We start from the raw sequence: 59,222 nt of genomic DNA, 5'->3' as shown, positions 1-59,222 counted from the left end.
ATGCTAAAGCGAGTCACACAAATTTTTTTGGTTTCCCAGTAGGTACAAAAGTTATGTTTATGCTATACTGTAGTCTATTAAATGTGCAATAGGATTATGTCTAAAGAAACAATGTAAATACCTTAATTTAAAAATACTTTATTGCTAAAAAATGTTAACCATCATCTGAGCCTTCTGCAAGTCACAGTAGTAATATCAAAGATCACCAATCACAGACCATAATAATAAACATTATAATAATGAACAAGTTTGAAATATTGCAAGAAGTAACAAAATGTAACAAAGAGACATGAAGTGAGCAAATGCTGTTTGGGAAAAATGATGCCAATAGACTTGCTCCATGCAGGGTTGCCACAAACTTTCAATTCGTAAATAATGCAGTATCTGCAAAGCACAATAAAGCAAAGCACAATAAAATGTCTGTATCTGGAAATACAGTGTAGAGGGAAACTCAGCAAAATATATAAGTTAAATTACCCATTCAGTTATTTTTTTCTATAATTCTACAGTTTCCTAATAGCTTAAAGAAAGCTTTACTACAGAAGAGCTGTTGTGCACCGGATTTCAGTTATGCAGCACACAGCTTATTCTTAGGGACATAGTACTCATTCTATTGTATTCTAATATGATTGTATTAGTCAGAGTTCTGCAGAGAAACAGAACCAATAAGGTGTGTGTAGCTATAGAAAGGGATTTATTTTAAGGAATTAGCTCCTGTAAATATGGAGGCTAGTACATCCAAAATCTGCAGGGTGGCTCAGCAGGCTGGAGACCCAGGAAGGTTCAATATTGTAGTTCAAGTCTGAAGGCCATCCACTGGCAGAATTCCTTCTTGCTCAGGAGGAGGTCAGTCTTATGTTCTATTCAGGCCTTCAACTGAATAGTCAACCTGCCTTAGTCAACCTACAGATTCAAATGTTAACCCCACCTAGAAACGCCCTCACAGAAACATTCAGAATGATATTTAACCCAATATCTAGGCACCCTGTGGCCCAATTAAGTTGACACATTAAATTAACCATCACACAGAAACACCCAGAATAATGTTTAACCCAATATCTGGGCACCATGTGGCCCAGCCAACTTGACACATAAAATTAACCATCACAGTGACCTAAGTTGGATCTGATGTCTATGAGATTAACAGTAATTTTTCTTTACTTTTTACAGAAATGGTTCATTTTCCAGTTGAATATTTTATAATAAAAATTAAGGTTTTCAAGTTACTTTATGAAAAGAAAGATGAGTCTGTGTATCAGTATAATAACATAGAAGAACCATCAAAGTTAATTATATGTCATTTGTATCAAGAGGCTAAGATCTGAGGTGGACATTTCTCGGCTGACCAGCATTTTGACTCTCTTCTTACATTTGGGCAGTCTTCCACTGGTTTATTTTGATAGCAGCCAAGCTCCCATCTCCCACCAAAAACACCAGACACGTGCTCCCATGAATTCCTGATGACTGGAAATGCCCAGTACTTTTAACCTGAAGTGAACACACAGAGAAGGGAGGGACAATTTGTGACTCTGGTGTGACCAGTGGTAGCTGATTCCAGGGTCTGGAGCTGGGGGTGGGGATGGTGGTGCTATCAATGACAGTTTTCAGTGCCAATGAGGAAGTAACATCATAACCAGACCCATCAAGTGAAATATTTAGCTGTGCTCTGTCTTACGTTGGTTGATTCCTGTCAATTTTCCAAGCCCGTACCTCTGGCTTTCCCATCAGCTTTGTGAGCAACTTGTACCCTTCTAATACATTCCTTGTATGCTTATGGTAACCAGAATTGGCAACCAAGAACCCTGACTAATGTAGCACTCTTGTCTAGGAAGTTTCAAGGGAAGTTCTTTTGATATAGTTTATAAAGTAGTTATAGCATAAGTGGGGCTATTTTGATATGTTACAAAGCCTGGATTAATTTTACGACATAACTTGTGTACATTTATATTAGTCATCCAAAATCCAAAGAGAAATAAGACAAGTTTCCCTCTTACTATGGGTTGAATTGTGTCCCTCCAAAAGTCATATGTTGAAGCCCTAACCCCCAGGACCTCTGAGTGTGATTGTACTTGGAGACAGGGCCTGTAAAGAGGTGATTAAGTTTAAATGGGGTTCTTAGAGTGGTCTTAATCCAATATGACTTGTGTCCTTATAAGAACAGGAGATTAGGACACAGACAACACAAAGGGATGACCTTGTGAGGACACAGTAAGAGGGAGTCATCTGCAAGCCAAAGAGAAAGGCCTCAGAAGAAACCAAACCTGCCAACACCTTAATTTTGAACTTCTAGCCTCCAGAATTGTGAGAAAATATGTTTTTATGATTTAAGCCACCTAGTCTACGGTATTTTGTTATGGCAGCCCTAGTGAAATAACACACATGTTTGCAAGGATCTTAAAACTTTGTAAAGGGTGATAAATATGAATAAGCATAAGAAAAAAATATAGATGCTAAGATATAAATTAAATAGAGGATGGTGGAGGATAAGCATGAAGAGTTAGGGAAGAGGGTTAGGAAAATGCTATAATGGCTTTAGATATTATTTGTCTTATTTTTAAACATGATCTTTTCTTGAACCTCATTAGTTCAAGTACTAGTTGTTTAAGCTTAGGAAGAAAATGAAAATGTTTGGCTAATTAACCTACAATCACAAAAGAAATGCAGTAAAGGCAAACTATAAAGCAACTGATGGACAAAAAAAAATTCAAGCCTTAACATCGTATTTTTAAAGTTTTTCCTGAAAGATGCTTTCGAACATACTAATATATTAACCACTGTACACATTTATTGTGTGAACAGATAGAATATATAACTAATATCAGACTATTCCCACAAAGCAAGGTGACTAAATTATACCAGGACAGCAACTGACCATCCTGTGAAGAAAGACTGCTACTAGCACAACTAAGCCAGGGTCCACAGTGAAAAGTGTAATGCTTTAGAAAATGATGAAACTTTGTTATAGAAAAAAAGAGTTAGCAGCAGGAGAGAGCGCAGCCCCTATGACTGTGTGCACCCAGGTGGAAGTCGTTATATTAAGGAAGGTGTGGTAATTTCTCCAGGCACCACAATGGAAAGTTTGGATGAGAAAGAAAACAAGGTCATATGTAAATTGTATATCAATAAAACTGGAAAAAAAGAAAACAAGGTCAGTTAGAAGAGAAAAAGAGAAGGTGAAGAAAACGTCAGTTGGCATAATCTAACCTCCCCTGCTGCTGAGTAATATCTAGCCCGGATTATCAGCATTCTCTATACAAGCTCATGAAGATATTGAATCTTGGATAATTTGTGATTCTATTCAAGTGCTTTTGATTAACACCTCAACCTTTTTTGTACTAACATTAGCACAAATGGGATATGATACAAGAGCATATCCACTTTTCTTTGCTAACTACCAATCTGATGGGGTTTTCCAATTAAACCCATCCAAAGCTAATGTGCAGTTTCCTGGGAATTTTCACAGTTTTTCCCCTGTGATCAGAAAGAAGAATCTAGGATTCATCTCGAGTTGGATGTAAAATATCTATAGGCTCACAGTATAAGGAAACATTTCTCATTGTTAACAATGTTTTGGCGTTATATGGTTATGAACTGTGAAGCATTTGGGATTTTATTCCTTCTTGCAATGTAACAAATTAACCTGTTAGTTTCATGGACTCTGGCTCAAGTCAAGAGACTCCTGGATCAGAAACAAAGTACTTTACTGTTCACAGCACAGCGAGTGGCATGAGCATCAACATATTTGTGTCAGTTGCTCTCTCCCCCAAGCCCCACAGGGGGAATATGTGATGGACCCGGATGACATCCGTACACCGAGTGGGTTGCACTGCAAAAGAGGAACTGAAGACCAAGAATCCAGGCTTCTTGAGCAAGCAGCAGCAAGCCAGTCTCCCTTCCCCTGAGAGCAGGCAGTTACACGATAGCCATGATATGGTCACCTTGACCTACTTAGTTGTCTGTGTGACCAGCCACAGAAACTGCTCAGTCGCAGGAGAAGCCTCACAATCTGGCGTACTCAGCAAGGATGTGCAAGGACACTCAGAGCTACGGCAGACCTGCCCCTTCTAACAATCCACTCCCCACGTTCTTGGCAGAACTGAAAGGTTTACATGGATATGTGATTCTGTTGACCACTATGATTAATCTGACAAAGGTGTCATTCAATTTGTCTCATACAGCATTTAATTAAGGCACTGTCACCAATAGCCAAACGGCAGGGTGAGGCCAATCTGCAGTAGTGACTTCAATCGTGGCCCCCAGGTTCCTGAAATCCCATAAACCATCAGGGTCTACCTTATAACTGTTATATCTTCCTGCTGTTTTGAATCTTTTATTAATATATAATGTCCTTCTTTGTCTCTTGTAATCTTTTTTGTTTTGTTTTTTTGTCTTGATTTTGCGTTTTTTGGTCATGCCATGCGTGGCATGTGGGATCTTAGTTCCCCTACCAGGGATCGAACCTGTGCCCCCTGCATTGGAAGCGCGGAGTCTTAACCACTGGACCGTCAGGGAAGTCCCCATCAGGGTGTACCTTAGAAAGCCAGCAGCTTTCTCCTTAAGGCTCTGATTTGACCTTTCTACTCAGTCTGAGGCATTAATCCAGGTACATCTGGATGTATTAGGGATAGTTCAGAATCTGCCATCTAGGGCAATTCTATCATCTATAATAACTCTGGCCAGTGAGTTGAGGCAGACCTGACTGCCTTCTAAGGCTCGGGTGGCATCACTGATCACTTTAGCTAAACTCAGGGATACATATCTTACCACTTTTTCTGATTAACTGACTCACATCATGGGGATTACCAATCACAGAGTGCGCATAAATGAGTCAGTTATCCCTCTGGGAAGTCCTTCCAAGTAACTAAGGATGGTCCTGTTTCAGAGAGATCTCCATAATTATCTGAGTCTCTTATGACCACGCCTGGGGTACAAATTATTGTGATCTTGGAAGTAGAAAAATTAATGTGTGGCTTCCACACAAGAAGTACAGTCCTGGGGGTGAACAGGGTGTCCCTTGAAAGAAAGTGTTGATTATAATTATTGGGGCTCCCCAGTGGAACCAACGTAAGTCTGAGATCCCAGATGGACAGTGCCTCCAACATGGTGAAGAAGTTCCAACACCTGGAGGAAAGTTATAACAACCAGGACACTGTTCAGGCATCTGTCTGTAAAGCTACTTTCTGGTATTCATCCTGAAACCCCCTCCTCACTTGCTCCTCATTAACAGCCAATACAGTGGAGGGCCATTTAATTCCCAGGTGACCATACAATCTGGCTGATATGTTTGCTACCAATTCCCATGGACTTTCCTCAAATTCTGTTGGTTGATAAGGCCTTCATCTTTCCTTTTTCAGAAAGCTATGTCTCTCTCAGCATCCAAGCCTCATCACCAAAAACTGTTAAGAAATGGGACGGATCTGAGATTTTACCCTATTTGCAAGCTAACAAGCTAGCCAACACAGTTTCACAGATGCTAGTATACGACACAAAAACCTGCGTTAAAGACAAAGGATAAGTTATTATTCATGACCATAGCAGTGACCAGTGCATCGATATTATTTTTTCGTGATGCTGCCCTGAGGCCCCAGTTCCTACAGGCCATGAGGAAGAGGCCCAGATGATACCTACACTTGCAGTGGATTGCATTAAGGAGAGGAACCCTGAATTTAGGGAACCTGAATCTTTTATAATGGGTAGTAAGCATGCCCATCCTTTGCTCCAGGGGGAGTCATCGTCTCTACCTTCCAGAGCTGTTCACTATACAAACATCCTTGAATGGACTGTTCAGAACAAAAGGCATTCAGTACCTCTGCTCTCAAGATATTCAGAAACCCATGGAGAGCTATTTCCTAACAGAAATCCATAGTTTCTTAGTAGAAATTACCAGAAGCCACTAACTTCTAATTCATATTTTACATGAGCTATTGTATTCAGCTGTGTATAACAAAATCCTGAGTACAGTGGTTTAACCAAATATTGTTTGTTTTGTTTGGCTTTTTCCCTGCATGTAACCAGCAGTCCAGAGGTGGCCAGTCCAGGCTTGGTACAAAACTAAATGAGTTCTTCAAGAACCAGGTCCCTATCCTCCTGCTCTACCATCCTCACCATTTGGCTTTCCACTTGATGGGTGGAGTAACAACATACTCCGCCCCCATTTGTATAGTTCTAGTGCTCCGATTATCAGATTTGAAGGAAAGCTTAAAAAACTGAGATATGAAAGAGGAAGAATTAAGATACAAATGTAGAGTGATTAGGAGATACTAGCAAGTAGATTTCCATAGAAACAGTGTGGGTGTAGAATTTTACTAGAAAATTTGTGCAAGTAGATGGATTGGATCAAAGTAATACTATGTTTTGAGGTTCACGGGCAAAGTAATAATTAACAAGTTAACAGAGGTGACTTGGAAGGTTTAATGTAACTGAATAATTTAGTAGATAAGCTATAACTCAAAAATATTTTTAATGAAAATGGGCGATTTTAAATTTTGTTACGCAAATACACAGTTCAAATAGCATTATAATATTTCATTGTTTTGGTACTACTGTTTAGATTATGAGCTACAGTTTACAGTACTGTGTAAAAATAGGCACCATGCTTCCAAGGAGATCAGAATTCAGCTTGAGGCTGTTTTAGTTTGCGATAACACCCTAGTGTTAGTCACTATACTTTACCTTCTGTATTACCTTATGGAATTGCTACATAGAATTTAATGCCAAGAAATCTAAATTTTCTTAGAGTAGAAACAAGCTTATATGAATAATTTTATAGCAACCAAAATTAAACTATCTGCTGCGGTTGATAGCAAGGTTTAATTTTCAGCATACGCTGAAGCAATCAGTTTTTAAATAGTCATGTTTCTAAATAATCCATTTATGTTTAACAAATCATGTAATTGAATAATCTCAAAGCACTAAACATCTTCAAGACTGAAAAAAATAAGTCCATGTAGACAGAGCAGGAACTAAAGAAAAATAGTTTAAGAATAAAGACTATCCTCAATTATGCATTCTATGAATTATCCATGCATTCAATTTGTTTCCTTCTGATTATTGTCTAAAACTCCCCTTTTTCTAATGGTAAAAAGGTTTGATAGAGACGAGTTTGAATATGGAAATGAACTTGTCAACAGGTTTCAATAACTGATTCCAGGTTTAGCTCTAATGATCTAAAGTTCACTACAGATGTTTAGGCACATAATTCTCATGACCATAATTATCATTGGACAAGACTTCTTCTCCAATACCAGTTTCTAGGGCTAAAATAATTTGCTCGGTTGATTTAAAATCATCAAATAATCGGGTGGAGATCAAGATGGCAGAACAGAAGGACATGGAGCTCACCTCCTCCCACAAATACACCAAAATTCTGTGGAATAATTCTCACAGAATACCTACCGAATGCTGGCAGATCTCATACAATCCAAATTGCAAGAAAGATCTTTATGTAACTAGGTAGGATGAAAGAAAAGAAAGGAATTGGGGTGGACCTGCGCCCCTGGGAGGGAGCTGTGAAAGACGAAAGGTTCCCTCACCCTGGGAACCCCCTTCACCAGCTGGGAGATCAGCTGAACTGAAAAGGAGCGTCAGAGGCTCAGAGGAGAGCACAGCAGCTGGACTGTAGCGGGCAGAACAGAGAGAGACCAGCACAGAGGGTCCTGGCCATCTCCGTGCACTCCCTAGCCCAAGAACACCTCTGCTGGTGTGTGTGGGGACTGGGTGCTGAAACTCGGGCTTCAGCAGACAGGCCGGGGAGAGGACTGGGGTTGGCCTTGTGGAGACAGCCTGCAGGGGTGGAGTGTGGTCTGAGCTGCAATCAGGGTGTGGGGGGTTACACAGGACCTAGCCCAGGTCTTCCATAGGAGCGCCATTAATTGGAAGAATTTATATTGTTAAAATGGCCATACTATGCAAAGCAATCTACAGATTTAATGCAATCTCTATCAAATTACCCATGACATTTTTCACAGAACTAGAACAAATAATACTAAAATTTATATAGAATCAAAAAACCAAAAAAACCCCTAGAATTGCCAAAGTAATCCTGAGGAAAAAGAATATAAAGCTGGAGGCATAACCATCCCAGACTTCAGACAATACTACAAATCTACAGTAATCAAAACAGCATGGTATTGGCACTAAAACAGACATATGCATCCATGGAACAGAACAGAGATCCCAGAAATAAACTCACACACCTACAGTTGAGTAATCTTTGACAAAGGAGGCAAGAATATAAAATGGAGAAAAGACAGTCTCTTCAGCAAGTGGTGTTGGGAAAGCTCGACAGCCACATATAAATCAAGGAAGTTAGAACACTCCCTCACACCATACACAAAAATAAACTCAAATGGCTTAAAGCCTTAAATATAAGATATGATACTATAAAACTCCTAGAAGAGAACACAGGCAAAACATTCTGTGACATAAATTGTAGCAGTGTTTTCTTAGGTTAGTCTCCCAAGGCAACAGAAATAAAAGCAAAAATAAACAATGGGATCTAATTAAACTTATATGCTTTTGCAGAGCAAAGGAAACAAACCAAACGAAAAGACGACATACGGACTGGGAGAAAATATTTGCAAACCATGCAACCAACAAGGGCTTAATTTCCAAATATACAAACAGCTCATACAACTCAATAACAAAAAACTAAAAACTAACCAAAAATGGAACAAAAAACTAAACAACCCAGTCAGAAAATGGGCAGAAGACCTAAATAAACATTTCTCTAAAGACATACAGATGGGCAATAGGCACATGAAAAGATGCTCAACATCGTTAACTATCAGAGAAATGCAAATCAAAACTACAATGAGGCATCACCTCGCACTGGTCAGAATGGCCATCTTTAAAAAGTTTTTTAAGTTTTTTGTTTTTATTACACAACGGAATATTACTCAGCCATAAGAAAGAGTGAAATAATGCTATTTGCAGCAACATGGATGGACCTAGAGATTATCGTACCAAGTGAAGTAAATCAAAAGAGAAGGACAAGTACCATATGATATCACTTATATGTGGAATCTAAAATATGATACAAATGACTTATTTACAGAACAGAAACAGATTCACAGACATAACAAACAAAGTTATGGTTACTAAAGGGGAAAGGGGATGGGGGAAGGATAATTTAGGAGTTTGGAATTAGCAGATACAAGCTACTTTATATAAAATAAACAACAAGGTCCTACTGTATAGCACAGGGAACTATATTCAATATCCTGTAATAGCCGTAATGGAAAAGAATATAAAAAGGTACACATTTATACTTTAAAAAGTATACATATATATATAAAACTGAATCACTTTGCTGTACACCAGAAGCTAACATAACATTGTAAATCAACTATATTTCAATTAAAAAACTAAAAATAAATAAATAAAATTATTAAATGATAATTAATATAACAAGTTCCTCAACCAGTCAAAATATATAAATATATGTCCGGACTCTTTTCACATGTTCAAGGCTAGGTGCTGTGGATGCCAACAATAATAATTATTACTAGTACTATAACAATAATCCTAACAATCCCTTATATTCACATAGTTCTTTATTGTTTAAAAACTATTCTGTATTAATTTTCTTATTTGAGGTACTCTATATTCACATGAGGAATTACTCTCCAAGTAATACTGCCCCATTTTACAGATAAGGCAATTCAGACAATCGAGTGACTTGCCCCAAGTCATAGGCATACACATATACTTATATGGAAGACAGACACAGTCGCTCCTCTCATAACGCTCTGTTCTAATGAGAAGTTCAGAGAAGTTACAGGCAACTGCAACATGGTGACTGTGGAGCTAGAGGGGTACAAGTCACATCCAGGCAGTGAGGGGCTGAAAAAACAGACTCCGGGGTGGGGAAGAAGTAGTCAGGGAAGTGTTACAGAAGAAAACAAAGTCTCACTTCAGATTCCACTATGCTGGCTCTGAGAAGAACATTAGTTTCTACTAAATTAACTTATTCTGTTCTCAGAATGCAGCAAGTTGATTTTGGACTTAATAGAGTAAAACTTTTAAGGTCAATACCATGCAATTTTTACCTCTGAGTCAAAGTTTCTCACTCTGGTTCCTGTACCAACTGCATCAGTTACCTGGGGTGCTTGCTAAAAATACAGACTTGGGTAGAGGGCGATGGAGGCTACCCGGGACTTTTTCTAAATTTCTTGGGGATGAGGTCCAGGAAAATTGCTGCTTTAAGTATGAACTACTTGGGGATTCTGAAGTCAAATAGCAAAATAAAGAGGATATTTTTGGTAGTGGCTCTGAATAATTCCTGCTTCAATAAGGCCTTTTTTTTTTTAATGGGGGTGAGGGAGAGTGTGTATTTTGGGAAAACTGTAAGTGGCAAATGGTATAGGGGAATAAGAGTTCTATGTAGCGGACTGTCAGCCTCTGCCTCCCCCCAGTCACCTGCAAGGTGGCTGGCTTAGAGTAGGTAGGTGCTCAATGTTTGTTGACTTGTTGAACACAGGGACAAAGGTATTTATAACTTCCAAGAGTTTTGAAAGTCCTTTCTCTGAACTTCTGCACCAATCTTTCAGTGCCCAGCTATCAGAAGCAGTCATAATGGAGTAGCTAGGGTGTGTGGATTTTGGAGAAAGACTGAAATCAAACTCCAGACCATCAACATTTGAGAGGATCAAGTTCCTTAATCTCCCCATTTATAAAGAAGAACTAGAAGTAATACTTACATCCCAGCGTTGTTGGGAGTCTTAACTGAGTTAACAGGTTATCTATTACAAATAGGTATCAATGAAATACATCATTAATGCAAACACTCAGAACCCTATCCAACACATAAATGCATTCCATAAATGCCCATTCGAACCCAGGTATTCCTTAATGTCTGCAGTAGGTCCCCTTAACAGGTCAGAACCTCCGAGCAATTATCAGCAGAAAATGAAAAAATAAATGAAATCCACGACGACCCAGTATAGGGGTCGTGGGCTGCAGCTCAACGGGTTCCATGCGGTCGAATGGGTGGGAGAGTGGTCTCTCCCCGCCCGGCTCGGAGCACGTGGTCCGCCCGGGCGGGAGCTTAGCCACAGTGGGGGAGGGGAGCGGCGTGGGACTTCGCGGAGGGGGTCTAGGCGGCCCCGGCTACGGTTGGGGAGGCGCCGACTGCGCAGGCTCAAGATAGGCGCAACCACTGTGCGAAGATCCGAAGGGGTGGAGCGTTCACCTGGCTCAATGCTCTCTTTACTTACGGAGCGAAAGCCTGACTCTTTTTAAAAATAGTTTTCCGACTGTATTTGTACCCGCCCTGCGCAAGTTGTTCATCATTGGAAGCCCTCCTTCCCCAGAAATGAAGAAGCCTCTTTCTCTAGTCGTGCCCCCTCCTCCCCCGTGGAGTCACAGTGGACGCGCCCCACCTCCCCTCGGCCTCCGGAGGTGGTTTGGCTGCCTCCTCCCCCTCCCCAGTGTCGCGAGTTGGCGCCGCTGCCACCCCCCGGTCCGCGCTCTCGGCCACTCGGCCGGGCGGTACCGAGCCCTCCCGGCACTCCCCTCCTCTCTTCCCTCCGGCCCTCCGGCCTGCCTTTCCCCGCGGCACTGCCACCCCCCCCCCCACCTTCGCCCCAGCCCTCTTCTCTCCCCGCCGAGCCGCGGCGGCAGCAGCAGCAGAAGCAGCCAGAGGAGGAGCCGGAGGCGGCGGTGGCCGGGGAGCCCATGGCGTACAGTCAGGGAGGCGGCAAGAAGAAAGTCTGCTACTACTACGATGGTGAGAGGCAGGCCGGCCGGCGGGTGGGTGGGCGGGCAGGGCTGCGGCGCCGGGCCCGGAGCCGCACCTGGCTCTGCGGCAGCCGTCGCGAGTGGTCGATGGTGCTGAGGAGTCAGGAGGAGGGACCGACGTTTGGCCGCATCTTAACTCATTCGCGACCCGACACTGTCTGGCAGCCTCCGCGGGGAGCTAAGTGGACGCCCCACTTTTCCGTCCGGCCCCTCTCCTTCCCGCAGTGTCGTCCGCCGCCGGCCTACCCTGGCTTCGTGCTGGTGCGAAGCAGACGGCTCTCCCTCGCGTCTCTCCCCTCCGCCTCTCCGTGGGAGGGAGGTTTGGGGTCCCCTGCTCCGGCCGCCTGCACCCGATTTCTCCCCCCGGGTCAAAACAGCTACCCCGGCCCAGACTCCACACAAAGCCCCACGGCCTCGAGAGCTCCGCCCCTCGAGCCCCCATTCCTCCTCTCCCCTCCTCCGCTCCCCTCTGTCCCCGGCTGGCCCGAAAGCGTCTTCTCCTTTCTCTGCTGCCGGCCTCTCCCCGGACCCCTCGACCCGGGTGGGTGCTGGAGAGTACCCCTTGAGGGTGGGGGCTCACGTGCGCCTTGAGGCGCGCTCACACCCCTGTTTTGCGTGGGCTCCATCCCTCTCCTTTGTTTGCCGGGTGCTTTGAGCGCCACTTTCTCAGCATTCAAATGAAAAGGCTTCACTTCCTCAATAAAAATGAGGGTTTTCGAGTTTGAGGTAGTCAGGCTTCACGGGAAATAAGACGGTGGGAGGGCATCGTAGAGCTGTTGCTGCTTGTGTTGTCGATCAGGCTCGATAGGTCCTGGCTTGCCTCTCTGAGAGGTGGTTACCACCCACTTCTTTGTTGCTTTGTTCGATCAGGAAATACCGTGCTTTGGAGGTGTGGGACAGATAGCATTGGCATTTGGCTTGCGAAGGCTGTTTCTAGGCGATGGGAGTCCTGGTGCAGGAAAACTTTGAGGAGCAGTGCAGAAAGTGCTAAATAATCAGAAAAGCTTGAACTCGTGGAACAGTAAATTATAAAAGTAAGATAATTTCATTTTAGGGGTTCTTCTCATTTGCAATTTGAGCAGTAAGTCTTCTTGAATCCTGTTTCTTGGGCCAGTCAAAATACAATGAAAGGAGCCGTTACTGTTCTACAGATTGCACAAAGACGTTAACTTGGTAAATAGTGCCTAGTAGGTTACTCTCCAGAGAAGAAATTCTAAAATTTAACAAAGAAGCTAGGTTCAGAGACCTGAAAGTCCATCTGATTTGTGAGAAGCGATACAAATTTTGGAAGCTGTTTACTACATTCAATGTATTGTAAATCGTAAAATCTTAGAGCGGTGGAAAGATCTTACAGGACTAGGTCAGAATAAATCTGACTTTAATTTTAAAATGGCCATATTATATCTCTCCAGTTAGCAAGGATGAATCATTTTAATGCCTCTTTATATAAAATAACCACTTGTGTCATTTGTGGAAAAATCTAAAATCTTACAGAAGAAATCTAAATTGTTTGATATTTGGTAGCTAGTGCTAAGTAGTCACAGCCATGTTTTTAAAATATTTTTTGAGAGAACTGCATGTATGTGTGATACAAATTGATTTGAAATTATGCCATCATGGGGGGGGTGGAGATGGGAGTACATTTTAATTTTAACGTGAATTATTAACGTTTCTTAAAGTTAATTCTTTAAGAATTCACGCATATTTTGGGTCACTGGCCTGGTCTTGCATTCCATGACCAAATTGGAAAGTAAATAACTATATGTAAGTTAATTTTTAAAACAACATTGTTTCTCTAAGGTTTAGAGATTGTTGTTGTCAGGGCTTTGGGTAGAGAAGAAAGGTTTTAAAAGTTTGGGGTAACTGGTGCTAAGGCTCTTCCTGGAGCTGTTAGTTGCTGTTGACAGTGATAGGCTCTGATGAAGTAAGCTGCTTGAAACTTCTTGTCACCAGGCTTGAACCGTAGAACCAGGAGGTACACTTAAGTTGCAGTTTTATCAGCTATTTGTTCCTGGGCCCGTTTATGATGAGCTTTTGTTGAGGAAATGGGAGCAAGTACTGGTCCCAAAGGCGGGATGCAGACTTGATAGGAAGAGTAATCTTTGATTGTGACTTAAGTACTTTATAGTGGACCATACAACGGCATTATCTGATGGCCAACAGCAGGTGTATAACTGAATGTTTGGGTATCTCTGGTTAGGTTATCTGTCTTTTGTCTGTGGCTCTTCCTTGACTAATTTTTAGAATGGAATTTGTAGTTGCTTACATTTGGAATATGCTTTGAGTTCTTTTCATAGGCGTGGGGCTAATAAAATATTTTGCAGAGGTTATTAAATTGAAGGGGTATTATTATGCTAATTCTTTGTATGTGATAGTATTTTAAGCTGTGCATAGTTAATTCCAAAGCTTACATTTTCATCACCGGAAAAACCCTATTTTGTCAGCTTATAGAGGTAGCGATAGTAGTTTTTTCTTTTTTTAATTGTGAGGAAAGAGGATGCAAGTAAAGCAGCTTGTGCACAGGGAACTAACTCTAAGATACACAACATGGATTGGATTTGGAGTGTGTGATGTCAATAATAATAGGGCCTTAATCTATTAGACTAGAATAGCTGGTTTTAACTTGTTAGTAAAGGAAGTAGAAGGAAGAAAGATAAAGAGGAAAGGAGTGAAGTAGCAAATTCTGTAACCATAGGAATCCTACCTTTAGGCTTACTGGGACCATTAGGACTACTCTTGGTGACACAGAGAGAATGTCTAGCAAATGAAAGGGGCTTCTAAAAGACATATGTTCTTTCCTCCGTACACATTACAGTCTTCAATATCATACCCTTTAGATCACTGGAATGATGGTTTCTTCTTCTTTTTTTTTTTTTTTTTTTTTTTGCGGTACGCGGGCCTCTCACCGTTGTGGCCTCTCCCGTTGCGGAGCACAGGCTCTGGACGCGCAGGCCCAGCGGCTATGGCTCACGGGCCCAGCCGCTCCGCGGCATGTGGGATCCTCCCGGACCGGGGCACGAACCCGCGTCCCCTGCATCGGCAGGCGGACTCTCAACCACTGCGCCACCAGGGAAGCCCATGGAATGATGGTTTCAAGTGAACCTTCAGGCACTGATGGATAAAGTATTCTTAAACCTTTGAGGACAAGTAAGAGAAGTTTTTACTTCTCTTATTGCAGCTATTGACTCATGACTCATTTCCGAAAACATATATCTAAATCTTGAACTTCTAGTATATACTGCAAGATTGTCAATAATCTGTAAACGATATAGTTAGATCCCTTCTGGCTTTAAAATAATGCGACTTCCGGGGATTCCCTGGCAATGTGGTGGTTAGGGCTCTGAGCTTCCACTGCAGGGGGCACGGGTTCTATCCCTGATCGGGGAACTGAGATCACACACACCACACAGAGCGGCCGAAAGAGAAAAAAATAAAATGATGTGATTCTGTACTTAAATGTAATTAGCAAACCAAGCTTTGTTAGGCTCTGATTAAATACATTATTAATACTTTATCTAGAAATGTTAAGTGTACTTTCTTTTAAGCTTGAGGCCAATTACATTTAGTGTCTTCTACTGTATATACAATATGATAGGGTTGTATATATACATAATTTATATGATTACATGCATTGCTCTGTGTTATATTTTTCCCTTCTCTGATAGGACACATCAAACTATTTGGAGACAGGTGGTTCAGAGAAAAGCACTCAACACTGTACAAAGAGTTACCAAGATCATGTCTCCCAATATACTCCTAGTTTACTGTAGCACATTATAAGAATTCTGCTTGGCAGCCAACTTGACAGATTTCCTTAGATGTTTACTTATAACAGTGATGCCAAAGCCTTTTGCTAGGTAGTCCTTAACGTAATTGCATGGGTTCTTAGCTATAGTATAAATCGTTATTATCCATAAAATAGGTAACCTTTTCTTTGGAGGCAAATCAGGGTGCTGAATGAATTATAGCAGCAGTTCACAAATACCAATGGTTTTAATTGCACATCATTCATTTAAACATAGTAGAACATAAGACTGAGATTTTCATATACTTGGGTTCTCTTCCCCCAGATATTTTTTTACCATTTACTTCCTTCAGATTTCACCTTTTCAGAGAAGCTTTTCCCTATTACCTTAATCCCTGTTACTGCTTTTCTCCCTATCAATTATACCACCTAATTTTTGTCTCTCTTCCCACTAGAATATAAACTTCATGAGGACAGAATCTGTTTTGCTGATGTCTATACTTTCACCAGCCTAAATATAAATAAATAAATAAACAAACAAACATTTTTTACATTATTGATGAATAAATGATTAACACCTTATATTTTTATAGCTGGAGCACTTTCATATAATATTCTCTCTAATTCTTACACCCACTCTAGTTACAGACAGGTAGGATAAGTGGCGTTTTATTTATTTTCCCCATGAAAATAGATTCGTATCTCCGTTTGACTCAGTCCACCACTTAATCCTTTTCTACATTGTCTAGTTTTAATGTCCAAGGCGAGATCAACATCTGGTACCTAAAACATTTTTCTTTTTTCCTTTGGTGACCCAAGAGTGGAACTATTGCCACGGCTACAGATAAAAAAAAGGTTTCTCTGCTACCAAAAAAAAAAAAAAAGTATTAGTAATTATGTCTTTCCATTAACAAAAATTTTAAATGCTTGTGTTGACAAATCCTTAAAGGAAACAGTTGGAATTGAGGAGGGAGTGTAGTTATCTCTTAGGGAATAATAACAGCACTGAAACATGGATGAGATAAGATTTAAAAGTTCAAGTGTAAGGGTGAAGTCAGCTTTGGGTTCAGAAATATCAAATGGACTTAAAGTCCCTACTTTGTGCCAGGTAGAGAAAAGATTGAAGTCCTAAGAAGAAAATATAAGACCATATTAGAAGTAAATGCTGGAAAGGGTGTGGAAAAAAGGGAACCCTCCTATGCTGTTGGCGGAGGTGTAATTGGTACAGCCTCTATGGAGAACAGTGTGGAGGTTCCTTAAAAAACTGAAAATAGAGCTACCATATGATCCAGCAATCCCACTCCTGGTCATATATCTGGAGATAACTCTAATTCAAAAAGATACATGCACCCCAGAACTTCCCTGATGGCACAGTGGTTAAGAATCTGCCTGCCAATGCAGGGGTCACAGGTTCGAGCTCTGGTCTGGAAAGATCCCACGTGCCGCGGAGCAACTAAGCCTGTGCGCCACAACTACTGAAGCCCGCACGCCTAGAGTCCATGCTCCGCAACAAGAGAAGCCACCTCATTGAGAAGCCCGCGCACCACAACAAAGAGTAGCTCCCGCTCACTGCAACTAGAGAAAGCCCGTGTGCAGCAACAAAGACCCAATGCAGCCAAAATTAAATAAATAAATTGATTTTAAAAAAAAAAAGGATACATGCACCCCAATGTTCATTGCAGCACTGTTTACAACAGCCAAGACATGGAAGCAACCTAGATTTCCAGCGACAGAGGAATGGATAAAGGTGTGGTGCATACATACAATGGACTATTACTCAACCATAACAAAGAATGAAATAATGCCATTTGCAGCCACGTGGATGGACTTAGAGATTATCATACGAAGTAAAGTAAGTCAGACAGAGAAAGGCAAATATCATATGATATCACTTATACGTGGAACCTAAAAAAATGATGCAAATGAACTTACTATATGTGGAACCTAAAAAAATGATGCAAATGAACTTACAAAACAGAAACAAGACTCACAGACTTAGGAAACAAATTTATGGTTATTACCAAAGGGGAAAGGTGGGAGGGAGGGGTAAATTAGGAATTTGGGATTAACATATACACACTACTATATATAAAATAGTTAATCTGTATAATACTGTATAGCCCAGGGAACTCTGCTCAGTACTATGTAATAACCTATGTGAGAAAAGAATCTGAAAAAGAATAGATATATGTATAACTGAATCACTTTGCTGTACATTTGAAACTAACACAGCGTTGTGAATCAACTATACTCCAATGTAAAATAAAAATCTAAAAAATTTTTTAAAAATGTCTTTAAGGAGAAAAAAAATAAGACTGTTAGATAGTAAGAGAGGGGACCTTTGTAGGGTAAATCGGGCAAGGGAGGGCCTGAAGGCACAGAATGGGCCAGCCTCCTTAAAAGAGTTTTCCTACATAAGACATTGCAAACTTCAAAGCCTGGGTAGTTAGAAAGAACCTAGTACACTTAGCAGAAAGGAAGCCAAGAGGAAGACATGGGGGAACTGTAGGGTGCCAGGCCAAGTAGTAAAGGGCCAGACCACACAAGACTTTGTGGTAAGAGATTTGGACTTGAATATACAGGAAGCAGAAAGCCATTGAAGGTTTCTTAAGTAGAGAGAACTCTGGAAAGTGGAGAAAGAATGGTAAAGCGTAATAGAATGTGAACACTGAAAGCAAGAATTGAGTATATATTGGTCCACGTACAAGACAATAATTGCAACTGATAGACATGGACATATTTAAGAGAGGTTTTGGGAGTAAAACCTATAGAACTTGTTGATGGATTGGAAATGGAGTTGGGGCTTTGTGATGACTGAATAAAGGATGGCTCCTAAATTTCTGAATTGAGCAGTTAGGTGGCTTATTCCTGAGAGAAGAGGATTTAGGGCAGCACTCTTGATTCACTGACATACCCAAGCACCTGCCTGGCACACAGTAGGTTCTTGGTCTGTTCAGTGAATGAGTGAACTTGAGAAACCCCTGATATTTCAAGGTTGGTGGAGGAGTGGCTGTGGGGTGGTAGTAAAGTCCAGGAACGTGGTATTGTGGAAGCCAAGAGTGAATGTTTCAAGAAGTGGCCAGTGTGTTAAAGCCGCTAGTGGACTAACTAGTCTGGAAGACAAAAATAATACAGTAGCTCTCTGTTTTTTCCTGAATCATTTTTTAGTCAGCTTTTCTTCAGGGGTATATTTTATATTTCATAGTCCTGAAGTCCAAAATTATCTGAAAGGTGAAAAGAAATTTTTGTAACTCATTTGGAATCAAAAGCTTAACCTGAATTAATGTTTATCATCTTTATTCCTCTTATTCTGAATATTCATACATTTTTGCTGCAGAAATATTAATGTTTGATTACAGAAGGCTGCCCAGTCTCCAGGTTATCACATAATATCTGGCAGATTTATCATTTTACATTTATAAAATCTGAAAAAGTCTGAAATGTATCTAGTCTCAAGGACTTTAGAGGACTTTAGATAAAAGAGATTGTAGACCTTAGTAACCACTTCTCTTCTGATAGCTTCTTGAAGAGTGAGCAGCTTTGAAAATTTTGCAGATAACTAAATCTTTTTGGTAATTACTTCACATTGACAAAGTTTGTTGTATTCAAGGAGCCACTTAGAGCTAATTTTCCTGGATGCTTATTTCATTGGTAAAGCATTTTAAACTATTTTGGGTAACATTTTAAATGCCCAAATTACATTACTGACTATTTAAATCAGATGAATGAAATCCATAGGTTTTTAAAACTAAGAAAAGCCATATTTTATCTTTATGAAAAAGTAGATGGCTGCAGAGCACCCACGTAGAGAATTTTGTGATAGGGGATTAAGCAGGAAAAAAGTTGGGGATGGTTCTTTTAGACCCCCCTTACATTTTGGAAGAATTCTTCATAAGCCAAATAGCAGTTATCTGTAGCTTGGCTGCCCTTGTGGACATGTGTCATTTAAGTAGTGTGCATATTCTTCTTTTTTTAAAAAAAATTAATTTTTGTCTGCATTGGGTCTTTGTTGCTGCACGCGGGCTTTCTCTAGTTGCAGAGACGGGGGGCTACTCTTCCTTGCAGTGTGCACGCGGGCTTCTCATTGCAGTGGCTTCTCTTGTTAAAGAGCATAGGCTCTAGGTGCACAGGCTTCAGTAGTTGTGGCACGCACGCTTGGTAGTTGGGACATGCAGGCTTAGTAGTTGTGGCGCATGGGCTTGGTTGTTGCGCGGCATGTGGGATCTTCCCGGACCAGGGATCGAACCCGTGTGCCCTGCATTGGCAGGCGGATTCTTAACCACTGTGCCACCAGGGAAGCCCAACAAAGATCTTAAGTCTTTATTAAAATGTTTGTATTCTGTATTATGTCCTTTTCTTGTCAGGCTTCCCCCTACCATTTCTTTCTAGGTTCTATAAGTGTCGTTGCTTTCCCAGTAGCTACTACTTAAGAAGATTGGCAGAGTTGCCTTGCCTGAGTTTGAATCTAGCTCCTCTATTGCTAGCTGTTGTGACTTTGACAATATCACCTGACCTGTCTGCATCTCATCCATCTTCACTATTATAAAATAGGAAAGTAGTAATAATACCTACATTATAGGGTTGTTGAGAAGATTAACAGATAATACACATGAAGTGCTTAGAATAGTGCCTTCTAGTAAGCTGTCAATAAATGTAAATTATTGCTAGCATCTTTTTTTATCAAGCACTCTTGCTGAGAAATTGCAACTGTACTTTCCCTTCTATAGATTATTGTGGTCTTTCCCATTATTAGATTAGTGATTATTTTTCACTGGATTCTGAGTATGTACATAACTAGAGTATTTGATCTTAAGATACGGTAGATATTAGAGATATTTCATCTTGATAATTCTTACACAGGGGCAGATGCAAGTTATGTGAAGATTAGTTTCTTTATTCTTACTCTCGTTATCTCCTTTGGTAGTGATGATAACTTAGAAATACCTTCCTTGCGTTAACCTTAGCTCAATGATGCTTCGTGTCTCTAGTGGGCTTTCTACATCTAAGAATTCATTGAGACCAGGCTGCTTTCAAGGAACTTTATGTGTACTACCACGATGTAGAGCGGAGCTTTATAGCTTGGGAGGTAGTTTGTTTCCTGCGTTCATAGACTGAATTGTGATAAATGCAGAGGAGTGTCCCCATAGCTCTGCTTTGCTACTTGTCTGTATTGTCTTAGCTTTACTGTTGGTACAGATTAAGAAAGGTTAAAATTTAAAATTAAAACATAAAACATAATTTATAAACATAAACAATTAAAACATAAACCTTTAAAACAAAGTTTCCTTTTAAATGACCATGTGTATATATGAATTGTTTTCAGAAGAGAGCTTGTGTTGAAAATGAAGAGTTAAGTAAATTAGAGGTGCGGTACCAACAAAATCAATTAGTAGTAGTATTAGAAACGGCTATGTTATAAAAGTGAATGTTCATCCTGGACTGTTACCAAAAATATGGAAGAGAGAAGCAAAAGGTTTTGAATTCTTAGTTTTCATTAAACAAACAAAAAAAGGTGTGTATTTAGGCAGGATTTTGAAAGATTTTTTTGATCTAGAAGGGGAGTAAATGGCATTTTTTATCCCTAGTTTTTATTATATGAACCCATGTTTAAATGATTAACTTCAAGCCACTAAAATCAGCTTGGCTATCCTAACAAAATTTTAGAATTGATTATTTAAAAACTAGAATTAGTACTGAAGGTAATTTCTAATAAAGGCTGTTGTAAAAATTGCCCATTACATTAGAAAAATGGTATATATTTAAGTGGCATCCTTAACACTTTTTATTATAGAAACACTGGATCTTTACCTTAAAGTATTAATTTTGTTGAAATCTGGTAGACAAAAACCTGGGATTTTGGTGTTTTTATTTTGTTTATTTATTTATTTTTTTGCGGTACGCGGGCCTCTCCCGTTGCGGAGCACAGGCTCCAGACGCACAGGCTTAGCAGCCATGGCTCACGGGCCCAGCTGCTCCGCGGCATGTGGGATCTTCCCGGACTGGGGCACGAACCTGCCTGCATCAGCAGGCGGACTCTCAACCACTGCGCCACCAGGGTAGCCCTGGTGTTATTTTATTTGAAATAAATCTTATGTGTCAGTTTTAAGGCCTTGGGATGTAATATATATCGTAAAAAGATAGGTTAGGAATTATAACTTTTTAATTGTGAAAAATGAGAAAAAATATCCTTATTACCTTGAAAAATGTAATAAATATGTCATCATAGCAAAACTTTATTTAGGATCCAAATTTCAGTTACCAAAATTTTTATTGACTGTGATATGGATATATAAAACATTGTAGCCGCGATAATACCAACTATAAAGGATTTTTGGCACACCAGAGCATCATCCAAGAAGCAATATTTGCTATAAAATTTTTAAGTCATACTGGTGAAACTCAGAGAATGTACCTTAAGCATCTAAATTTGCCAGTAAATACTAAAAGCAGGTATCACTCTAAGGAACAAAAACTTTTGTAAGTGAGTAAAGAGTATTTTATTTGGGCTAATCCTAAATAAGAAAGTTCAGTAAACTAAAAATCAGAAAAGCTTGCTTGCCTTAATCTTTGAACAAACATAATGTATTGATGGAGTCATCAGTATGTAAAAATGTGCATAGGATCTTGGTTTTCTAATACAGTTTGAAAGTTGAAAAATCTAAAATTATTATTTAAGATTTCAAATAAAGCTTATTTAGGTGATAAATGTCGTCTAATGGTGGACACATAAATTTTAATAGTTCATGAAGATTCTTTTGTCTGTATTGTTCATTTTGTCTCTTTCCTCTTTTAGGTGATATTGGAAATTATTATTACGGACAGGGTCATCCCATGAAACCTCATAGGATCCGCATGACCCATAACTTGCTGCTAAATTATGGCTTGTATAGAAAAATGGAAATATATGTGAGTATACCTTTCGGTAAATATTCACTGTTTGTTTGTTTGTTTGTTTAAACCACTACTTTGAAACTTTGTTTTCAAAGTTGGAGGGCATTTAGCAGATGAAAAGGTGTGGAAGAAAACAGAAACTCCTCTTTTTGTTTTATTCTTCAGAGAAAACTTGAGAGTGTGGGAGCTGTGGCCTCTTTTTTTTCCCCTATTCCTTCAACCATTTTAAAAAACAGTTTCCCTTCCCCAGGTTTTCACATAACTGGAGACCAACTCAATTTAGCATACTAAATATTTTTGTTATGATAATTATTGACCTGTCTGCTGCTGAAGAGTTGACCTGGGACTGTTAAAAAAGAATTATGCAGAAAATTAATCCTACCAATATTTGTTGGCGTATAGGAACACTGTATTAGTGAGCAAGCAAAGTGTCTATTTTGTAGAAGATGTGGGAGTATAGATAAACAGATATAAGATGCAACAATTCTTATCCACTTGGGGAGAAGAGAAAAACTTGAAGCAGTTAACAATGTTGGGTAATATATGTGAGCTTCTTTGTTTCAGATTATAGACATTTGGAGAAGAGGAGTTGGATAAGACTTTCAGTTAGGAAGCCTTGTGGCAGAAGTGTGTCATTGATGAAATTACTGGATATAGAGCAGGAGGTTTGTGATAGAAAATAAGAGAAAGTAGAGTTTATGAACGTGGATTAGTCTTTAGAAGGGTTGACCTATTTCCACTAAAATAAAAGGAGTGATTAATTCATAGTTGGTGTTAGGCCTGCCTAATCCTTTTTAAAGGAATGTGAATTATCTTTGGATTTGATTTCTATTTTCTAAAACACACATGTATAAATTTGGATTTGCTTTGGAATTTATCTATTTTGTTCTGGCAGACCTAGTTCTTTTGAGAGTATTGTTAGGGGAAATTGTATACTTGTATACTTTGTGTTTGGTAACCCTGATGTTACTAGTTGTAATTCCACAATTCTGACATTTATTTTTCTTCACAGAGGCCCCATAAAGCCACTGCTGAAGAAATGACAAAATACCACAGCGATGAGTACATCAAATTTCTACGTTCAATAAGACCAGATAACATGTCCGAGTATAGTAAGCAGATGCAGAGATGTATGTTTCTATGTTAAAAGTATATATTAGCAATGATAAATATAAATGAGTACTTTTAGAAGCTTGTAATTAGTTATCCAAATCTAGGTATTTTCCTGATCTAAAATATTGTTTTAATTATTTACTGATTTAAAAAGTCCATGTAACAATACTAAAGCTACTTTAAAAAAAAAACAAAAAACCTACTTGAAGCTTGTTGGTCTGCCAAACTGCCAAAGGGCTATCTGGATCTTCTTTGCGTTTTGTTTTGGTTCCTTGTTAACTTTGGGATAATGGATATTGGTGGGGAGACCTCACTCCCCTGCATTAAAAAAAAAAAAGATTGTACTTTGGCCTTAGCTTGGTGTGTATGCCTCTTGTCTTCTGTTTGGGTGCTTTAGTTAATCTGGACTATTCCAGAAAGTTCCAAAAAACAAAACTGAATTTGCCTCCTGTAGGCAACTGTTTACATTGAATTTACAACTACATGCTTACATTGTATCAGGTATTGTAAGTAATCTAGAGCTGATGTAAATACATGGGAGAATGTTCCATGGGTTGTATGCAAATACTATATAAGGGATTTGAGCATCCCCAGATTTTGGTATCCTCAGGGTCTTGGAACCACTCCTTTGTGGATACCAAGGGACAATTGTACATATAATTTGTACTTCCCTTTGTTGTATTAGTGGAGCTTTTGATTCTCTTCTACATAGTGTTCTCTTTTGTAGATAAAAGGTATTTTATTATTAGAGATTGGTTGGCTTGAAGATGGAATGCAAAATGTCATTCTAAAATGACTGGAACAGTGTCTTTTAAAGCTTGATACTGGAATTCATTCTCATTGATGTTTCTATTGATGGACTTCAGTAATGATTTTTTAAAAAAAAGAACAGTTTCAATAATACTAAATTAAGTGTAGTTGCTAGACATCTCATAAATTCATAGAACTTCATGTACATTTCTATCATAGATTATCTCATTTGATTCAATAAAATGCTGTAATATAAATAGATATTATTTGTCCCTGTTTTTTCAGTGGGGATTCAGGCTTAGATTAAGTCATGGGTAGCCCTAAGGTAAATGAATTAACAGGATTGGTTTAAAATTTACATAATACTGAATTGTATTAAGATTCTGATCATATCTGAATAGCAGGAAGCTAAAATTTATTCATTATAGTGTCAATGAATTAAGGATGTGCAAAGCTACATAAAATAATGACCCTTTTTTTGAAGAGGATATAAATTAAGGGATGAGGAGAAACTGAGAATGGGTTATATGCATCACGACATATTTAGTTCCTCTTTCATTCAGTACTAAGGAACTAAATATGTCGTGATGTGTGGTATATCTGCATGTGTTGTCTCCTTGTGCCTTAAATATTTCTTCTGTATCTTGGCTGTCATGAGCTTAGTTAATCCTTACCATCTTTCAAGATCAATGCTAACCATGGACGTAGGGAACCAACTGTTACATCTTTTGGTAGTCACTAAAATAGATTTCAAAGTTTTGGATGTTCTGTGTACTTAAGGAGTTTTAAAGAATGTAAATCATAAAGCAACTGAAGTTACTTATTTAAAGTTTTTAGAATTTTGATTAATTTACTGTCGTATATTTAAGGAGAAATGCCTGGAAAATTTAAGCCCATGTTTTAATTAAATAACACCAAATACCTTTTATATTTTGATAGCTATTGATTTCTTGTTAATAAAGCAGACATATTCCACAAATAATCATGTTAAGAATTGGTGGTGGTATTTCACATATAACACTTTAACTGCCTTGGATAAAATTGCAAACTTTAGATTACTGCTGTGCTGTGTATGTTTTATGATTGCATCAAACAAACGTTATTTGTAGGAAACAGTTTTTGTAAGAAAAGGCTTTCATTAATTCACAGAATGAATTGAAATTAATGAAATCCATCTTCCACAGTTAATGTCGGAGAGGACTGTCCAGTGTTTGATGGGCTCTTTGAGTTTTGTCAGCTTTCAACTGGTGGTTCAGTTGGTAAGTGTCCTGATTTGGTCAAATTTGAAAGTTGATTTAAACTTGGTATGTATCTTTTGGGTTATTTGCTTAGAACAAGTTTTAATAGTGGCGGATTTTAATAACAAAAAGTGTGTTTAGCAGAGTACAGTTTTCTTTAGCTGAGCCCCCCTCCATGTTTTGGGATCTTAATGTCTCAAACTTTTTTTTTTTAATTTTCAGTTTTTTACTTCAGTTGCATTTTCACTTAGAGACTTCTAGCTACCATTGTCACTACTCCTTTCCATCTATGTGCTCTTATTTAATCGGATCACAACTATAGGAAAATAGTTATCTAAGGAGAAACTGTTAGTGCCCTTGATAATGATCCTTTTATGGTTTTATACTCTTGCTTATTTGCTTATGCATGGCATACTCTTTCCACTAGGGCTTTTGTTTAGTTATACTAATTTTTTATCTTAAACATTTAAAAGTCTCCCCTGTCTTGTTTGTTAGCTGGGGCTGTGAAGTTAAACCGACAACAAACTGATATGGCTGTTAACTGGGCTGGAGGATTACATCATGCTAAGAAATCAGAAGCATCAGGATTCTGTTATGTTAATGATATTGTGCTTGCCATCCTTGAATTACTAAAGTAAGTTAATTTGTGTTGATGTTTTTCCTATGAAAAAGTGTTTTATTTAAAACAATAAAAATCTATGGCTTAAAAAAATAAAAGTGAACAGTGGGTTGAAAATAGTTAATGGTGAATCATCATCTGTGGATTCATTCCAAACCATTGTAAAAATACAGGAAATTTGCCCAGTCCTTGGATTATTAAGAATGAGAAGTACATATCAATGTTTGAGGCTCCATTAAGTACCTTTCTAAAAAACATTAGAAGTAGTTTGACAATTTAGATTGGAGGTATAGTTTTAATTAATGAAAAATGACATGACCTGAGAAGTTTATGTTCTAACATTTTGTAAGTTTTAACTTTTGAAGGCAAAAATTTGAAACCTATGTTAAAGGAAATTTGTTTACCTATTGAATGAGACCAGCTAACTGCCTAGCTTCCACATAGAATGGGGTTTTGTGCTAATGGATATAATCATCTAAGTTGCTACAGTCAAAGTTATTCTTGACTGTAGTTTGAGAGCAATATCTATAGCGGTATTTGTGATTTTGGAGATTTACAAAGTTAGATTTTTTACTCTCATTAGTTATAACACATCTTAGCAGATTCTACTTCAGATTGTAACAAATTGGTCTCTTCTTAACTTTGAAAATGTTCTTGCCTGAAGTTATTCCATGCATACTATTTATAAAGGCTAATTTTTCAGTTACTTAAAATTAGGTATTGACTCCTTCAATAAACAACTGATCTCTGTCAGTTGACTAATTGAGAGCCAAGCAAAACCCCTTGAAATCATTTGCCTTGTTTTTTAATTCACTGTTGATGTTGGTTGCTGTGTCTTCATCTCTGAGCAGCAGTTCTTACCTGCATGCTAACAGTCTTAACAGGTTTAATGTAGTTTCTCTGGACACACTTCTTCAACTAGTGCAAACTTGATTTAATTAATTGACTATTGGAAACAGCTTATGAGCCACTCAGACATTTAACTTTGTTCACACTTTTTTTTTTCTTTTTTTAAGAAAGTCTATGATGAGACATTCTGGTTTTTATTTTCCAAGTTTCTGAATGTTGCTTTCCTGCGAGTTGAGGATATTCTTGTGAGTGCTTAGTCGGTAATGTCAGCCTGTATTGTATTCTTTTAACATGGCTGTGGTATTATTGTAAAATAAACACAGTGCTCTGCCATTTAATTCCATAATAATCCTCACTTCATTGTGCCTTGAAAGGATGATATATGAAATTCACTTTCCTTTTTTCTTGTTTTGACATGGGTATGCACTGGTCATAAGATGTCCAGTATGGTGATACATGTGGCTCTTAAAATGCATTCAAATTTTACTGCGATTTGTAGTTCTCCAAGCAGCACTGTGAAGTGATGAGAATACCACTTGTGGTTTCTGTCACAAGCATTCGGTTGAAATAAAAAAGAAGCCATAGACAATACGTGAACAAACGAGCATGGCCATGTTTCAGTAACACTTTACTTATGGACATTGAAATTTGAATTTCATTTAATTGTCACATATCACAAAATTATTATTTTGATTGTATTTTTCAGCCATTTAAAAATGTTAAAAATTATGCTTATCTCAAAGGCTATACAAAAAGAGGCCATTGTCCGAATTTGGCCTATGGACCATAGATTGGCAAACCCTATTTTATAATACTAAAGATATGCTAGAGAGATGTTTTAAAGTAACAATCTTAAGTGAGCTATAATCTTCAGTTATCAATGTACAGAAACATATACTATGTTTTTAAAGCAGAATAGGGCAGATTTCACAGAGTAAGTACATTTTCTCACCTAGATTGGGTGTAAAGGGAAGATTTAAAGGTCTGAGGCTCAAACTGTAACTTCAGGATGGTCTCTTTGAATGGTGTCTTAGGCTGGAAGTAAAGAAAAGAAGGGATTAAACATTCTGGAATGCAGGAGCTCAAAAATAGGTTTCCTGAATCCATGGTGGTTTTTCCCGTCTTAAAACCTTTTTGGAAACTTACTTAAGGTTTTGTTTTCAGGTATCATCAGAGAGTCTTATATATTGATATTGATATCCATCATGGTGATGGTGTTGAAGAAGCTTTTTATACAACAGATCGTGTAATGACTGTATCATTCCATAAATATGGGGAATACTTTCCTGGAACAGGAGACTTGAGGGTAAGACTGAATTGTCTGAATAAATATTATGAGATTAACCTAGGAGGTTAGTAATCTTACACCTGAACTAATGTTTTTCTGAGTCATTAATTTGAATCTTGTATGAAGGATTAGTGATTTTATATGCTGTAACATTTGTTGGAATTCACTTTTGCTGACTACAAGCAAACATTCAACGAGAACTTAAAGGGCTTTCTTTTGCTGAGCTTTTTTCTTTGGTTGAATAAATATTTTTGAACATCCACAAAGCATGAAGCAGTTTTCTTTTTTTTTTTTTTTTTTTTTTGCGGTACGTGGGCCTCTCACTGCTGTGGCCTCTCCCGTCGCAGAGCACAGGCTCCGGACGCGCAGGCTCAGCAGCCATGGCTCACGGGCCCAGCCGCTCCGCGACATGTGGGATCTTCCCGGACCGGGGCACGAACCCGTGTCCCCTGCATCGGCAGGCGGACTCAACCACTGCGCCACCAGGGAAGCCCGAAGCAGTTTTCTTGATGTTCAGTTTGAATCTTCAAAACCTACTTGATGGTAGCCTGTATTGCTGTTGAATATAAAGATTGGTGGAATAAAATAATTGAGTCTTTTTAAGGTTCTTGTACTGCCCTCCTTTTATGATTGGTCTTTATTTAATTGGTCAGGGTTTCAAACCCTGAAATTTGTAATGTATGTATATTCTACCCCCGCCACCCCCACCACCGCCACCCCCCCCCCGCCTTGGGGAGAGAAAGAATATCATAGCTTATCCTGCCTGCCTATTACATTAAGTGCATTTATTTCTATATTTCTGTTATCTTCTTTCATTTGGTGCTCTTGAAGTTGTTTTGTGGGGTTTTTTTGTTTTTGTTTTTGCTATACTAGAGGTTTGGTTTTTTGAACCAAACTACAAACATGTTGAAGTTTATTCTGAAATTTAAACAGCTGTTTTTAGTTTAGCTGTATTATATGGGAGATTTCTTTTGGCATGGCATTCAACATTGGTTCTAAGCTGTTTTGTTAAGGTTGTTTTTCAGATCTGTGGTATGTCTTTATAGTTTAACAACCAAAAGTTTAGAGTGACCTTAAAGTAGTCTTCAAATGTATGACTTAATTATTTGATCACAAGGTTGTGCTCTTTCAGTAAGAATTCAGATGGTGAAACCTTACTTTATAAGTGGGTAAGAGGTCATTTGTTTCATTTATTTCAGTTTAAATTATGTGGCTTTTAAAATAATTTATATTTGCAGTTCTTTCTTGCCATGTTAGCTCATTCAGTGACTTTCCCCACTTGGTCTTATCTTACAGACCAGTGGTTGCCAAAGATTGATCCTTAAACTAGCAGAATCACTATCACCTGAGAACTTAGAAGCACATATTCTCAGACTTTAGGTACTCTGGATGATTCTTTTCTGCACACTAAAGTTTGAGAACCACTGTTCTAAACCAGTAGAATTTGTTTGTGTATAACCATTGCACTCTGGTAGAAATGAAGCAAAAGCTTTCCAGCTTTAAGCTTAAAGAAAGATAGTGTCTTTGCAATACAATTCTAATAATCTCAGAAATAGCAAATGGAAGCCTCTGTTTTAATTTCTGACAGTGTACTTGAAGTTGTTAGAAAATATTGGAGAATATGTGTTTTAAAAAGATTGAGAATGAAAAAAAAAAAGATTGAGAATGACTTTCAATATCTCTTTTCTTAGGATTTTATACTCCCTGTATAAAATGTCAAATTTTTTCCTTTTGCATATTATAAAGGTGTCCCCCAAATTTAGGAAACTAAAATTAACTGCTTCATTATATGTGTAGTTGTGTTTGGACTTTCGTGAAACTCAAGCATAACTTAATAAACATTACCTTTTCTACCTGACAATTCATTCTAAATCAGAAAAGAAGGCTACTCTAAGCTTAGATTGTTGTTAGAACTATGCTTGCATTTATTAGATCAGTAGTCTAGGTGGAAGAAAAAAAACCAAAGGTGTGATAAAGTAGTAGTTGTGGAGTAAGAAATGGAAGGTATAAAACTTGGTCCAACAAAGGCCAGTTCTGAGTTACCAGCCTTTAGCTAGAGTGAGAAGTGCTGACCAACTTTCTGTATTGTGAAATCTTAGTGTCAACATGTATTCCATCTGTGTTTTTAGTGCAGAAGTCTAGGGGTTTACTGTTCTTTAAGTTTGTCCACGTGTATAGTTTGTATTTAGTTATATAAAAATTTAGATTCTTTAAGAAAAATTGTAGGAGTGAGTGTGTAATTTCATGCTTTTTCATTGAAAGTTGGATCATAATAACTCTAATATTGAAGGGTAAGCTATGCTTTTTAAAAAAATGGATTCAAGCTGAGATCGTTCCATGAGAGATAAGGGAAGAACATGTATTTGTATTAGTAATTCTAAAGATTCATATATATTGAGACATTATACAGTTGACCCTTGAAGAATGAGAGGGTCGGGGCACTGACTTCTGTGCAGTTGAAAATCTGCATATGACTCTGACTCCCCAAAAGCATAAATACTAATAGCCTTCGTGATAATATAGTCAGTTAACATATTCTGTATATGTATATCTACATGTATTTTATGCATTCATAACATACCTAACTTTTTCTTAATTTTTAAAAATATTTCTGGACTGTAGTCACGTGCAAGTTTTTTCAGGTTGTTGCAAATCTCCAGAAAAATTTTCCAATACATTTATTGAAAAAAATCCGCATGTAAGTGGACCCACAATTCAAACCCTGTTGTTTAAGGGTCACCTGTAATTTAAAACATGTAAGAATCAGTTACCCCCAATCCTTTGATGTTGTAGTTAAAGCACTGTTTTGTAGAAATGTCTCAGCCATATCTTCTAGGAATATACAGTTGACCCTTGAACAACACAGGTTTGAACTTCTATATAGATTTTTTTCAATAATTACTGCAGTGCTAAACAACTCACAGTTGGTTGATCTGCAGATGCAGAATCATGGAGATGGAGGACAGACTGTAAAGTTAAATTCAGGTTTTCAACTCTACGGGGGTCTGTACCCCTAACCCTGCTGTTGTTCAAAGGTCAGCTGTTTATGTGTGTATATATCTATATGAACATACACATACATAGATATACACATGCATAACATATACAAATAAATAAGTATATAGTACATGTATGTATATTTTAAGTAAGTGTGTGTGTGTGTGTGTGTGTGTGTGTGTGTGTGTGTGTGTGTATGTGTGTGCGTGTGTGTGTGTAGCTGGAACCCAGCTCTCAATTTCTCTCCTTTGCTTCTTTTGGGAGGTATTAATGCCTAGAGTGGTACTTATTCAACAAGTAGAAACAAAATTTATTTCAAGCCCAGTTAAAGAACAGATTTCAATGCTTTAGTCTGCAACTGTTAAAACTTCAAGAAAGTCTTATAAGTAAACTCGTACCAGATTGTGAGCCACAAGAAGGATTCTACTTTAGAGACAATTGTTCTGCAGGGTTCTTTGGCTCAGAGTTTATATTTCCTACAGTTTTACCTATAAAGTTGTCATGTGTATTTTGTTTATGACAAATTTCTTGGGTAATACTTAACTTCAAATTGCCTTTAACTGTGTTAAATTTCTTTTCTCCCCAATATAATCATTACAGATTAAGTGGAATTGGTTCTTTTCAGCTTTATAAGCCATCCATAAATGTTGTAGTATGTACTTTTTCTGTATTATTTCCTTTCTCAGCCTACTAGATGAATTAAGAATTGGGTTTTGTTACTTAGTCTTTTAATCTTTTAAAAATATTTTAATAATTAAATATGTCAAACTTTTTATTATGATATATTCTCTGAGATCTATTTAACTATGTATTTTAGGATATTGGTGCTGGAAAAGGCAAATACTATGCTGTCAATTTTCCAATGAGAGATGGTATAGATGATGAATCATATGGGCAGATATTTAAGCCTGTAAGTATTATTATTTTCAAAAATGAAAAGGAATTCTAAAATGTTTTTTAGAGACATTAACATTTGTTACCTTGTACATAGATTATTTCAAAAGTGATGGAGATGTATCAACCTAGTGCTGTGGTGCTACAGTGTGGTGCAGACTCACTATCCGGTGATAGACTTGGTTGCTTCAATTTGACAGTCAAAGGTAAGCAATTTGAAGGGTGATATTCCAGGAAGAAAGTTTTTTTTCTTCCTAAGAACCTCCTATAAAAGTTGTCATTTAATTTTTACCTGCTATTTTAACAGGGAGCCATGTGTTTTTTATGGGTTTTTGTCATATGTATGTATCTTTTATTTTGTCAAATTTATGTATATATTCATACATGAGTAGTTTTGTAAGGCTTGTTGCAATACCAACCAAGGCAGCGATTTTCTTTTTTTAAAACTTTTATTTATTTGTTTAATTATTTATTCCAGTTTTATTGAGATGTTGTTGGCATACAGCACCATGTGAGCATAAGATGTACAATGTAATGATTTGACTTCAATATCATGATTTCAGCATCATGAAATGATTAACACAGTAGGTTTAGTGAACACTCATCTCTTATAGGTACAACATTAAAGAAATACATTAAAAATATGTATATTTTTCTTTGTGATGCAAACTCTTAGGATTTACTCTCTTTAACAGCTTTCATTTATAACATACAGCAGTGTTGATTATCTTTATCATGTTGTACATTTCATCCCTAATACTTATTTATCTTTTAACTGGAAGTTTGTGCCTTCTGACTGTCTTCATCTAATCTCCCCTCCCCTGACTCCTTGCCTCTGGTAATCACAAATCTGATCTCTTTTTCTATGAGTTTGTTTGTTGTTTGTTTTCGAAATATAACTGACCTACAACACTATGTTAGTTCCTGGTCCACAACATGTGGTTTGATATTTCAAAATGATCGCCATGCTAAGTCTAGTTGTCATCTGTCATCATATAAAAATATTATATTACTATTGACTGTATTCCCCACTCTGTACATTTCATACCTGTGACTCATTTATCTTGTAACTCAGTGTTTGTACCTCTTAATCTCCCTCATATATTTCTCTCCTTCCCTCTGGCAACCATCTGTTGTTCTCTATATCTATGACTGTTTCTGTTTAATTATGTTTGTTCATTTGTTTTTTTGATTCTGCATATTACACTTAGCATAATTTTCAACAATTTTTGTTGATTCTCTTGGTGCTTACCTTTCTTTAAATAACATAAATAAACTTTTCTTTCTTTTTTTTTGACCGCACCATGCAGCATGTGGGATCTTAGTTCCCTGACCAGGGATTGAACCCAGGTCCTTGGCAGTGTGAGCGTAGAGTCCTAACCACTGGACCACAAGGGAATTCCCCAAGCTTTATTATTTTTCATTTTAACGTTGTATATTCACTTTCCATTGTGAAAGAAGAGGGAGCCACCACTTTGTCCCCAACACATGCATACACCCTTCCAATATTTCCATTTTTACAATTGAAATCTGGTATTTAGACCAGAATTTTGGTCATGGTATTCAGTGTTAATGGCATCACCAGCAACATTAAAGCATGTTTCAGCTTATTCAATTTCCTTTTGCATACCTTGTTTTTCCCCATACAATTTTGTCATTTCCTTAGTTTTCTCCTTACTCATTAGTAAATTGCCAGTATTTATAATTAGTACATTATATTCACATGGATCAAGTGTTCTGTCCGTTTTACCTCCATGAAGAACAGCCTTCTGACTTTTCACAGATATTGTACATGATTTTAGAGTTGTTTTCCTTGTGAACTTTTAGGTAACAAGTTCATGTTCTGCTTTGAATTCTCTCATAAAATGTGAAGAATTCTCAAGTAGAACTTTTTCCAGAACAACTCTTGGCCTAAATGGAATTTAATAACTAAATACAGGTATTAAAGGCTATTTTATTTGATGTTACAATAGCTCCTATGCCAGCCAGCATTAGAATTATGACATAATCAATCTATTCTGCTTATATTAGGTTGAACAATTTGAAATAATTGCCCCTTTTCTTGCTAGGTCAAAAGTGGCCAAAAAGCAGCAGTTTCGTATTGTTGAAAATAATGTGCAGATAACCATCTGTTTCCTCAAAATGGATACAATCTTCTTAAAATCTACTTAATGTACTCTTAAGATGTGTATTAACCTGTCAGTTTTCTTAACTTTTTGAAAGTTATTAATGCCTTCGTACTTAAAAGCAATAGCTTTCATAATCACAAACTACAGCATTTTATTTTACTCTTACTATAAATCTATATTTCAACTGACTGATAGAATATCCGTTGTATAAAGCATGTAAAGATATTTGCAATCCCAAATGTCAAACTTGATTCCAAGCTTTCTCCACTGCCAGCTTCAATTCAAACTGCTGAAGTCAGTTTACCTCTTGTCTGTCTCCTTTCTGTCTTACTTTATATTGATACTGTTGTATGCGCTCCCATTCTTCATTTTTATAAATTTTAGCCTTTAAAAAATTCCTTTATAATCATTTTTATCAGGTTTTGAGATGAAAGAAAAGTAAATGTCTTTGTTTAGCCAGCTATCTTTACTGTTAACTATTTATTTATTTCATCTTTAAAAAATATGCAGTTTTCCTTTATTATAAGAAGCCTGAATTTTCATAATTGCAGTAATAACAGTTGGGTTATGAATCGTATAATATAACTGTTTTTATATACGTATATGTTTTTATATATGTTATATGTTTATGTGTTTACACTTTTTATGTCCTTATACATAATTTCACATTTTGTACATATTTGTGTACCCTTTTTTTTTAACATCTTTATTGGAGTATAATTGCTTTACAGTGGTGTGTCAGTTTCTGCTTTATAACAAAGTGAATCAGTTATACATATATCCCCATATCTCTTCCCTCTTGCACCTCCCTTCCTCCCACCCTCCCTATCCTACCCCTCTAGGTGGTCACAAAGCATATAACGTAACTACTGAAGAGTACTTAATGAAAATGCTCACAGTATAGTTACATGAAGAAAACATACCATTAAGCTTTTAAAAATTAAAAAGAATTGGAAAGGAATATTCAAAAAACTATCTTTGGATGAGAATTTTAGGTAGTTTTTTCTTTGTACTGTTTTGATTTTTCCAAAATATTATTCAACATATGTCAATTTCTTCTATAATTGAAGAATTTTTTTCTTGCTTTAAACATTGACTTGTGTTCCTGAATGATGATGGTAATATAAGAAGTTACTAGTAACTCGTAACTGATTTCTAAACTATGACATCCAAAGGAAATATTTTGTTTTCATGTTAGGTTTACTTTATACTGAAATTTCTACACATAGAAATTGGTTAAAGTTTTTTATAATAGTAATAGATATTAATTTTATAATTTTAGGTAAGCTAAGAAAAATGTCCATAATACCACTGCCTAACGATAACCTATAGTTAAACCTGTATAGCCTTACATAATTTTTCTGTATATGTCTATGGAGGAAAGTGGTAACAAAAAGTCAGTTTAGATTAGATTATACAATGTTTCATTGCAACCTCACTTATTTTTTCCTCCAGGTAACCTCACAGGAATATAATATCTTCATATCACATTAATAAAATGTGTTATATTCATATTTTAATATTAATATAGTTGTATATTTGATCAGGGACACTTGCTGACATAGCCAGTTATGTCTTATTGTGTTTTCTATATCATTGCATAAAAGGTGTTTTATTGATAAAAGTTTTAAACTAGAAATTTTCACATAATTAAAGCCATTTTGGTTGAGTAAAGTATTGTTTATATTATCTTTTTAAAATTTATTTTTCCAACTGTTACAATGTGCAGATGTATTGTTACCCAAATTTTCTTTGTTTTAGGTCATGCTAAATGTGTAGAAGTCGTAAAAACTTTCAATTTACCATTACTGATGCTTGGGGGAGGTGGATACACAATCCGCAATGTTGCTCGATGTTGGACATACGAGACTGCTGTTGCCCTTGATTGTGAGATTCCCAATGGTAAGTGTTCTTATTTTGATGTCTTTATTGGATGAACTGTCAATTCATAGAGAAAGATGTTTAGGTGATTACAGTTAATTCCAAAACCATGTAAATAGGAGAGCAGTCACTTAATGAATTCATTTTGCATTCACTTTTAAACATCATCTCTGGAAATATTTCACAACTTGAATCTGGATTTTGTGCATGGATTTGTGTGAAAATTGAGCTTTTAATATGTAACTTTATTTCATTGTTTTTGATAGAATTGCCATATAATGATTACTTTGAGTATTTTGGACCAGACTTCAAACTGCATATTAGTCCTTCAAACATGACAAACCAGAACACTCCAGAATATATGGAAAAGATAAAGTAAGACATCATTGAATTGATTTGATAAACATTTCATCTTGATACAGCATTAGGAGTTTTTAGAGGGCCAAATGCAGTAGGTCATTTTAGCTTTACACATAGGTATTTCCTTTGTCAAAAGTATTTGAAACCTTAAGGTTATTGATTAATTTTATAAAATAATGGAAAATGTATGGGATTCATAGCTCAAAAATATTTCTATTTTCTATTAGTTAAAATGGATTTTTTAATTGAAAGGGGCACTATAAATTTTATATTTTCTTACCTTACGTATGAAAGTGAAATTTATTTTCATTGAAACATTTTGATAAAGCTTTATCTAAGAACAGAGTGTTTAGAGAGACATTGTAGTACACAGACCTGGGTTTGTGTCCTCTCTTTACCACACACTAGCTCTGTGACTTTTGGCAAGTTAATTTGCCTTTGTGCTTATATTTCCTCATCCTTGAAATGGGGGATGTTAGTATCTATCCTGTAAATTTTGAGGATTAAACGGGTTAATAATATGTAAAGTATCAGTGCTCAGTAAATGTTACTATTTTAATTCATAGGTTAAGCTAGATAAAAGATGCAATTTTTTGCATAATGTTTCCTCTTACATTTAAAAAGAACCTGAAAGAAAATATTTTTTCTTATAACTGCGCATGTTGTAATTTAGACAGCGTTTATTTGAAAATTTACGCATGTTGCCACATGCACCTGGAGTCCAAATGCAAGCTATTCCAGAAGATGCAGTTCATGAAGACAGTGGAGATGAAGATGGAGAAGATCCAGACAAGAGAATTTCTAGTAAGATAGTCCCTTGATGTGTATTGTTACATTTTTCTGGTTTATTAAAAGAATACTATAAATTGAAGGTTTTGGTGGCCCAAGGACTTCACATGTTTTCATGAGCAGCAGTCCCCAACCTTTTTGGCAGCAGGGACTGGTTCCGTGGAAGACAGTTTTTCCACAGACGGGGTGGGGATGGTTCAGGCGGTAATGAAGGCGATGGGGAGCAGCAGATGGCGCTTCAGTGATTCGCTCGCCCGCTGCCCACCCCCCGGCTGTGTGGCCTGGTTCCTGACAGGCTGCAGACTGGTACTGGTCCATGGTCCGGGGTGTTGGGGACCCCTGTTCATGAGCACACTATCATTACTTGTCTTTATTTTTACCATTTTTTTAATCTTATGTGGATTTAATTTCCTATGTCTCAAAGCTTGATTGGAGTATCAGCCATTTCAGTTTATTTGACTACATATATGATCAAAAGTTTCCACAAATTAAGCACTTATGTAGAGTGAGTTGAATAACATTAAGCACCTTCTGTTTGATTCTACAGTCTAATTCCACTTAATATGATTCGTAGGTTTATAGCATAATGGTATGCTATCACGGTATAGACATTCTAACATACTTGGTGTTTATGATATTTTTTATTTTCTCTACTTCCACTCAGCTCTGAAATAAAGGATTACTTTTTATTTGAAGACATCATTCCCACTACCTATCAGGAAAACAGTATTTTTCCTCTAAAGTTGTTTGTTTTTTTATGAGATCTGCAAATGTTTTTGTTTCTTTGAATTATTTCTTCCTAAAGCTAAATTTTCAGTATTTAGCAAGCCATGCATTCAGTTCTAATCTTAAAATCTGTTATCCTTACTTTTAAATGTGGTGACTGGCTAGTTCTTTTGTAGAGGGGTGCACTTAACAATTGTAAAACCTGTGACTGCTTTTGTCAAAACTTTTATTAAAAATCTTTAATGTATCAGTTCGAGCATCAGACAAACGGATAGCTTGTGATGAAGAATTCTCAGATTCTGAGGACGAAGGAGAGGGAGGTCGTAGAAATGTGGCTGATCATAAGAAAGGAGCAAAGAAAGCTAGAATTGAAGAAGACAAGAAGGAAACGGAGGACAAAAAAACAGGTCAGATTTATTTTTTGATTAATTGTAAGTTTTTGAAAGTGAGCTATACTGCAATTTTTATGAGATCCTGAAGTCAATGATGCAAGTATTGGAGGGGGTGAGTGTGCTAAGTAGGTGACTTTTTTTCTTCCCCCCGTGTAAGTAAGCTCTTTTAATTAGAGCTCTCTGAATGCTATTAGTCACATTTGTTTTTATATTACAGGAAACTATCTCTTCTTGACGACATAGGCTTAAAATAGTGAACATTGCACTATGATATAGATTGGGTAAGAGAGAGGACAAAGCGGTTATAGATCCATATGTAGCCTGTGAGCAGAGCTGAAATTCTAAGATAATTTGTAACTACCTGTAACTTTATTTGATGGGAATAAAACACAGAAGAGTCACATTATCTATCCTTAGACCAGTTTCACTATTTTGAAAAGGCTCAGAGAATAGCCTTTGTTCAGAAATTATATGAAGGAAACATAAAAGCTGCAGAGATGGGAAGGGATTTGGGAACTGGGTTGGGAGGAGATAATACTTTCTGCTGTCTTAATTTTTAAAATGCTGTGTCAGTTTGTTGAGAAAATAGATGCTTTAGGGCATTGAATTTGCTACCAGAATGTGTTATTTTTATCTGAGTTTCCAGAGCACTTACACATACCTGGGTCATTTTATTTTATTTAACACATTGTACTATAGCACCTCATTAGGGACTTGATGTATATCTCTGCTAGATTGAGCTGCTTATGGCTAGAGAATGCAATGTGCTGAATATCTGTATTCTTGCACTTGGTGCATTTCCTGATGGATACCTGATACCTATATGCAAGTAAAGGTGATGAGCACAGGTTTTAGTTGACCTGTTAATTTTGACCCTGTAGCATGTGGAAAACTGATTCAGAGATACTGGTCCAACATCCTTTTCCTATCATATTGAAGTTATGTGAGTAAGCTGGCTCTCATGTTCTTTTTTACTAGAGAGTTAGGAATCCGTAGCATGTCTGACACATCTAGTTCTGTTCTTGTTCGTGGATTGACTCCTCTATATGCTACTGTTCTCTGTCTACCATTTTATAATTTTAACTTCCCAATGTATTACAATGATGGCTCCAGTCTACTCTTGTGTACTGATTGACATCCAGAAATTCCAGCTGTGATGGAGGTAAGAAGGACTTAGCTTTAGTTGTAGGATTTTTCTAGTATTTTTTTCTCTTACTGTTAATTTGTCTTGTCTGGTTTTTCTGTTTGTTTGTTTTCCATTTTGGTGTTTCTTCCTGTTTTTAAATCTTTATCTTTTCTGTGCTTTTTCTTCCAAACAGGAAAGTGGGTGCACTATGGTGCTTATCTTTCATTGCTATTTAAGCTAAAAATGAGAGTACTTTTTGATCTGGCTTAATGGCCGGGTGGTGGATTAATCTCATAGTAGTTCCTAAATACTTTTGTTACTGATACGGTAATGGAATTTGGTAATGAAATTCTTCTTATAGGGTCTTGCATTTGTTAAAATTTTGCAGCCTACAAATAAAAGAAATATTACCATAGAAAACATTTTTAAAAATCTGCAGTTCAAAACCTGAAGTTAGGAACGTTTCTGTTCTCTACCTCCCTCCTCCATCCCATTTGGCACTTTGAATTATTAAATTTGCACATCCTAAATTAAGCCAGAAGCCTAAACAAATGTCATAGTAACCATATTGCCATGTGTTTGTATTATAATCAGTGCTTCACAACTTTGGTTCATTTGCTTATCTAAAGAAAAAATTTGGTACATTTGGGCTAATTTGTTTCAGTGATCTTGAATAGGTAGTATTGCTCCTCCTGTTTCATAATTTTTTTTTTAATGGTAAAGTTTTGGTACTTATATAGTGAGGGTTAAAAACTAATGGTTAGGGCTTCCCTGGTGGCGCAGTGGTTGAGAGTCTTCCTGACGATGCAGGGGACACGGGTTCGTGCCCCGGTCCAGGAAGATCCCACATGCCACGGAGTGGCTGGGCCCGTGAGCCATGGCCGCTGAGCCTGCACGTCCGGAGCCTGTGCTCCGCAACGGGAGAGGCCACAACAGTGAGAGGCCTGCATACCGCAAAACAAACAAACAAAAAAAACTAATGGTTACATAAGTAATAGAATTTACCCTCTGTTTTGTCTGTGGCCTCATCTAATTCTGTCCCCTTCTCACAGTACTCCAGCCACATTGGTCTTTCAGTTCTTCCTTCCAGCCTAATTCCTTCTTGCCTCAGAGTCCTTTTAAGTTTTCCCTCTGTTCAAGATACTTCTCCCTGTTTCCCACCCAAAAACTATTCGTTCTTCAGAATGTCTCTCAAACATCACTTCTTCATCGTAGGCTTTCCTAATCTCCCACAGTGCTATGCTCACGTCTGTAGGCTGGACTTCTTCACAGCACATATCCTGGCTGTAGTGCTGTGATCCTATAGAAGAAAACTTCCCAAAGGCAGGACTACAGTGTTATATTGACACCTTGAACCTCTGTCACTTAGTACAGCACCTAACACAAAGCTTATTTAGTTACTGATTTCATGAATAGTAAGATTGTATATGGCAGTTTTTTATATTTTAAGTAAGATATATTTTAAAATAAAATGTATACACTTTATATTTCAAAGTAGGTGTTAATCTTTTCCCAATTTTTGTTTTTAGATGTTAAAGAAGAAGATAAGTCCAAGGACAACAGTGGTGAAAAAACAGATACCAAAGGGTAAACTATATTCTTTATCTAGTAATTTTCATATACTATAAAAATAATGAGCACATACTGGGGTTGGGGTGGGTGTACAGGTGTTCTTTTGAGAAGTACTGAACTGAACCTGGAATATCAGTAAGTTGTTGTGAGATGCTCTGAATTTTAGTCTGTAATGGTGCATAAGACAGTATATCTTAACTATTAGTTTATATGTCATCTACTTTCTCATTTTCCATTTATGTAGCTTGCTTTTAAAGAATTACAAAGACTGGTAATAATCAGTATTATAGCTGAATATAGATCAGTTTATATTCTTGAACATAATTTATCTGAGCCTTGTTTTGCTATTAACTTTTTTTTATAATTTATTTATTTTTGGCTGCGTTGGGTCTTCATTGCTGCTCACGGGTTTTCTCTAGTTGGGGCGAGCGGGGGCTACTCTTCGTTGCGGTGCGCGGGCTTCTCATTGCGGTGGCTTGTCTTGTTGCAGAGCATGGGCTCCAGGTGCGCGGACTCAGTAGTTGTGGCTCGTGGGCTGTAGAGCACAGGCTCAGTAGTCGTGGTGCACAGGCTTAGTTGCTCCGTGGCATGTGGTATCTTCCAACACCAGGGCTCAAACCCGTGTCCCCTGCATTGGCAGGTGGATTCTTAACCATTGTGCCACCAGGGAAGCCCGCTGTTAACTTTTATATAGGCACTCGTGGTCTTTCATGGTGCTCTTATTTCTGCATACATGATTTTTTAGTGTTGTGAGACAGGTAAATTTAAGAAGCACTGGGCTAGCATAACATAATTTGTTTTTTAAACCGTACATAATTTTTTAAAAACCATAGTTGAGGTGTTTATTGTTGGAAAGCATGTAAAAAGCTTGGCCACACATAATTTTGTGCTAGCCTTCATAGGATGACTTGGAATAGATTGTAGAACCACTAGAAAGATCAAGGCAGTCAGTACTCCAAAAACACTCAAGGCACTATCAGCTTAACGTGTTTCTTGGTACAAGCCAAGAATGAAGACTCAATGAAGACTGATCCATTGGTCGGTGCATTTAAGTGGTGATTGTGCTGTTTTTAATATTTCATGTTGCCTCTTTTAACAGAGCCAAATCAGAACAGCTCAGCAACCCTTGAATTTGAGAGTCTCATCACTTTCAGTGAGGAAATATTGGGAAGAAAAATGTTTTCTTTTTGAAGACTTCTGGCTTCATTTTATACTACTTTGGCATGGACTGTATTTATTTTCAAAATGGCTTTTTTCGGTTTTGTTTTTCTTGGCAAGTTTTATTGTGAGTTTTCTAATTATGAAGCAAAATTTCTTTTCTCCACCATGCTTTATGTGATAGTATTTAAAACTGATGTGTTATTATGTCAAAAAACTGCTCTATTAAAGAAGTAATTGGCCGTTCTGAGCTGATTTTTCCATCTTTTGTAATTATCTTTATTAAAAAATTGTACTTGGATTGTCTTTTGTCTGTTTATTACATCATGGAGTCTTTTTTCATAGGCTAATGACATGACTGTTTCTGTAGAAATAGAATACACTAGAGGTGGAAGATACTGATTTGCAACTTCAAAGACATCCATAAACTATTTCTTGAGGAAATTACTGTATTTACAGTAATTATTATTTCTTAATGTAATAGGAGTTCTTCAGTCTTGTCCTCTATAGGTTAACCAGTCAATGTTGGTGAAGATTGATATCTCATTATCATAATTTATCTCTGAAATTAATGATATAAGCTATGCAATTGAGATATAGGAATTATCTTTGAGCTGAACCAAAGATTCTCAAAAACTGGAAATGGAGATTCTGAGTTGAAAGAAGAAATCCATAATCAGAAAAGGAAACTATAGCTTCCATACTGAGCTACATGTGACTCTTTTGCCAACCCCCACAATAAACCAAGTAGACAAGAAATTGTATGGTTGTGTTTTACCAGAACTTTCCTGTGTTTATATTAAGGCTAAAATAAAACCTGCTGTTTAGACAAAACCTGGTTCTTGTACTGCATTTACATGGTATCCAGGTTCCACAATTGCACCCAGGTTTCCAAATCAAGGAAATCAACACTTAAAAGTCATTTATGGTTCAATTTATTGAGTGTCTACCCATTAAGGCTTTGAGTATGCATCTGAACATAAAGGGGAAAATGCCTGCTCCTATAGCTTACATTCTAGCGGTAGAGAGCAGACAAATGGGGTAATTTCTACTAAAATATGCAAAGGAGAAAGTAAAACATTTCAGAAACTTGCCAAAATCAGTGAAATCTCTCTTTTCACAAAGCCCAAATTGATTATTTTGAGATAAAAATTATAGAATGCTAGACAACAGATCAGTCAAAAATGTTTCTCTAAAAGCCTGTGTTAAGAAATACTTCAGACATTCACAAAAGCACCTGGACTTTTGTAATGAGCAGCCATGCTCCCACCTGTATTTAACAGATGTTTCACTTTAGCCATATTTGGTTCAAGCGTTTTCTTTTTTCTTTAAATAAACTACACAGAAGTAGAAGCTCTCCTTACCACTTTGCCATTTAATTTCCCTCCCACTCTTCAGAAGTAACCATATCTTATCCATGTTTTCACTCTTGCTGCATATCTGTCAGCATATAAACCCTTATGACATTAGGAATTATGGAATTCAGTCTTTCGTTAGTGAAATAGTGACATGCATTTAGTGTTTGAGAAACACAGATGGTATTGCATGTGTACACTTCTGTAACTTGTTTCTTTACATTTTAATTATCTAACCCTGTTTAACAAGTACAGCTCATTTTAACTGCTCTGTATTAATGTTCGATTACAAGGGTATACCAACAATTTGTTTCAATACTGAGGTGAGCCTGCTTGGTCACATTTAGGTTTTGTTTTACTATTTACAAATAGAAGCATTTATATAAAACTGAAGCCTCAAGAGAACAGTATGAAACCAAGTTCAGCCAGGTGACTGGGTACAACATTAATACACAGAAACCAGCAGCTGTTAATATATCTGAACAACAACCAGAAGATCTGTTGGAAAAAGGAAGATCCCATTTACAAGAGCAATAACAAAAATTTCTAGAAATAGAAGTGCAAAGAAGCTACTGTTCTGGTATATAGTGAAAAAGATTGTAATACAGGATGTATAAATACCCTAATACATTTGGAAATTAATATTGGATAAAAATATTTCAAGATGATGAGGGAAGAGAGATTATTCCTTAAGTGATACTAGGATAATGGGTAGCCAAATGGGAAAAACAGTTTTATGCCCTCCATCAGAAGAATCAGATTAGTTGGAAAGGGAAAATGAAACTAAGTACTAGAAACCATAAGGGACTTTTGAGAAAGTACTAGGCCTTTCTAATATGACACTGAACCCAAACTGTAAACGAAATGATATTTAAAAGATTCTGTAGGCTAGCAACTTCTAATTGAGAAAAATGACAATTGGGGTGGGCAGTGTGCAGAATTGCAACATTACAGTTCAAGAGGCTAATATCTAAAGGTTTTTTTTTTAAGGCATGAAGGATGTGGAGAGTTAGCTGGGAAAAAATGCAAATAATTCTTAAGTATGAAAAGATTTTTAACCTTAATTTAGGAAATGCAAGTTAAAAGCTATGAAGATACTTCTAAATTTTTTAACCTAAATTTTAAACCTATCACGTTATACAGAATAGCTGTTGGCAAAAGTTTAAGGAAGTTGTGTTTTGCAGTAGGTTGTATAAGTCAGTATAACCTCTTGAGCTTAATTTGACATTCTATATATATAAAAATCAAATAATCTGATTTAAAATGCCATTTTGGAAAATTTAATATACTTATGTGCAATATGTCTTTCAGAAGTCTTCATTATGAAACATTGCTTAAAGTAATAAAAGATTAAAATGGCCTAAATATTCAATATAGGATGTGTTGAATGACAAGAAAGAATACTATACAGCCATAACTAACAAGAATGAGAACTATGTACTGTATATATGGAACAAGACACATCATTAAGTGAGAAGAGGAAGACCTGGGACATGTGACATACCTTTTGTGTAAAATGAAAAAAATAGGCAAAATTACTTGATTATACAAATATCTAGGAAAGGTGATCATGAAACTGGTAGTATTGAAGCATTGGCTGCTTTCGTGGGGATTTGAATGCTGGACAATGTGAGTATACAAATTTTTAAAAAAATTGTATTGGAGTATAGTTGATTTACAATGTGTTAGTTTCAGGTGTACAGCAAAGTGATTCATTTATACATATATATCCTTTTCCAGATTCTTTTCCATTATAGGTTATTAGATAATACTGAATATAGTACACTGTGCTGTACAGTAGGACCTTGTTTATTCTATTTTATATATAGTAATGTGTATATGTTAATCCCAAACTCCTAATTCCCCACTATCCCCTTTGGTAACCATAAATTTATCATCTCTGTGTTTCTGTTTTGTAAATAAGTTCATTTGTATCTTTTTTTTTTAAGATTCCGCATGTAAGTATCATATGATACTTGTCTTTCTCAGTCTGACTTCACTTAGTATGATAATCTCTAGGTCCATCCATGCCACTGCAAATAGAATTATTTCATTCTTATGGTTGAGTAATATTCCATTGTATATATGTACCACATCTTCTTTATCCATTCATCTGTTGATGGATATTTAAGTTACTTCCATGTCTTTGCTATTGTAAATAGTGCTGCAGTGAACATTGGGGTGCATGTATCTTTTTGAATTAGAGTTTTCTCTGGATATATGCCCGGGGGTGGGATTGCAGAATCATATGGTAACTATTTTTAATTTTTGAAGGAACCTCCATACTGTTCTCCGTAGTGGCTGTACCAATTTACATACCCACCAACAGTGTAGGAGTGTTCCCTTTTCTCTACACCCACTCCAGGATTTGTTATTTGTAGACTTTTAAGGATGGCCATTTTGATGGGTGTGAGGTGATATCTCATTGTAGTTTTGATTTGCATTCTCTAATAATTAGTGACGTTGAGCATTTTTTCATGTGCCTGTTGGCTATCTCTCTGTCTTTGGAGAAATGTCTATCTAGATTTTCTGTCCATTTTTTGATTGGGTTGTTTGGTTTTTTTTTTTGATATTGAGCTGTATCAGCTGTTTATATATTTCAGAAATTAATACCTTGTCAGTACTATAATTTGCATATATTTTCTCCCAGTCCATAGGTTGTCTTTTTGTTTTGTTTATGGTTTCCTTTGCTGTGCAAAAGCTTTTAAGTTTATTTAGTCCCATTTGTTTTTGTTTCCATTATTCTAGAAGGCAGATTCAAAATGATACTGCTGCAATTTATGTGAAAGAGTGTTCTGCCTATGTTTTCCTCCAGAAGTTTTATAGTATCCAGTCTTACATTTAGGTCTTTAATCCATTTGGGGTTTATTTTTGTATATGGTGTTAGAGAATGTTGTAATTTCATTTTTTTACATGTAACTGTCCAGTTTTCCCGCCATCACTTACTGAAGAGACTGTCTTTTCTCCATTGTATATTCTTATCTCCTTTGTCCTAGCTGAGCTTTCAGTCCAGTTCCATTGGTCTATATGTCTGTTTTTGTGCCAGTACCATACTGTTTTGATTGCTGTAGCTTTGTTGTATAGTCTGAAGTCAGGGAGCCTGACTCCTCTGGCTCCATTCTTCTTTCTCAACATTGTTTTGGCTATTTGGGGTCTTTAATGTTTCCATACAAAATTTAAAGTTATTTATTCTAGTTCTGTGAAAAATGCCAATGGTAATTTGATAGAGATTGAACTGAATCTGTATATTGCCGTGGGTAGTATGGTCATTTTAACAATATTGATTCTTCCAATCCAAGAGCATGGTATATCTTTCCATCTGTTTGTGTCGTCTTCAATTTCTTTCATCAGTGTCTTATAATTTTCAGAGTGCAGGTCTTTTGCCTCCTTAGGTAGGTTTATTCCTAGGTATTTTATTCTTTTCGATGCAGTGGTAAATGGAATTATTTCCTTAGCGTCTCCTTCTAATATTTCATTGTTAGTGTATAGAAATGCAACAGATTTCTGTATATCAATTTCCTGTCCAGCGACTTTACCAAATTCATTGATGAACTCGAGTAGTTTTCTGGTAGCATCTTTAGGATTTTCTATGTATAGTATCATGTCATCTGCAAACAGTGGCAGTTTTACTTTTCCAATTTGGACTCCTTTTCTTTTCTGATTGCTGTGGTTAGGACTTCCAAAACTATGTTGAATAAAAGTGGTGAGAGTGGGCATCCTTGTCTTGTTCCTGATCTTAGAGGAAATGCTTTCAGCTTTTTCACCATTGAGTATGATGCTAGCTGTGGGTTTGTCATATATGGCCTTTATTATGTTGAGGTATGTCCCCTCTATGCCCACTTTCTGAAGAATTTTTATCAAATGGATGTTGAATTTTATCAAAAGTTTTTTTCTGCATCTATTGACGTTATCATGGGGTTTTTATTCAATTTTTTTAATGTGTAAATTTTTAATTAAAAATTATGAACAGATCATTTCTAGTCAAACGGATGGAAATTTTATACAACCTTACAACTTCCTTTTCCTTTTCTCAAATTATCTTTTGCAATGACTTGCAGATTCATGTAGTTCAGTGTTGCTGGGACATTAGTGACTATCTTAGTTTCATTTCTTCCCAGGAGAAGGAAGATTTTGCCATGTGGCTAAAAGCCTAACACAAAAAATAAGGTATGTAAGTCATCTGGAATAATCATATGGTCCCGATGAGGGTATAGTAGCTATCAACCATCAGTATCATTTCATTCTTAAAAAATGGCACTTTAAAACTAAGACCTCAATTCAGCAAGGGAGTGGGGGCCAGTCCTTTAACTAAGTTAATGAAGATGCTGTGTTCTCAATTTTTCTCATTTTCCTTGTGGCATGGGTGAAAGCTTCCAAATCCCATTGGTACTATAAGGTAGTTGTACCAAACCTACTAGCATTCCGTCAATAGGAGATTCTTTGAAGTCCTTACATTGAAGTAATTTACCTGCATCTTCTGGTTTCCCTGGTTTCAGTAAAATTACTACTGAAGCTCTTACACCTGGGGTTCATAGCATTTCTTATTTATATTGTGGTATAAAGGACATGGACTTCAGGGTTTTAAGTGAAAACGTCAATTTGTATGCTATCACAAGTAATAAGTTTCAGCAGCTTAAAGATCCTTTTTTCTTCTCCACAATCTTGTGCAAGTTACTAACTTCTCTGTGCCTCAGTTGCTTCTTAATTTAAAATGAGGAAGATGATAATAGTCCTCACCTCATTAAGGTTGTTGTAAGGATTGAGTCAATACACAGTTAATGCTCAGCAAGTGTTAACTACTACTGTTGTTGTTATGTCAGGTAAAGGGAGATAGATGGGGCCAGAATTGTGAGGGAAGTCTTAAATCTTCAAGTGTTATTTAGACATCAGATGAATTGCTTTTGAGCCTTCTGTTGCACTTCGATGCCTACTAGCATCAAACCACTAGGCCATGGTGGATAGAGAAGCAATCTTTGGACAACTGGTTTTAGCAAGGAAGCTATTAACGTTTGGCAAATTTAAGGCGATCTCAATGCTCTTGCTATTTACTCGCGGATAATCTGTCAAGAAAAATGGTTGTGAATGGATTATGGAAAAAATGAAACTATTAAATTGTTATCGGCTATTTACACGCGTAGCAATGTTCATGTGAAGAAATAAATGCTCAGAAGGGTTACAGTATTTAGAAGTTACTCAACAGTAGCTGCATTTCCTCCATCTTACCACAAGATGGCAGATGTTCCATTGTTTAAATTTTTTTTCTACTGTTTGTGCATTTTCTCCTGTAATCACTTGGTGATCCATTTAACAAGCAGAGTAACACTCGTTAACAGGTTCTTCTGCATGCAATATTGGACTCAATACTATTTGAATTAAACTACAATGTGGTTTATTGATTTGGATTTTTCTTTAGGTAGAAAAATTATAACACTGATTCCTGAGCTTTACATCCATAAAACGCAGTAGAGTGTATCTGGTAGTAAATGTTACTTGTGACATGTCTAGTCAAAAGTAGAATAGAAATGAATATTAGAGCCAGAGTAGTTTTCTATTTTGGCTGGGAATGGAATCATTTAAAATACACAATAGAAAAGGAGAATTGAAATTTATTTCTAAGAAATGCATCTCAGGGACTTCCCTGGTGGCGCAGTGGATAAGCCTCCACGCTCCCAGTGCAAGGATTCTGGGTTCGATCCCTGGTCAGGGAACTAGATCCCACATGCATGCCTCAACTAAGAGTTCGCATGCCGCAACTAAGGAGACTGTGTGCTGCAACTAAGGAGCTGGCAAGTCTCAACTAAGGAGGCTGCCTGCTGCAACTAAGACCTGGTGCAAACAAATAAATATTTTTAAAAAAAAAAGAAATGCATCTCAGTAGAGTCAAGTTCATATGCAGGGACATTGGACTCTTGTTCCACATCTTCTGTTACTAAACTATGTACCTAACCTCTTTGATCTTTGAAATTATGAAACTTTGCAGAGTTGTGATTAGGATTACTAGTAAGTGCTGGTGGAATAAATTATAAAGAAGAGCTGAGTCCTTCCTTGATTAAATTGTTATTTGCTCTTTATTTAATTTACGAATGTTTAAAGGTTGAGGAAATATGTACAAATTAATTATTTCTAAAATAACGTGAATAATGAAATTCCAAATCAGTCAGTGTTTTGCCAGGTCCACCTTGTAACCAATGGTATGTGTTCAGGAGTGAGTTCAACAAAGTAATGAGTGAAATCTAGGACTCTAGTCTCTCTTGAGTTATGAATTTTGGTTCTATTGATAAAGCAGAAGTTTCTAGCTTCTCTCATGTATCCTTTAACTAATTAGCTTTTTTTGTTTCTTCAGAAATCAACATTTCAAGGGTGACCGCCAATAACGTGGCGTATACTTAATTGCCTGATGTGCAGGTAAAACTTTTCAATAAACAGGCAAATATAGAGAAGCAGTTCCTAAGTTAAAAGAGAAAATGTTCTCAAAATTGCTTCTGCTTAATAAATACCAACAAAAGGTCATTGGGTTCCGGCAACTAATAAACTGAATGTTTGACTTAAGAGACAAGAGTTTCTCCTTTTGCCTTTTTTAATTGCACTTTTGCTGTGTCCCTAGGTGAGAAAAGCACTTCAAAAATGTCCTTATTCTGTAGTCTAGCAGGCAAATTCAAACTTGGGTTGTCTTTGATTAGATTCTAGGTGGGATTGAGCTGCTTAAGGGCACTCTTGTGTGCTCCTGTGGTGGATAACAGCCTTCCAGGTACAAGAACTGGAGAGCTACATCTCATCAGCCTTGCAGAAGTTATACTCTTAAATGGGCTGAATTCGAATTTCCATAGGATCTACCTGAAGTGGACATACAGTAATTTCCAGGAAAATATTTTCTCTACAATCCAAAGTCCGAACTATTACTAGCTATCATCCTCCCCATCAGTCAATTGCAAATAAAATTTCTTTTGGTGAATTAAAAAAAGAAAATATTATTTTTAGACATATTTACTTGTATAGTTAATGTTTACATGTACTAGGCTTAGGTGCAATTTCTGTGCTATTCCCTTTTTTTTGAGGTACGCGGGCCTCTCACTGCTGTGGCCCCTCCCATTGCGGAGCACAGGCTCCGGACGCGCAGGCTCAGCGGCCATGGCTCACGGGCCCAGCCACTCCGCGGCATGTGGGATCTTCCCGGACCGGGGCACGAACCCGTGTCCCCTGCATCGTCAGGCAGACTCTCAACCACTGCGCCACCAGGGAAGCCCCCAGTGTGGTATTCCGTTTTGATGGTGAGTACGTTTTTAAAATCAGTCTGAAAACCAAATTAACATATGACATCTCTTTAAGTAAATGGTAAAGCATTGGGGTTCCTTAATTTAATGACACTCAGTGCCGTCCTATTTCTAGAGTTAGACAGAAAACTCTGTAAGTTCATTTTATTTCAGATCTGTTTATTACTATGGTGGGCAATAAATCTGATTTCCCAGATATGCACCACAGATCCTAAAAGTGATTTAAGGGTAAACAGCCTCATCTTTAGCTTGTTTGTGCTTCTTACTTGGCCTGCTCAAAACTCCATCATCACTTAGAGCAGCAACAGGTAAACAGCAGTGCACTGGAAATCATAAATATGGAGTTAGCCTTTATATTATATAGCTTTGCTTTGACCAAGTCATTTAAATCTCTATGCCTCAGTTTACTAATCTGTAAAACTGGTCAGGTAACAGCTGACAAATAACCATGCTTTTCCACCACTTTTCTTTTGCCTGTGGCAGATATCATAAATTGATCATTGTTTTCTGATCTTAAAATTCTTCTCAACCCAGATAGCCATTATAGTTAATCAGAGTTGGCGTTAAAGATGAAATGCTTTTGCCATCCCTGTGTTGAAAGATCTTTCAAGTCCAAAATTAACAGTATGCCTTTATGTCTTTTTGCGTAATAGGTATGCAATATATTTCTTGGTTGTTGAATATAATATACTTACTAGAAATTCTTTTTTTTAATCTTTCCCTCCTATCTAAACATTTACCCATAGAGGTTCATTTTTAAAATTTTACACCAGTTCATTATACCAAAAATTTCTATTGGAAAAATATCATAAAGGTCACAGAGACCAAAGATTCCCTGTGCCAGAGTCTAATCAGGAGAGAAAAACCACAGTGTAATTTGCACATGACAAGTTTAATATAATCATTAATTATAACAGGATTGGAGTAATGAGGGACTGCTTAGTGAAAAATAAAGAGAGTGCTAAAAACAAAACAAAACAAAACAAAAAACCCAACCAAAAAAACAGCAATAAATAACAGATACAAGGAGAGTCCACTACCCCTAGGGCTGAGAGAGCGTGTCCAAAGAGCCCACCACCCCAACCCAAGACTGAGATCCAGACTCTGGAGGGGAAACGTGCATGGCTCTCAGGGTAGCAAAGAAGTCACCGGGGATTGTCTGGGTGGAAACCCACTCTGCAACACCTGCCGGAAATTCTCCCTCGAAGGTGCTAGGGAGATGCTGCTGACCGTTGTGTGATGGGGCCAAGTGCTAGAGAACTGACTGGTGATGCAGGAGGCAGGAGCTGGAGAAGCCATTCACGCTGCAAGGACCTGCTGAGGAGAGCACACCAGAACCAGAGAAGAGAAGCCCCTCCTCCTTTAGCACCCTCTGCTGACAAAGCTTGGTATCGTGCCAGCTGACCAAGCAGAGGTATTTAGAAGAGTCCGCTCTAATATTGCAGTGCAGGCAAAGAAAACTCTATTTGGAACTGAGAGGAAATAAACTCATAACTGGCCTGTTCCTCTTCCCAGAGGACTCTCTGGTGTTAGCTGTTTTGTGCAACGGAGTAGTAAATCATCAACTGTTCTCTCTCTGGGCTCAGGTAGGCTAGACTTGAGTCACTGTTGCCTTGCCCACCTAGAAACAAATCCACTCTTCCTTCCTGCACAACTATCCAAATCTCTCTCAGCCACTATCACTACCACTTGATTTCCTCTTTACTGCTTCTTGAACCTTTGCTAGTAATTGCCTAACACAGATTCCTGTGTCTCTAGGAACATTGAGTATGAGTAAAGGTTAAAATAATGAACCTGTCTAGTCTTGGGGTACGAGTACCAGGAAAATGAGCTTCTTGATTTATGCCATAGGGAACAGAGGGAACTCTATAAACAAAACTTGTTTTAGAACACTTGCTGAAGCCAGGTAACATTGGAGTAATTGTGACTACTTATGCTTAGTAAAGCTATATAAGATAGTATAAAGATCACCACTTACTATCTTTGTGGCCTTTTACAAGTTCCCTAAACTCTCTGAACCTCAGTTTCCTCATTTATAAAATGGGAATAATATCAATTTCAGATACATATAAAGATTAAATGAGATATGAGTTTATCTCTGGTCCTTCTTAAAACCACTAATATATTAAAAAGGAGCAAAAACTAAATCCAGAAGGAGAATGGAAGTGGATATTAAAGCAGAAAAGAAAAATGATTATTTTGGAAAGTTACAGAAAGTGATGATTGGAACCAACTCCTACAAGGGTAAAAGTCAGGAAGCAGTCAGTTCCTTGTCAGAACTCCAGAAAGGCATAGAATGGGAGGCATCACTGAAAGCTGCAGTGCTAATTGGAAATGAAAGTGGGACAATTGGTGGTGTCTTTAAGAGGATCAACTAGATCTCTAAATACCTTTCCCTACCCTGAGAAGCCTGGCAGTCAACCCACTCCTTCTCTCCAGTAGAAGAGCTTTGCCCTCTGCAGAAGATGAACCAGATTGGCTCTGGGCTCAGAGACACAAGACCTGAGGTGACACCCTGAGAAAATGAAAGCCTTCATGCTAAACTGTGAGACCCTACTGTGTCTCAATGTATATTTTTTGTGTTTATAATTCTTGGAGTTCATTGAGCTTCTTAGATTTGTAGATTCATATATTTCATCAAATTTGAAAAGATCAACAAAATTGACAGACTTTTAGCTAGGCTGACTAAGAGAGAGAGAGAATACATAAATAATTAAATCAGCAATGGAAGTGAAGACATTGCTAACAAACTTACAGAAATAACGAGGATTATAAAAGAATAATATGAAGAATTGTGTGCCAGAAATTTAGTAATGTAGATGAAATGGAGAAATTCCTAGAAATACACAAATTATCAAAACTGACTTAAGAAGAAATAGAAGATCTCAATAGACATAACAAGTAATGGGGATTGAATCAGTTAAAAACCAGAAACAAAAACAAAAAAAAAACAACCTCCCAACAAAGAAAAAATGTTCAGGATCAGATGGCTTCACTGGCAAATTCCACCAAACATTTAAAGAAGAATTTATGCCAATACTTCTCAAACTCTTCCAAAAAATAGAAAAGGAACACTTACTATCTCATCCTATGAAGCCAGTCTTTCCCTGATACCAAAGCCAGATGAAGACACAAGAAAAAACTACAGACTAATATATAATAGTGAAATGTTATAGGAATGAAATACTGATACATGCTACAACATCGATGAACCCTGAAACCATTACACTAAGTGAAAGAAGCCTGACACAAGGGGTCCCATATTGTATGATTCCATTTATATAAAATATCAAGAATAGGTAAATTGTTAGCAAGAGAATGCAAATTGGTGGTTGCCAGGGGCTAGGGCAGAGGGGGAATTGGGGAGTATGTGCTAAATGGGTATGAGATTTCATTTTGGAGGTGCTGAAAATGTTTTGGAACTAGATACAAGTGTTGGTTGTACAACACTGTGAATGCACTAAACACCACTGAATTGTTCACTTTAAAATGCTCAATTTTATGTTATGTGAATTTCGCCTCAAAAAAAAATGTGTATGTTTATGTTAGTCTCTCTCCTGAATGATGTATTTACTGTAGGGTTCATAGCACTGGCCCTAAATCTAATCTAATCTACCTTCTAGTCTCATGAAAGAGGCAGGCATAGCAAAGAAGCAGACAATTGATTACTCAGTTACTAACTGATTTTGGTCAGTTAGCTATATAAAAGAGAAGGAGTGGCATGAAGGAAACAGTGAGGAAATTAAGTTAGATCGGGATGTGGGAGAGAGGGGACAATGGGAGAGGGGGCATCGGGAAGGTCTATCTGAGGAAGTGACTTTTCAGCTGGGATCTAAAGAATGAGTAGGAATTAAGTCTAGTGAGGGGTTGGGTATTACAGACTCCAGACAGAAAGGGCACCTTGCCTAGTGTCCTGAGGCAGAAAAGAGCTAGTGCATTTAAGAAATGGAAAGACTAGCCCAGCCCAGGCCCAGTGAGGGCCCCGGGGTGACTTCATTCTGTCCCTTGAGGAGCAGAAGAGGCGCTCATCTCCACGTGGATGCCCCTCAGCCTGCTCAGACTCTGCCGCTCCACTTTGAGGCTCCTCAAGGTGTAGGCGCCTGCCTTGGCTCTGCCTTGTCTAATATACAGTTTTTCAGATCATATTTTTTTCAGAAAGAGAAGGTAAAGGAAGGGAAGAGGGAGAGCAAAAGACAAAAACTGGAGTCTTGCCTGCCACTATTAGTGCCTGATTTAAGGCAAGTTATTTAACCTCATTATTCCTTAATTGATTAATTACTTAATTTTTTTGGGGGAAAAAAACATGTCCTGTGGTCAGTAAATTAGAGAAATTGTGTGTTGGTGGACTAGATACTTTCTGATCTTTGAACATCTTTCTCTTTCATTTCCTGTATTCAATCCATTGGACTTTCATTGTTTCTTCCTTCATAATATCTTTCAAATGTGTCTATTTAAAATCACATATTAACATTATATACTAGGCATTTAAAAAACTATAATTTAGTCTTCACAAGAATTATATATGTTAACTTCACATCCATTTTCTAAGTAGAGAAACTGAGGTTTAGAGGGGTCGGGTACCTTGCTTGGGGTCACGGAGCTCATACGTGATTGAGCTTTGGTTCAAACCCAGTCCTTTTTAACTTTGAAGTCTGTGCTTTTCCCAGGAGTACGTGCTGTTTTCTTTCAATTCTACTGCAGTGACCTTCCTCGTTTTCCCCATGGACAACACCAACAGCTTCCTAGTTTGCCTTCCTTCCCTCCAATCTCTTTCTGCTTCAATCCACACTGTCCCATACTCTACCCTGCAACCAGGTTAATTTATCCTAAACACATATACCCGCAAAATCGAGGTCCCCAAAGCCTTTTGATTGAATCAAAGCAGGGGAGGGAGCTGAGGTTCCAGTAGCTTCACAGAAATTTATCTGTGGGGAAAATTCTTCTGCACCCATTAAAGTTTTCAAAGAAAAAACGATTATAAATTACTAGAAGAAGGTGAGATGGTTAAAACCTTCCAGAGTACTTGAATATGTGCCCTCAGGTCAGGTGGGATCTGGAGAGGCATGGGACGTGCAGAAGAGATGATCCAGTGGTCTGGACATTGCCTGCTCTCTCCTCTGTTCCCCCTTACATGCCAAGGGGAGGTGGGTCCCTCCCTACTGCACAGGAGACCAGGTCTGGGAAACCTACCAACAATCCACGATGGAAACTGGAAAAGGAAACTGATGTTTTGATTCAGCGAATATTTGAAATTATTTCATTCTAAAGAAAAATATCCCAATTAAAGTGCCAAGCATTCAGTATTCACAAACAGAAAACAGATGCAACATGTGTTCAATTTGAAACCGGCTTGGGAATAACTCCCCGAAACTGAATGTGGACATATTTAAACAATATAATTCATAACAGAGCTCTGGAGGGGTTTCTAAGAGGAGACAAAGGAGTACTATACACACATTTAGCTATCCCTAGAGTATGGGCATGTACCAAATGTAATAAATATATGTCCGCTATTTAGCTCTGCAATTTCCACATGTTTTTTAAGTGACTGCATTCCTGATTACATAAGACACTAAAATCTTTTTAGAAATATGTGTAGTGGTAATGTTTTTAGAACCAAATTATAAAAATAATTAACCACTGGAAAATATATATTTTTTCTATTTCTCAAGTTCAATGCTATCCTAAGAAAAAATTTCTGCTTCCTGATTTGGAAAATGAACTTGGAGCCAAGATTTACTTTCTCTTAGAAAGGAAACTTCAATAAAGTTTTCTCATCGTTTATCCTTTTAGGAAAATGAGGTTTATCACTCTTCAGAAAACAAAATTCTCGAAGATTTCTCGCATTCCTTTTGCATAAACATAAAAGTGTTTTTGGAGTGCAGAAATAGGATCATAGTTTTTAAAAAATGGCTATCAGGATGGCTAAATTTTAGCCAATCTTCCATCCAAGTGAATAAAAAAGTTTTAACATGTCCATAAAATACTTCCATGTGTTTCTAACTAGAAAGATGATGGTGGATACCAAATTGTAACATTTTAGAGTCAATACTGTTGTCAGTATTTTGTATGTATTTTTTTTCTTTGTTTCAACAAATGAGAGTTTTAACATTTTGAATGTGTTGTTTTAGCAACAGTTTTCACATTCAAAATAAATTTACATAGAATCTATTCAACAAATATATAGAGTACTCCCTATGTATGAAACATTATACTGTGCTGTTATAAACTTTCCATTTAGATTAAACTTTTATATTGGTTGATTTATGTGTCAATTTTATTGACTGATGTTTTAGAAACAAATTTTCAACCTGATTTTTTTATACTACTTCCTCACTAATGTACTGTGCAATTGACTATGTACCTCTGTAGTCTCAATTAATAAAAAGAGTGTGTTTAATATGGTGTATTTTCATCTAATAAAGTTTAAAATTAACAATCCTATTCAAATGTGGAATAAGATTAAATGTAAGTAAAATTAGAAATATATAGATATAGTACACGGTCTAAGACTGCTGCAATATAAACATATGTGAACATCTAAGATACTAACATAGATTACATCATTGGCCCCAGTTGCCCCTGCCCCACTTTCCCTCCTCCATATCCGAGCACTTTGCTGTGCCTCTTTGCAGTTCTCTCCCACAGTAGGCATACTTCTTTTTTATTTATTTATTTATTTTTTAACATCTTTATTGGGGTATAATTGCTTTACAATGGTGTGTTAGTTTCTGCTTTATAACAAAGTGAATCAGTTATACATATACATATGTTCCCATATGTCTTCCCTCTTGTGTCTCCCTCCCTCCCACCCTCCCTATCCCACCCCTCCAGGCTGTCACAAAGCACTGAGCCAATATCCCTGTGCCATGCGGCTGCTTCCCACTAGCTATCTACCTTACTACGTTTGTTAGTGTATATATGTCCATGACTCTCTCTCGCCCTGTCACGGCTCACCCTTCTCCCTCCCCATGTCCTCAAGTCCGTTCTCCAGTAGGTCTGCGTCTTTATTCCTGTCTTACCCCTAGGTTCTTCATGACATTTTTTTTCTTAAATTCCATATATATGTGTTAGCATACGGTATTTGTCTTTTTCTTTCTGACTTACTTCACTCTGTATGACAGACTCTAGGTATATCCACCTCATTACAAATAGCTCAATTTCGTTTCTTTTTATGGCTGAGTAATATTCCATTGTATATATGTGCCACATCTTTATCCGTTCATCCGATGTTGGGCACTTAGGTTGTTTCCATCTCCGGGCTATTGTAAATAGAACTGCATTGAACATTTTGGTACATGACTCTTTTTGAATTTTGGTTTTCTCAGGGTATATGCCCAGTAGTGGGATTGCTGGGTCATATGGTAGTTCTATTTGTAGTTTTTTAAGGAACCTCCATACTGTTCTCCATAGTGGCTGAACCAATTCACATTCCCACCAGCAGTGCAAGAGTGTTCCCTTTTCTCCACACCCTCTCCAGCATTTATTGCTTCTAGATTTTTTTGATGATGGCCATTCTGACTGGTGTGAGATGATATCTCATTGTAGTTTTGATTTGCATTTCTCTAATGATTAATGATGTTGAGCATTCTTTCATGTGTTTGTTGGCAGTCTGTATATCTTCTTTGGAGAAATGTCTATTTAGGTCTTCTGCCCATTTTTGGATTGGGTTGTTTGCTTTTTTGTTATTGAGCTGCATGAGCTGCTTGTAAATTTTGGAGATTAATCCTTTGTCAGTGGCTTCATTTGCAAATATTTTCTCCCATTCTGAGGGTTGTCTTTTGGTCTTGTTTATGGTTTCCTTTGCTGTGCAAAAGCTTTGAAGTTTCATCATACTTCTTATTGACAGTTATCTAGATTGCATTAATTCTCTACCCTGGGCTTAGTCATTTGGATTTCTTTGGTCAATGGATGAAGCAGCATCAATAGTTTGCTAGCTCCAAGATTAGGGCTCAAAAGATTTTGCATATTTCCATTTTCTCTCTTGTGTTCCTGCCATCCACAAGAAAGATATGCCCAGGGCTAGCCACAGGTGCCAGAAGTAGGAATTTAGGCATGTGGAGGTGAGTCGCCCCAGCTAAAGTACCCTTGTCAAACCCAGCCCAGGGCAGAGCTCCCAGCTCACTTGTACCTGGAGCCCAACTCATACCTGCTGTATTAGTTTCCAGGGCTGTCATAACTAAGTACCACATACCAGGTGGCTTAAACAGAAATTTATTTTCCCACAGTTCTGGAGGTTAGAAGTCTGAAATCAGATGCTGGCAGGGTTGGTTTCTTCCAAGGCCTCTCTTCTGGGGTTGTAGATGGCCGTCTTCACGTTCACGTGGTGTTCTCTATGTG

General features: G+C 37.2%; 1 protein-coding gene across 1 annotated transcript; it reads left to right on the top strand.

The window, feature by feature from the left end:
• Positions 1 to 11,431: 11,431 nt before the first annotated feature.
• On the top strand, positions 11,432 to 42,562 carry HDAC2 (histone deacetylase 2). Its single transcript, XM_033867645.2, has 14 exons — positions 11,432 to 11,728; positions 22,278 to 22,390; positions 23,388 to 23,505; positions 25,423 to 25,497; positions 25,972 to 26,110; positions 28,109 to 28,250; positions 32,047 to 32,139; positions 32,221 to 32,329; positions 36,014 to 36,154; positions 36,400 to 36,508; positions 37,167 to 37,297; positions 38,260 to 38,415; positions 41,056 to 41,113; positions 42,198 to 42,562. The coding sequence occupies exons 1-14, from the start codon at positions 11,677 to 11,679 to the stop codon at positions 42,226 to 42,228; spliced, it is 1,467 nt and encodes a 488-aa protein (XP_033723536.1). The 5' UTR covers positions 11,432 to 11,676; the 3' UTR covers positions 42,229 to 42,562.
• Positions 42,563 to 59,222: the final 16,660 nt, after the last annotated feature.

Source organism: Tursiops truncatus, chromosome 12 (assembly GCF_011762595.2).
Source record: "Tursiops truncatus isolate mTurTru1 chromosome 12, mTurTru1.mat.Y, whole genome shotgun sequence".
NCBI lineage: Eukaryota > Metazoa > Chordata > Mammalia > Artiodactyla > Delphinidae > Tursiops > Tursiops truncatus.
This window is presented reverse-complemented; position numbering and strand designations above follow the sequence as displayed.

What these genes read in the sequence shown, in the direction of transcription:
- HDAC2 (XM_033867645.2), top strand. Translation starts at nt 11,677, where the DNA reads ATGGCGTACAGTCAGGGAGGCGGCAAGAAGAAAGTCTGCTACTACTAC. An exon ending in TTCAACTGGTGGTTCAGTTG is followed by an intron (nt 25,498 to 25,971) that starts GTAAGTGTCCTG and finishes CTTGTTTGTTAG; the next exon opens with CTGGGGCTGTGAAGTTAAAC. An exon ending in CTGGAACAGGAGACTTGAGG is followed by an intron (nt 28,251 to 32,046) that starts GTAAGACTGAAT and finishes TATGTATTTTAG; the next exon opens with GATATTGGTGCTGGAAAAGG.